Source organism: Odontesthes bonariensis, chromosome 9 (genome assembly GCF_027942865.1).
Source record: "Odontesthes bonariensis isolate fOdoBon6 chromosome 9, fOdoBon6.hap1, whole genome shotgun sequence".
NCBI classification, from domain to species: domain Eukaryota; kingdom Metazoa; phylum Chordata; class Actinopteri; order Atheriniformes; family Atherinopsidae; genus Odontesthes; species Odontesthes bonariensis.
This window is the reverse complement of record NC_134514.1, coordinates 5,977,682-6,049,542: the sequence shown is the minus strand read 5'-3', so window position 1 is coordinate 6,049,542 and position 71,861 is coordinate 5,977,682. Positions and strand designations below refer to the sequence as shown.

Below are 71,861 nucleotides of genomic sequence, written 5' to 3'. Positions count from 1 at the left end.
TTTAGAGAAACACTCACACACAGGAGGACAGCAGAGCCCGAAATTAGGCCTGTCGACCGGGGGCGTCTGAATGAAAAGAAGGGCAGCTCTCAATGTGTTTATTTTGACAGGGGGGAGCGAGGTGGGAGGGGTGGGAGGGCGGCAGAGGGAGACATAAATGGAGAGATGAGAAAAAAAAAGAAGAAAGACCAGGAGAGGAGAAGATATTTCAGGCTCGGACATTCCTCCACTTCCAAAATCCCAGTTTTACCGAAGGAAGAGAGCTAGTTTGTAAAGTTTGGTGGAGCTCAAACTGCAAAGATGCTGAGTGTTCAGACTCAGCTAACACTGCCTGGCTTTATGATAAAGGTGGCTCACTGTAGAGGCCGAGCAGAGACACAACTATAAAGACAGCATAGGTTCAAATGACGATTGTGATACACTGTAGTATGACCCAAGGGCTAAGTGATGCTGCACTGCTGTAGAGAACTGTTCTCACTCACTGCAGCCCTAAACCTGTGAGAGCACGGGATCTTAAGTCAACTCAGCTTTATTTATAAAGTGTTTTTCTCAAGCTATTGAACTACAACCCAAAGTGCTTTAAAGGAAACAAAAATTACGGAGCAATAAAACAGAATAACAGGTAAAACCATAAAACCATTAAATGGCGATAGCCAGTAAGAAGTAAAGTCTCCAGTCTTTAGCTTAGTCCTAAAAGCAGAACGAGAGTTTGAATCCTGGACGGATGGCCGGCTCCACAGGAGAGGAGCCTGACAACTCAAGGCTCTGCCTCCCATTCTGGCTGACTTGTTGATCCTATAGCTTTACTCAAACTCAGGCGATCATGAGGAAGGCACCAAGGCCAAAACGTTAACCAATAAATCTGGATGATGGAGTTTCTTGAAGGTTTCTTGATGATTTGTTCCGGGTGATGAGCACCTCATTAAAGCTTTGCTGCTACACATTTTATTAAATACTAACAACAAGCATCAGGCCAGCACTTTCAGAGTAAAGAGCTCTTGCGGGTTGGTATGGAACAATGAGATCTTCTTGTTCATTAAAACTTATGTGATTAATTATTTTCTAGGGCTGGGCGAGTTAACTCGTTATTATTTAACGCCAATAAATATTTTATCGCGCATTAACATAGTTGTTTTTAAAAAAAAAAAAGATTTTTAATTTATTTTATTATTGTTAAAGTCTGTTTCTCACAGGCTTTTATTTTGTAAAAGTCTGCTGCTGTCTGCTGTGGAACCGGAAAAGAAAGTAATGGGCGGATCCACCAAACCTGGAGAAGGGTACGGAACTTTTACTCGGCCATTTCCATTTTAAAGTTCTTCCAGACGGCGGAGTCGACAGAACCAAAGTCATCTGTAAACACTGCCAAGTTGAATTGTCTTCTCAGCGTAGTAGTTCCAGTCTAAAATATCACTTAAAGGCAAAACACACAACTGATAGCAGCAAGTCATTCAAGGAAACAGACAGTGGAGCGAGGCTTCTACATAAAAACTACAGAAAGATGCTGATGTTAAAAGTGTGTTTGCACAACTAATGTTACATACAAATACAACAAAATGCTGGACTTGTACTGGTAATGGTGATGGCTAATGTTAAAATCAGCAACTCTGAGGAGCTACAGGACGCTTGGATGCATATGACCACATTATAGAATGGCCCCATGACCACTCTTGATCCTTTCCAGCCACCATCCTTTTCCCAAACAAAGCCACAGTCGTCATCTTTCTGGCACAAATGTTTTCCATTCTTTTTGGAGATTTTGAAGTTGCACATTGTACAAGGTTGATGGAAACTTAAAGGGTTCCTCGACACCAAATCAATGTGAAGAACAACAAAATAGCTGCTGGTCAGAACATACTGTTGTGGCCATTTATGTTTGTAAATCACAAGTTCTATCAATTTAGTTTTCTTTGGGCAGTTAGAATATACTTTAGTTAGAATCAAAAAAGTGATGGTTAAAGGATTTTTTTACTTAATGTCGCGGCATTTTGAGTTTCCAAAGTATATTTTCTAACAAAGGCCGTGGGTGGCAACAGGTGGTTTTGTTCTTGCACGCACTTTTAGAGCTTGTTAAATCAGATTAAGTTAATGTAACCCACTGCCTCGACACTTCCGCTGCCAGACCCTCTGCACCTTTCCTGCACTCTGCGTTGTGATTTTATTTATATTTGTCGTGGAGTATTGTGCGGAGGGAAGGAGGCACCGGAGACAGGATTCTTTGGAATGTGAGTCCGAGACGTTTCCTTTTATTACCCGCGGTAACACCTTTTGGGACAAAGGTAGAGGAATACTCTTAAATAATAAATCTCCTCGTCAAACAATAATTAACATAAAAAACAAAACATATATCACAGAGTAAAAATAATCATTGCTGCCCGACCAGACAAAATACAGCATCTCTGGATAAATAAACCGCTAATGCAAAACAACATTTCCGCCCGGCTCACACAGAACACACTAGCATGCTAGCCACACGCTCACAGCCACATCCTACCGAGACTTCAAACAGTAAAAAAAACACAACGTTAATAACAACAGCGACCTTTAGTCTGACATATGACCAGTTATAGTTACTAGTTATTGCTCCCAAAAAGTAATTGAGTTAGTAACTCAGTTACCACATTGTAAAAGTAATTAGTTACTCAGCAGGGTAACTGTGGCGTTATTTTTGTGTTCTACAACGCTGTTATGTTCTATAACATCTTTAACATCAAATATGTTTATATTAACTGATTGAATTCATTCAAGGTAAACACAAGAAACTTCTGCTAAAGGAAAAAAAAATTAACCAGACTCAGTGAATATTTCCCTATACTCCCTATATAGAAGATATAAAAACACTAAATACAGTAATTTAGAACATTCGGTATTTATTTGAACTCAATAGATTGCAGCCTGCCATATGATGCATAGAAATAAATTAATAAATAAATTCTGACCCGAAAAATCGAGTGTTTGTTTTTGAGTGGCTCCGTCTCCTTCGCTGGGGCTCACGCTAGCTGCATTTGGGCTTGGGGTTGGGTTAGCTAGCTGCATTTGGGCTTGGGGTTGGGTTAGCTAGCTGCATTTGGGCTTGGGGTTGGGTTTGCTAGCTTGCATTTGGGCTTGGGGTTGGGTTTGCTAGCTTGCATTTGGGCTTGGGGTTGGGTTAGCTAGCTGCATTTGGGCTTGGGGTTGGGTTAGCTAGCTGCATTTGGGCTTGGGGTTGGGCTAGCAGCTGCAGAAGCAACAAGTGCTTCATATTCGCATGGGTTGATGTGAGGTGCTTCATTAGATTTGAGTTACTTGAGGCAGACGTGGATAAAGTTTTTTTCCCTGTGGCATAGCGTGCATGTTACATACACATTGTTGCCTTTTATCTCCACGGGTGAGAAGTAGTGCCAGTAATTCCAGTTAGAGAACGCTACCTTTGAACATCCCTGGCTCGTCGCCGCTGTCTTGTGTGTGTTTAGTGCGTGCATTGAGACAGCGTGAGAGGGCTTCCGCCCACACATCCAATCATCATCACATTTTCAACGGTGTCATCATCCCCACCCCTGCTCTCTCCAGGCAGCATGCAGCTGATGTGTAGCCTAAAGCCTACAACCAAATTGCAGTAACGCGCCACTTTATATTCTCAGTAACGATAACGGCGTTGTAACAATGGGGAAAGTAATTAATTAGATTACTCCGTTACTGGAAAAATAACGCCGTTAGTAACGCCGTTATACTTAAACGCCGTTACTCCCAACACTGCATATGACTGACCAACACTCATGAACAAATCAACAAAAAAAGGACCGTTACAACATAATATTTTAGTATAATGCAGGACGCCTGACCATGCTTACCTTTTGGGACAAAGGTAGAGGAATACTGAGAAAACATGGCGTCCCAGACAGGGCAAACCTAAAAAAAAACTACCTGTGAACAATGTCACAGTGCCACAGTGGCGTAAACAGGTAACTGCCTTACATCCGCCCCTTCCTTAATTGATGGCGTCCCAGCCATCAGACCAAATCAAACATGTAAGTATAAACAACACCAAGATCATCCACTGAACATATGTGGAGCTCAAACAGAGAACAGAGGGAATAAATGTGTGGTGATTAAATGATTGGATTGTCATGACGTGTATGTGCGTCTATGTTACTGCCGTTCAGGTGAACTACACCTTCTGTGTTACACATGGCCTGCTGCTCGTCTTGCTTTAACCCTCTGCCACAACTTCCATCCTCTTCTTATTTTCTCCCGGTCACTCTCTGACTTTATGACTTGTGACTCATAGCATAGTTTCTTTGGAGGATGTCTATTCCTTGGTGGGTTTCTCCTCAGGAAACTGGGACCCTGAGGTGTGTTGTCACCAACTACAGCTCCATTTTTCTCCCCTCCGTCACTCATTTGTCCTGTGTCCATGCCCATGTTCCCTGCGCTTGTGTGTTCATCCTGTCTTGTTTGTTGTCTCAGGTACCGCCCTCTCCACATTTTCCTCTGCATCCTCCATTATCCGGTTCTCAGCTGGATCTGACTCAGTGCCTGCATCTCTCACACCCAAATCGAGCTCAGTCTCCACTCTCACTGCTCCTCCGACCTGTTTGACTGGGAGAAACATACATTGTGTCAGGAGGTTGCGGTGAATCACTCTCTCTGTTCCTCCATCCTCTGATCACACCACGTACACGGGGATGTCAGGTTGCTTTTTCACCACAATGTACGGACGAGACTCCCACCTGTCTCCCAATTTCTGACGCCCCTCCACATGACACACTTTGACCAAGACTCTATCCCCTGAACTGAAGACTTGACTCTTTGCTTTTTTGTCATAGTACTTCTTCTGCTGCTGCTTAGCATGCCGCGACATCTGGTTGGCCTGAGCGTAAGCCTGTGACAGACAGTCGTGGAGAGTCTGGACATAATCACTGTACCCGCATGGCTCATTCTCGGTGGCGAGCCAAAAGATTAGGTCCACTGGGAGTCTGGGATGTCTACCGAACATCAGGTAATGTGGTGTAAACCCGGTTGAATCATGCCGTATGCGTGGGTCATAGCATCCAAATGTTCATGCCAGCAGGGCTTCAAGTGAGGCTCCAACGTACCCAGCATGTTCAACAGGTTCCTATTGAACCTTTCAGTAGTCCCATTACCCTGAGGGTGGTATGGTGTGGTGTGGGTCTTGGTGATGCCAGTACACTTGCACAGTTCAAAATTGCGCCCTTGGTCTGCATGCAATTTAGCTGGGAAACCAAACCTCCAGAAGAAGTTTCTCCACAGCACCTTAGCCACTGTGCAGGCTTTTTGGTCTTTGGTGGGGTAGGCTTGTGCGTAGCGGGAGAAGTGTCTGTCACAATTAGCACATTTTCAATACCACCTTTGGATTTCTCCAGAGTCAAAAAGTCTACACAAATGAGCTCCATCGGTGTGCTGCTGTGGATGCTGACCAGGGCTGCTCTGAGGCCTGCAGTAGGAGTCTTTCTGAGACAGCACCTCTCACACTGCTCACACCATGCCTTGATTTCCTGGAACATTCTTGGCCAGTAAAATCTTTCCCTTATCATCTGCAATGTCCTCTCAAATCCTAAGTGCCCCGAGTCATCATGAAGAGCAGTCTTGACTGATGTGTGGAGACCCTCTGGCAGTAGAAGCTGCTCCACTGCCCCTCTCTGACAGTCTTGGATGCAGCGGTACATGATTCCATCCTTAACCGTTAACCTCCTCCACTCCTTTAAGAGAAGGCACACTTGACCACCACCTTCAACCCTCTCGCTGCGACGTGGTTTTTGGTTCCGGCTCCTGAAGTGTAAGACTGGGCCAGTGACAGGTTCTCCCTTCTGTGGTGTGCGAATCTCCTGCCTAGTCATGGTAGGAAGTGACTCTGTCCCAACGTCCGCATAGGGCTCACTAGATTCTGGGAGTTGGCTTGGTTCAGGCTCTGTGGAGGCAGCAGCACCCTCATCTCCAGGGCTTTCTGGTTCTGGCGTGGTTTGTGTCTCCCACTGCTCGCTGGTCACCCGCTGAGGGCAAGTTTGCAGGACCTGGGTCACTTCCTGGTTGGACAAACGAGAGAGCGCATCAGCATTTGAGTTACTCTGACCCCGTCTGTATTGGAAGTCGAAGTCGAATGCAGCCAGGTGCGACACCCACCGCTAGCCCGTAGCATCCAGCTTTGATGTGGTCATCACATACTTGAGTGGATTGTTGTCTGTTTGAACAGAGAACTTGCGTCCGTAGAGATGGTCATAGAACTTATCTGTCACCGCCCACTTTAGGGCGAGGAACCCCAGTTTGTGTGCAGGATACCTCGTCTCCGCTGGACTCAAACCTCTGCTGGCGTAGGCTATGACCCTCTCTGCTCCATCCTCCACCTGTGCCAAAACAGCACCGAGTCCCCCCCCAGAGGCGTCTGTCTGAAGGAGAAACGGCAGGCTGTAATCTGGGTAGCCCAGTACTGGAGCAGTCATCAGCTTTCCTTTTAGGGACTGAGACGCCTCCTCACACTCATTAGTCCACAAGAAGGGTGGGTCAGGGTTCACGCTTTTCTTTCCACCTCTTTTTTTCTTCCTGGGGTCACCAGAGGTGAGACGGTACAATGGAGCAGCTAAGGTGGAGTAGCCCTGTACATGCCGCCTGTAGTATCCAGCAAACCCCAAAAACTCCAACACTTCTCTCCAGTTGGTAGGCCTCACCCACTCCTTGACCCTGCTTATTTTCTCTGGGTCCGTCCTGATGCCCTCCGCAGACATCATGTGGCCCAGATACTGCACTTCTTTTCTCACCAGCCAGCACTTGGAGGGCTTTAACTTCAAGCCATGTTCCCGAAGCCGATCAAACACCAGCTGCAACCTCTCAAGGTGCTCATCAAAGGTTATGGAGAAAATAATGAGGTCATCAAGATAAATCAGGAGGTGTGTGAAGTTGAGATCACCAAAGCAGCAGGTCATGAGTCTCTGAAAAGTGGATGGAGCATTCTGTAGCCCAAACGGCATTCTGTGGCCTCAAACAGCCCTATGGGGGTACTGAACGCTGTCTTGTGCCTGTCCTGCTCCGCTACTTCCACCTGCCAATAACCAGAGGTGAGGTCGAGAGTGGAAAAGTACTTTGCTTGACCCAGAGCCTCCAGGGCCTCCTCTATCCGTGGCAGAGGGAATGCGTCTCTTGTGCTGCAGGAGTTTAGCTTCCTATAGTTGATGCACAGCCTTAGCGACCCATCTTTTTTGGTTACAATCACTACAGGTGATGCATATGGGCTCTTGCTTGGCCGGATGACTCCTGCATCCACTATCTCACTCAACAATCGTCTGACGTCCTGCCACTGGGAAGGGGGAATCTTGCGATATGGAAGTCGAAAGGGCTTGGAGTCAACCAGGGGGATCTTGTGCTGCACAGTCTTTGTGTGGCCGTGGTCTGTGGGATGCTGTGAGAACACACCTGCATTCCTCTCCACCAGCTCTTTAAGGAAGGAGCGCTGATGTTCATCCTCCACCGCTGCTTCACTAAGATCCACCGCACAGCCCGCCACCACCTGATCAAAGCTCAGACATGCCTCACTGTCCCCTTCCTTTTCACCATTGTGCCGCTTTTTATCAGGAAACTCCACAACACTGTCCACCAGGGAAGCATTGGCCAGGTATGTATGCGGTTTGATTGTAATAGCACGCTGGGACAGGTTCATCACTCTGACAGGGACACAGGCTCTTTTCACATCCACAAGCACTTTGGCAACCAAGAGGTTTTGAGGGAGCTGTAGAGAAGGGTGACCTTCAATCAGGGCTGTATAAGTCTTTCTTTGAGGGCCTGCTTTAATCTTGCACCTTAAGTCCATCTCTTTTCCTCCAGGAATGCAGATCTTACGACCAGTGTACACAACAGGGCCCACCATGTCATCCGTTTCACTCTGTTTGGTGTCTCCAACCTCTAGCAGAGATGTGTACCACTCTGGATGACTTTCTTTGACTTGGTGGAGAAACTGCTGGCCATGAGTTGCTTGGAGATGGCTTTTGACAGCACGAGTGACATTGGTACCTACAAGCAGAGGGACTGTGAGCGATATTCAGAATCTGGAACGACAAAAGCTGGTACAGTCTTGTACTCTTTTCCCAGTACCTTCAGTTCAATGCACAGGACACCGTGGTAGGGCACGTTCTGGCCTCCAGCGCCTTCTATGGGTACTTTAGAGGACTGGAGCTTTTGCTTGCGAAGGATGGGGTGGTTACGCCAATATCTGTAAGTAATACTTGTTACTTGGGAGCCAGAGTCGATGAGGGCCCTGCACTTTATTCCATTGACTTCCACCTCCCCCTTGTTCCTGGGACCCACTAAGGGGGGGCCCTTTACTCCATCACTGGTCTCTTTTTTCTGTAGTAGGGAACCTTGCAGCTCGCCCATGGTTTCCCCAGCTACCATGGGCTTTAGGCATTTAAAGGCCAAGGCGTGTTCCCCTCTCCAGGGCTCACTGGTTGAGGTTGCTGAGCCCTTGCTGGGTTGGGGTTGGGAAACACTTCTCTGAAGACACGGGCTGTGTGTCCCTGCTTCCCACACCGGTAGCATGTGACACTTGCACTGGAGCTGGGATTCATTGGAGGTGGTCTTGGGGGGGGGGGGGGGATTAGGCAGGGGGGGCAGTTATTCTTGCTTCAAGGTGAGACAACTTAGCCATGTGTACCTGTTGGTTCAGGGCTAACTTTTGGACCATCTCTGTCAGTTCTGATAATTCTGAGGCATAATTTGTTCTCTCTGTCTTCACATTTGCACTACACTCAGATGCAACATGCACTTGTGCATATGTTTTCTTTGATTTGTGTTGTCCCTGGAACTTTTTAGTCTCTCTTGCTAGATTTCTCAGTTCAACTTGCAGCTCTCGGAAGCTTCAGAGTCTGGGTTTCATGGGTACAATCCTAGTATACACTTCCTCATCAGTATGTCCTTTCAGAAACTGCCGGGTGAGTTTACTGTCACGATCAGGGAAGGGGCTGCCCCCTCTTTGATTTTCCTCCACAGCCCGCAATGTAGACTCCAGCACAATAGCATAAGAGCAGGCAGCCTCCCCTGGCCGCTGACTGCACTCATAGAAGTCGGCTAGTGGGTCCAAAGAGCCCTGTGTGTCACCATACTCTGCTCTTAATTCCTCAAATGCCTTCTCTGGGGTCTGTTCATGGGGTGGAAGATTCAGAACCAGTTTTCTGGCCTCACCACTCAAGTGACGCACTACCGTAGAAAAGCAGAGGTGTGTGGGCAACTCTATTGCCTCAAGAAGATACTGCATATCACGTGTCCTATCATCGACAAGTATCACATTCTTGACCTGATGAGTCTGCATGAACCCACTGTAGGTCATCTGTGTGACGCTTGGGTTAGCTGTGGTGTTCTGTGGGGGTGGGTCAGGCGGGGAATATTGCATGAGTGGGTTTGAGGGTTGAGGCATGGGCATGGTATGTGAGAATGCGCCAGGATACATGATGGCATGAGGGTTGACTGCCGGTGTCTGTAGCTGCACTGAAGTGGGGGCCTGAAGAGGAGTTGCGTTGCTGAAAGCTGCATTTACCATATTCAGAGGCCTAGGCATTGTTGTGTTCGGGTCTTGAGGGTGTTGAACAGGGGCTGGTTCTATACGGAGCTGGGGGCCAGGATCAGAGTGTGAGTAGCCAGTGTAACTTTGAGAGCTAGTTTTAATGGGCTGGGTGCGGTAATGAAGGGCACCTGGGTGTGTCATGGAGGGCTGTGGCCCAATTTGCATTTCTGGTTGGATGGAATGTGGGGGGCTGTGAAAAGGCAGGTGGACTTGGGACCCATACAGACTAGCTTGAGGTGGGGTAACAGAGCTCGTAATAGTCTGCACTGTTGGCTGGGACACAGGAGCATCCAAAGGAGACATGACACTTGGCAAGTTGTGATCTGACCTGTTTGTCTGACGTATCTGTCCTGTGGCTGGTGTGCCATGAAACCTGGGCCAGGGGACCTGCATTTTAGCTCCAAAGCCTGTAATGGTGGGTGCTTTGGCAGGATTAGTCCAATAAGGTGACAGCACTGGGGGCAATGGAGTTAGCTGTGTGCCTACGTTGGCCCTGCGGGACGCCCGTGGGTGGGGGGGTCTTGGATGTGGTGCTGTGGGCTCACCGTGCCAGGGTCAGCCATTGCCCCATCACTCAAAGGGTGGATTTGGGTTCCATCTGTGCCACGGTAGGGGCTGGTTGCAGGACCATGGGAGGATTGAATGTTTGAGGCTGCAGCAGACGGTGCCTCCAGCCTTAATGGGGAATCTATGTAGCCACACCACATTGTTGTTTTTTGTTGTTTTTTTCTTCTCAATACACACTAGCTGGGGCTGAATAGGAATATTGTGAGGTTACTTCAGTATGTTGATGTTGTACGTGAGACTGTGTGGATGTGAAAGTATTATATCTTTTACAATAAATTGTCATGAAATATGTGCAACACATCTCACATCACATCTTATCCATAACTTACACCACACGTAAATTAACAACCATTTGCCTGTACATAACTTTTTTTTAAATCTCAAGCAATAGCAATACCAGTAATATTGTTAATAAATTAGGTTTTCATCAAATAATCACACACCAGATTTGTCTTACTATCTATCACTATTTCTCTATATATAAAAAAAATTAATTAAGAAACTGCAAGCACTTTAATGTCATACTCGATATTTGGAAGGATACACTGTTGAAGGTGGATGTTATTTCACTGCAGTCTCCTGAAGCAGGAATGCAGCAGGAAAGCAACTGTCCCTTAAAAGTCTTTATTTTTTAAACACAGTTTATCAGATTGTCGATTGAGCGCACTGCCACTCTCAGTCGCGCTCAGTCTTCGGTCTCGGAGCGTCACAATTCCAGTGGTCACGGCACCAAAGATGTAACCCACTGCCTCGACACGTCCGCTGCCAGACCCTCTGCACCCTCCCTGGACTCTGCGTTGTGATTTTATTTATATTTGTCGTGGAATATTGTGCGGAGGGAAGGAGGCACCGGAGACAGGATTCTTTGGAATGTGAGTCCGAGACGTTTCCTTTTATTACCCGCGGTAACACCTTTTGGGACAAAGGTAGAGGAATACTCTTAAATAATAAATCTCCTCGTCAAACAATAATTAACATAAAAAACAAAACATATATCACAGAGTAAAAATATTTTTGCTGCCCGACCAGACAAAAAACAGCATCTCTGGATAAATAAACCGCTAATGCAAAACATACATTTCCGCCCGGCTCACAATGAACACACTAGCATGCTTGCCACACGCTCACAGCCACATCCTACCGAGACTTCAAACAGTAAAAAAAACACAACGTTAATAACAACAGCGACCTTTAGTCTGACATATGACTGACCAACACTCATGAACAAATCAACAAAAAAAGGACCGTTACAACATCATATTTTAGTATAACGCAGGACGCCTGACCATGCTTACCTTTTGGGACAAAGGTAGAGGAATACTGAGAAAACATGGCGTCCCAGACAGGGCAAACCTAAAAAAAACTACCTGTGAACAATGTCACAGTGCCACAGTGGCGTAAACAGGTAACTGCCTTACATTAACTTTCGTTTTTCATCCAAATTGGATAAGTTGACGTTTATATGAATTATTTGAGAATAGAAAGTTAGTGAAGATCTAAATCTGTTAATGTTAATATTGATAATAAATTTATAATGGCCACTTGTACGAATGCTAGATATAATTATTGTTGTACAGGAATTAGGGGCCCGGGATGTTGTGGCCATTTATGTTTGTAAATCGTAAGTTAGAATATAATGTCAATCTGCACCTGAGTAAGAAGACAAAGCTGTGCTAAGTACTGGATTTACACACAGCAAATGCTATTTTCATTCATTTTCTTAATGATATAGCCAGTTTAACCAATTTCAAACAGAATAGATTAAGTCTTGGACAACAAGTACAAAACACTTCAGGCCCAACGAAGCCAAATGTCCCATGCAGTGCAGTGCACTGGAAAAAATGCCCCTCCAAAAATAAGTAAGAAAAACAACAAATACAAGACGTTTTTGCTTGAAATAAGCAAAATAAATCTGCCAATGTGAAAATCGGCTTGTCAAGATTTCTTGAAATAAAATGTGATATTTAGGACTTTTGAGTTAAAAGTGATCTTGAAATTAGCTTAAAAACCTCTTCAAATAAAAAAAAAAGCTTGTTTCATGTGAAATATGACTCAAAACAAGATATTTTCAAGACTTTTTCACTTAACAAGATATTCAAGATGTATTGTATTAAAACAAGTCCCTATATCTGGCTGAAATAGTACTTGTTAGGCAATTGTGTCTTATTTCAAGTGTAGTGAGATACTCAATGAGACAAATATACTTGGCAGGATTTAGATTTTTTCCAGTGTGAATAACCGTTTAGCTGAAAGCTCCTTTTACAAAATGCTATTGATCGATATACTTTATCACAACTCTCCTCCCCTTCTACGGTGGATCAAACCGGGCTGCAGCTACACAAAAAATAAGTGGGGTTTTCAGCCGCATGCCCTAACGCACACACATGCACACGCGCTTAGTCTGGTGCCAGCAGACATAGTAGAACTCATTCATCCACCCGCAGCAGCCGCCTCCCCCTCCATCCTCTACCACTGGCCTTCAAACCTTCCCCCCTGCTTTTTTCGGCCCTCCACTCTCCTCCTCCTCTTCATCGCCCCCCCACCCCCTCTTCAGACCATGTCCATTTTAGGTTTTGGGAAGGTAGAAAAACAGTCTGTAGGATGAACAGCCAGGATGGATATGTTCATGAAACAGCGTGGGTCATTCGAGACACCAGCTCACGCCAAACCGAAGTCGACTGAGTCCAACCTGTCGCCACAGACCTGCCTTGTTTTCCTCTGTTTTCTGTGGAAAGGACACGCTGCTGCAACATTTCTGAAGATGAGATGCACTGAAATAGGACTCCTCAGAGCATCTTCCGTTCGCAGGAAGCTGCCGAAGAGTCCTTCCGAGGTTTTGAATGTCCTGCAGGTCCTACAGTCATTTTCGGTTATTTGGCCGACCCTATAGAGCACTGATACTCCCTATTTTTGCCGGCATTTGTTCTTATGTTATACTTATGATATTCCATTTAAATTAGAGTGCCAGACACCTCAAACATGCAAGCTGAACACTAAGTTTAAACTTCTGTAATTCCAATTCACCTTTCGTTGCTTTAGATCAGTGATACTCTCTATTTTTTTCACAAGAGCCACATTGGCAGAGCAAAATCAAGGGAAGAGCCACTTTTACGACAACATACGAAAGTCCATTTCTACATATAAAACATCCCACAAAAAAAAGAAACAACACAGCCAATACATTTTCAATTAAGACCACATTTACCTTAAAGGGATAGTTCGCCTCTTTTGGCATGAAGCTGTATGACATCCCATATTAGCAACATCATTTATGAACATTTTCTTACCCCCTGCTGCGTCCTGTGATCAGAGTTCCAGCCTCGTTTTGGTGTTGACGAAGGTGGTCCGGCTAGTTTGCTAGGGTCCCGAAAATAAAGCGTCTTGCTTCTCAAAACAATATGCGTTCAAATGAGTAATACATTTGCATCACAGAATCGTTCATCCAGGAAAAAGTCAGACCTCACAATTGCTTGGCCCTATTTTCTCTCCCTTCGTATTACTACGGGTTATATAAACCGTGCAGACAGAGCAGCAAACACTGTAACAGGCGCGGCTGTCGGCAGCAGGCTGTGATACGAAGGGAGAGAAAATAGCGCCAAGCGATTGTGAGGTCTGACTTTTTCCTGGGGAACGATTTATGATGCAAATGTATTACTCTTTTGAACGCATATTGTTTTGAAAAGCAAAACGCTTTATTTTTGTGACCCCAGCCAACTAGCCGGAACTACCTTCATCAACGCCAAAACGAGGCTGGAACTCTGCTCACAGGACGCAGCAGGGGGTAAGAAGATGTTCAGAAATGATGTTGCTGATATGGGATGTCATACAGCTTCATGTCAAAAGAGGCGAACTATCCCTTTAATACTGGGATGAGCGGAAGCTGGCGTGCATGTCCTTGACTTTCTTCATGTTGTATTTGTAGTTTGTTGTTGTAATCATAGTGAGACATTCAAGATGAGCGTGGTTTTTGTGCTGGTTTTTGTGCTGGTTTTTGACCTTTTTTAATTAAAAACCAATCCATTGTGCCTGCATCTCGCGCTGGCTAAAGGAGCTAACGTGCTCTGCGGTCAAGTGTGAGGTGGTTTAAGCGGGCTGCGTTGCCAAGTTTAACAGAGCCCCCTTTAGGAAACACCATTAAGCCTTAATTAATACTTAATAAAAATACTTAATACTACAAAAATGCAAACTTAATAATAAAATACTATTATTTTAATAAAATAATAAAAATACTTAATACTGTGCAGTATTCGCTGTGTGTTATTTGAAAAAATGTATTGTTATTGTTACCATATTGTTGTAAACTATTATGCGAGTGCGAGCCGCCAATTAAAGCTTGAGGAGCCGCACAATGAGTATCTCTGCCTTAGAGGATGTTTTGAGCACAAAATACACAATTTTATTCTCAATATAATGTGACATCACCCCTAACAAGAACAAAAGGACACAACTAGCTGTGTTTCACTGCTCTCAGTAGCTTGTTGAAACCATCGCTTCACCAGGACCAGGTGCCATCAGACTGTAACACAATGAGGACTTTTTAGCATCTTTTCTTACTCTGAACAGAAGTCAAAGCCAAACCATAATCAAACCATTCCTACCAGCACAATCCCAACTCATCACATGCTGCCACATGGTCGTGTCAGGTTTGAAATCACGTGGTATCCCTTTAGTGCCAATTTCCAGTGTATGCGGAACTGCTCTATAGCTGGATATTTCCAGTTATAAATCATTTTACAGTGCAGGGTTATCACCAATCAACATGGACACCCTTAGGCAGGTGGAAGAGGAGGGCGATTGATACAGCTTTGTCTTTATTCTTGCTTTCTTTGTTCAACTACTGTTCCCTACAACTTCGATGGGCATTAAAGGGTCAGGTTTTAAAAGTACTTAGTTAGAAATACATTGTGCTGAGGCATGCATAAACGCTTTACTGGCATTTCCCATGTTGCCATGGTGATGCATCACTCTAACCCTGCAGGTTTGCAACTTTTGAGAGTACCATCTGCATTCAAAACTGATGCATCGGGCTCCTGACCAACCAATCAGGTTTTGAACTTTGAGTAATGACGGGTTGGTCCCAAAGCAGTCTCAGAATCCGGTCTCACACTCTTAAGTTTCGTGTTTCCACCCACTGCCCCTCCGGCTGACATGAGAGGACAGTTTAGAACAACATGCGCCAGTTGGACGGCGGCACAAGCTCAGACCCCGGGGGAGGGTCTCGCCAAGTGGGCGAGTTAAGTATTCCTCTCCTTTTAACTTCGTGTTTTAGTGTTTATGTATAGGTCGGCCTATTGTTATGTGGTATTGATTGGTGGGGTTGCGTGGGGAGGAGTGACGGGTCTGTGGTTAAACGGGCGCCATATGCTGGAGGTTAGCCGCGTGTTTTGTGGTGTGTTGACTCTGTGTGCTGTTTAAAGCGTGCCTTAAAGCTAGTGAAGCTAGCCTGACTTGTGGTGGGATTTCATTCCGTGTGCTGTGTTTAAAGCGTGCCTTAAAGCTAGTGAAGCTAGCCTGACTTGTAGTGGGATTTCATTCCGTGTGCTGTGTTTAAAGCGTGCCTTAAAGCTAGTGAAGCTAGCCTGACTTGTAGTGGGTTTTCATTCTGTGTGCTGTGTTTAAAGCGTGCCTTAAAGCTAGTGAAGCTAGCCTGACTTGTGGTGGGATTTCATTCCGTGTGCTGTGTTTAAAGCGTGCCTTAAAGCTAGTGAAGCTAGCCTGACTTGTAGTGGGATTTCATTCCGTGTGCTGTGTTTAAAGCGTGCCTTAAAGCTAGTGAAGCTACCCTGACTTGTAGTGGGTTTTCATTCCGTGTGCTGTGTTTAAAGCGTGCCTTAAAGCTAGTGAAGATAGCCTGACTTGTGGTGGGATTTCATCCCGTGTGCTGTGTTTAAAGCGTGTCTTAAAGCTAGTGAAGCTACCCTGACTTGTGGTGGGATTTCATTCTGTGTGCTGTGTTTAAAGCGTGCCTTAAAGCTAGTGAAGCTAGCCTGACTTGTAGTGGGATTTCATTCCGTGTGCTGTGTTTAAAGCGTGCCTTAAAGCTAGTGAAGCTACCCTGACTTGTAGTGGGTTTTCATTCCGTGTGCTGTGTTTAAAGCGTGCCTTAAAGCTAGTGAAGATAGCCTGACTTGTGGTGGGATTTCATCCCGTGTGCTGTGTTTAAAGCGTGCCTTAAAGCTAGTGAAGCTAGCCTGACTTGTAGTGGGATTTCATTCCGTGTGCTGTGTTTAAAGCGTGCCTTAAAGCTAGTGAAGATAGCCTGACTTGTAGTGGGTTTTCATTCCGTGTGCTGTGTTTAAAGCGTGCCTTAAAGCTAGTGAAGCTACCCTGACTTGTAGTGGGTTTTCATTCCGTGTGCTGTGTTTAAAGCGTGCCTTAAAGCTAGTGAAGATAGCCTGACTTGTAGTGGGTTTTCATTCCGTGTGCTGTGTTAAGGGTTAGCCTGTCGTGTGTGTCGCGACCAAGGAAGCCTGCGTTCCCAATCCTTCTCTCTCTCCATTAGATCGGAGCCCCCCACCCCATGTGTTTTATGAACTTGTAAACAAATAAAGATTTTACATTTTACATCCAAGTAGTATGCAGCTCTTCATATATATATATATATATATATATACCGATACCACTCTGTTTAAAAAAAAAATAAAATAAAAAAAAAATATATATATATTTTTTTTTAAACAGAGTGGTATCGGTATGGTATCGGTATCGGTATCGGCCGATACTGCACAGCCAGGTATCGGTATCGGGGCCAAAAAATGGTATCGGTGCAACACTATTCAGAATCCTTCAAACACTTCAGATTTCTCCCAAACGGGTCACTTCCATTACTGGTTAAGGCAAGGCAATTGTATTTGTAGAGCACAATTTGTACACAAGACAATTCAAAGTGCTTCACAGGTACATAAAATCACAAGAAGGCAATAAAATCATTACAAAAAAAATCTAACAAAAAAAATTACATAAAAAATAATCATTAATTAATTAATTTAAAAGTGAAGAGTGCAGATAAAATAATTTCAGGTGTCAATAACCGCATTCCCACTGTAGGAACCTTCTGCAGTTCCTAGAACCTTTTCAGGAACGGGGCCGTTTTTTCCCGCATTCGCACGCTGCGTCTCATCAGTCCCCATCAAGGTCCCGACTCATGTGGGAATGCAGACTGAAACAGTTCCCCTGGAGAAGGAATTCAAGGACCGTTCTTAGAACTGCTCTGTCCAAATGCGGCTATAAGCACAGCTAAATAGAACTGTTTTCAGCCTGGATTTAAACATTGTCAGAGTTGAGGCCTGTCTCACATCTTCTGGAAAGATGTTCCAGATGTTAGGAGCATAAAACTGAAACGCAGCCTCACCTTGTTTAGTCCTGACTCTGGGCACCAGCAGGAGACCCCTCCCTGAGGTTCTCAGAGTCCCAGTGGGTTCATATGGCTTTAACATGTCAGAGATGTACTTTGGTGCTACACCATGAAGAGACTTGAGCTGTTTTAAAGTCTATTCTCTGAGCGACAGGAAGCCAGTGCAGAGACCTGAGCACTGGGCTAATATGGTCGTATTTCCTGGTTCTAGTCAGGACTCGAGCAGCAGCGTTCTGGATGTACTGCAGCTGTCTTACAGCCTGTTTAGAGCCCAGAGAGCAGGCCGTTACAGCAGTCTAACCTGCTGGAGACAAACGCATGGATCAGTCTTTTCTAAGTCTGGTTTAGACACTATTCCTTTGATTCTGGCAATGTTTTTTAGATGGTAAAAAAGCTGCTGATGTTACAGATTTAATGTGGCTGTTAAAGTTCAGGTCTGAGTTATTTTATTATTAAGTTATTTTGTGTTTGACAGACTGGATACCACTAAAGTATGAATAAACCCAAAGACCAGGTTGCAATGAGCTGCGGTTTGTCTGATCCCTGATCCGGCCGATCACCAAATGATCCGTATGGGTATATGTGAAATCCATGAATTCATCGGTATATTTGTGTTAAAGTATGTCCAAGCTGCATAAATTCAGACGTTCCTCAGTTAGTTTTCGTTACAGATCCTCCGCACCAGAGGAAGCTCTCCCTGATTTACACATTGCCGGGAAAACAAAGGTTTGGAAACAGTAAAGAGGGTGTTCTCCTCTCATGTGTGGGTGCTAATTTAAAGTCCCTGATCATACCAGCAGCACAGTGTGTGGGTGGAGGGCCACTAATCTGCCCCAGCTGGGTACTGCGGAGGCCTCTCGCTGAATGTGTGTGTTTGTGTGTGTTGCTGTTAATTGGTCCTAGCCGGGGGGCCTGTGATTGGAGTTAGTGGAAAAACAGTAACATGTCAGTGAAAGTGAGCAGGATCTTCATTCCTCTGAAACATGTCACTGGAGGGGTGATAAACCAACGGCTGTCAGTCATCCCTTATCTGGAGAAACTGATGGTGGCCTTTCAACGAAGTCCTCAAACATCCCCCATGCAGTCTTATTTTGGAGATTTTACAAGTTTATTCTGCTGTCCTACCTCAGAATAAAATTATCTTAAATATTTACACCTTATGGTAAAGAGTATATGGTCAGCATTCATTTCAATTTGTTCTCAAGCCAATACAAAATTAAGGATTTAAATTGCTTCAAAAATATAAATTTGCTCATGAAAATGAGAATAAAGAAGAAAAAAACTAGTCCAAAAACATCTTTCCACTGTTTTATTTCACTGTAAAATTTTCAAAATGTTGTCGAAGCTTTACTCATTTCAGACGCGTATCAGAGGTGAATCTCATCATTTTAATAAACCATGTGGTTCCACAACAGAAGAGCCCCCTCTGAGAGGGATAAGCCTAAGTTATCTTTACACCTGTTCCCACCCAAAGACACCTGTGCAGATACGCAGGAGCTTTAGTTTTCACACTTTGGTATATTTTCTTTTCGGCAGGCTCTTTTGCAGACTAGCTTTGTGCTTCATACACTGATTATCAGATTAATTTACACCCAAAAGCTTGTTTTCTTTTGAACTTATTTTTGTGATTCCCCTGAAATGCACATCTGCAGCAGTTATTCATGAAGGAGGCAATCATTTTTTTTTTTACAGCTGCTCTGCAGATTCAAACCTCCTTCTCTAGCCTCTCTGCTACTTTTATTTCTGCTGTATTGTAGGCCGCAACCCCAGCTGTTATATTGCCCCTGCTTACATGTATGCGTGTGTTTGTGTGTCCAGCTGTACACACACAACTAATGAACTAAGTTCCTGGCGGCAGTTGTCACGTTGGTGCGACTGTCTCGGTGACTCCGGTCAAAGGCCACGGAGAAGCTCGACTTGAGTTAATTCCGGCCTGAAGCTGCGAGAAAATGCAAATTCAAAGAAGACGAGTTGGAGTTTCAATAAATAGAGCGTGGTTGTCACTTTACATTTGACATAAATTATGGTCATCTTTAATAATGAACATGATTATTCTGGGATCAGGTGCATGCTACTGAATATATATCTTCTTATCTTTAATGTGATGTTGAGCAGCAGAACAGGGAAAATGCATGAGCTGTGTTTGTATGACACAGTGATCATCTTACCTCACAAAAGAAAACATTTGACATCATTTGAAGGGATGCAGGGAGGCTCAGCTGGTTGAAACAAAGTGCACCAGAGCCCATAAAATCCTCAGAAAAAGACAAAAAGCTGAAGTATCCTCCTCCTTGCTACCTCTGAAGCTACAGCTGGACATCACAATCAGACGTGTTTGCAGAGACTAAACTGAATATTACTTTTTTCATCCCAAAGAGGAAAAAACTACTGTTAATACGCCAGAAGAGTCCTGCAAAAAGTCAATCCTCATAGCTAATAGATTCGAGCAACAGCATCTTTAAGTGTGCTTAAAGATCCAGGATGTTGGATGTAATGACATCAGCTAAAGCTGTTTGCTCTTGACTGTTGTAACATTAAAAACGAATCATTCCGAGCCAATCAAAACTCACCGGCTTAGAATGAAAACATTACATTATTGTCATGCAATCCCAGCAGTTATGGCATGAAACTTTAAGGTCGCTGCTTTTTTCCTGTAGGGTCTAAAGCAGGTTGTGAACATTATGAAACACCATTTTTATATCAGAAAGATGGATTTAACATGCCATTTCTGAGGTGTCGCCAGTCTTAGTGACTTATGATTTCCTCTGTTGCCTAATAACGAACAGAATAAAACACCAAGAGGATACAAGAGCGGACAGAAACAAATATGTGCAGACAGCAACTTTGATTGGACACCGCCTCGCAGTCAACACAGTGAGGGTTCATCAGCTGCCCTCCACTGATCCAAGGCCAACGTGAAGCAACTTCTGCGTGTCAGTGGCTGCCACGGAGGCCCTTTGATTGGCAGTTGTGATGCCAGGCCTGTTGTAGGTGCAGAAGGATTTCCCAGTAAACCCTCCGGGATCCCAGCTTACGTACAACAAGTTGTTTCTGACTCTTACACTAGTTAAAGGTATTCTAAATCCTCGTTAGTTTGCTCGATGTACTCCCTCCAGGGAAGCAGTTTCAGGGAACTTAAGCAGCTTTGCTACGTTAACTTTCAGCTCCCAGTGCTGTGCAGGCTGCTGATGGAAGCTTCTGTTCAGCCTTCGGTCCTCCTCACTGGGTGGAGGTGCTTGTTGTGGTTTTATCTACTTATAGATAGCATTTGTTATTGTTTGTTTTATTCAGTCACACAGTATTCAACAAATGTGTTCAGTACAATCATAGCATTTTTTTTTTTTTGTGACTGAAAAGGCCTACAGGCTGAAGCTTAATGCTGATATTTAAGCCTGTCCTGTTGAACAAAATTAAGCTACCCATCAACCTATATTTGTACAAATACTAAAGTAAGAAGAAAAATAATAGTAAAAAGACAAAAGACAAAAAACAGAATTGGATCCAATGAAGCAAAATCATAAATAAACACAAAATCCTTCACAAATTATAAATACTTGTAGCCCTCAAAAATTGCTTTAGTAACCATCCTTTTGAAAACCAAAAATGTTCTACAATTTCTTACATTTATATTAGCATAATTCTGTAATGAAACCCCAACAACAGATATGCATCAACTTTTCATTTCTTTTTTGGCCTTTGGTACAGTAAATTTGTCTCTTAAATTATACTTTGTTTCTTGAGATGAGAAAAACCTTTGTATGCTAACTTTGATTTAGCTCTATACATTATTTGCATTATTTTGTAATATACCAGATCATTGAATTTCATAACATGTGATTTCATAAACAGTGGGGGAGTATGTGCATAGTAATCAACCTTATTAATAATCCGTACGGCTCGTTTCTGTAGGAGAACTATTGCGTTAACAGTTGTTTTATATGTCGAGCCCCAGACTTCCACACAGTATGATGTGTAAGGAAGTATAAGTGAGCAATAAATAATATGTAAGGCCTTATAATTTAATATGTTTCTTGATTTGTACATAATTGCTGTTGTCTTCGAAATCTTTCCTTTGATATAATTAACATGTGGTTTCCATGTTAATTTATGGTCAATAACCACCCCTAAAAATGTTATCTCTGTCATTCTTGTGTGTTTTTTTTTTTTATTGAGTGACAATCTATTAACATCGAACCAAGTTTTGAGGATTTCTAGCTCTCTTTCTATAGAAGACAAAAGTTCAGAACAGTACATGTTTGTATCATCTGCAAAATGGTTTTGGGGACTTGATCATCAAGCCAGTTGTAGCAAGTTGGTGACTTCACCATTTCCTGTCAAAAAAAAAAGAAGTTTGGATGGAGTTTGCAGAACGTCGACAGCTTACGTGAGAAATGATGACGGGATCATAAGTTGGTATATCATGATCTTAAGGCAGCAGCGATGATTGAGCTCCCTGCTGGGCTCCCTGTGTCGTCAGCATCTGAACAAACATACAGCACATGAGCACACCACAAAGACCACATCCAAATGCTAGCTTGGACTTACCATTGACACCTGCACAAGAGGAAATAACTCTTCACAGCAGAAGGGGTGTGTAGTTTATTTGCTGTATTCAACAAGGAAAACCAGAAGACTTTCCAGATGAAGATGTAAATAAAGCCATGTTTGCATTTCATCACACGGTCGCTGTTTGCTGACTGTAGAGGTTTGAGTGTAGTTCAAGGGTAGGGTTAGTGAGAGCCTTGTTGCAGGGATGGCATCAGCAGTGTTTGACCTGTTGGTTGTGTGGGAGGTGAGAGATGAAAAATAAAAAATAAACCTCATTAACTGGGTGAAATCGGGGATTTCCCAGCTATGCTGAACAGCCAATCTGAATGATCTCTCTCACTGATGGACCTCGTCCAGATTTATGGAAGTTTTTCTGTGCCATCAAAGTTTGAATTTCTAATATTGAATTTTTACAGCATCAAAATCAGACTTTGAGTTTGGAAAACCAAGAGATCAATTTCTAAATTGATTGGAAATACTGAATTTTTAGATGTTGAATTTTTTTCCTCTGATTTTTGTTTTTAGAAATTGATTTTTTTTTTTTTTTCCACTGTTGGTTTTTCAAAAAACTCTGATGGCACAGAAAAACTTCCATACAGATTCAACATACAGACAATATGTTGCACTCTGAAAAGACAGGAGAGGTGGATGTTTCTCAGTCATCCAGATGCTCCAAATGGTTGTTTTTTGGCTTGGTGTACAGGGGATGTTAAACTTACAGCCACCTAGACCTTCTGTGTCTCTCCAACTACAGACTGGTTCCTAATAATTGATGGTATCTGAGTGTTGCCAAATTCAAAATGTCCTTTTATTACTTGGACTTTGCTAGCTTCTTAAAGCCGCCACAGATCCATCTGTTGCCTGAGGCTACTTAGCCCACAGATAGCTTGTGCGTTACATCCCGTTGGGCTTGGAAGTCAACAGCTTTTTCCTGACAGTCTGATTATTCCAGACAATACACTCAAACACACAGAAAACTCCCATTCTACCTGGGCGCAGTGATAGGTGGAGTCGCTTCAACATACACACCTGTGAGCGCTGATAAGATATCACCTTGGGATATTATTTTTGTCTTTGTGTGTATCTGTATAAATGAAGTTTTAAAAGCTAAGATTAAGAAAGAAGTACCTCACATAACCAGTTTCACGTGCATCTGTGTAGCCTTGTTTAAACCAACTCTATTTCCCTGGAAAAATGCCCCTCCAAAAATAAGTAAGAAAAACAACAAATAAAAGACGTTTTTGCTTGAAATAAGCAAAACAATCTGCCAATGGAACTAGTGAAAATCGGCTTGTTAAGATTTCTTGAAATAAGATGTGATATTTGGGACTTTTGAGTTAAAAGTGATCTTGATATTGGCTTAAAAACCTCTTCAAATGAAAAAAAAGCTTGTTTCATGTGAAATATGACTCAAAACAAGATGTTTTCAAGACTTTTTCACTTAACAAGATATTCAAGATGTATTGTATTAAAACAAGTCCCTTTTTTGCCCACTTTTCATTGCAGGAACCAGGGAGTCAAATAGCTGAAGCCTCCAGAGATATTCCCCTACTGTTTGCGTGCCAACTTCACCAGAATTCGTTTATGTTCCTCAACCTCTCACATTCAATCCCCTCAACCCTTTGTTATTATACATTTTCAATATTTTCACTGTGTATACTTTTGAGGAAGCGTAAAATGCGAGTAAAATTACTTTAACAAACATTTCTTTGGTGCTTTGTGTGATAACTGATCGGCTGCCCCTCACTCATGTCTCACCTGGACTGCACATAGAGTTAAAAAAAGTAATTCAAAGCCCGTTTGATTTGGGCCTTGTTGAATATTAAACAGTCGGGGATTATCTGAGCTGATTCTGATTTGGTGTAAATATTTGCAGCAAATAATCAGAGTCATGAAAATATTTGCAGTGTCATGGCTGTCTTCCTCAGCACTCTGCTGTGCTCACATATGTTAACCTAAATATACTTATATTTGATCTGTTCACATCTATGCTGGGAATAATTAAGGATTCATTTTGTCTGTTTAATCTTGATCACTTTTTCTGTTTTACGGTTGTAAACTTCATAGAGAACTGACAGAATGGCCAGTGCATTGTTAAAATTTAATAAAAATGGGATAATATTCATTTGAATAACTTAGAGACTGTTTTTAAATGATGTATACAATTTTTTATTGCATTGAGCAAGTGATCTTAGATATTATGAATTAGAAAAACATTGTGTAGTTCAGTCAGCCAACACATCTTAAACAGGTTAATCTCTTCTGGCAGCACCAGCGAAACGGCCTGAGGGAGTGGGGGTCAATGACAAAAGCTTCTCCCAAAAAGAGGAAGTCAGGTTTAGAGCCCACAGGTGGATGCAAAAGTGGAGTGGTTTTTTGTATTGTCAGCATTTGCTCATTTTATGGCATATGCAGGGTTAATGGCGGGTGTCTGTAGGGACGGGGGGGGGGGGATGAAAAATCTCCTTTCAACAAGAAAACCATATCGTCAGTATAGTCAGTATGAATGCTTACCAAATGGTAGAGCAGGATGTTAAAGGGTTAAACACACGAAGATAATGAGTAATACGAAACAGGTGACTGGCAATCAGTAACAAAGACCTGGGGCCAGGTCTAATAGATTTATCTGCTTAGGAAGGTTCAAAAGTGAGTGAAATGACCCGGAAGTATGCAGCAGCCATGGTTAGAGCTGTTCGAGTTCTATAAACTCTAAAAAAAAGGAGCTTCAGTGCTTTTTGTTCTTCTTTAGCATCGAAAACACTGAAGCATCCAATGAAAGAAAGGGGATCATTCGGACCAACCAGTACTCAATAAATATTAGGTCAGCTTGTATTGGCGCCATTTTTTATTTTTGTGCCTTTTTTTTTCCTAAATACAAAACTTGACTATAAATTATTATGTTATGCTACCAAATATAACACTAATATGATATATACAATATACTTTTACTTTTACAATAACAGGTAAATAAAATACTTCATGGTTAAGACCAAAATAAATTCCTTTTTTCAATGCAACCATCAACTTAATGGACGCCATTTTGACACTTCATTTGCTCTCACAACCACTCAAACTTGCATAGTCTTTTATTGTAATTATAGGTTGTTATTGACTGAATGAACAAGCAACCCATGATAGGCTCCTTTTAACAACATGATCAGATTCCAAAAGATACCTATTGGGCTAGGGAACAATTATTCCTACAAATTTCTTCTGCCATCTATCCTTAACCCCATTACGTTTCCCAGTAAGGTTAAAGAAAAAGAGCTCAGTAAAAAAGGTTAAATCGTACCCCTGGTAGGATGCAAGGGCAGGAAGTAAATTTAACTGAAATAAACAAGAGAAGTAGGCAAAATTAAGTCAGACTGGAATACGGAGCACGGCAATTTAGCAAATGCTAATTTGACACAACACAGGAGTTAAGCAAATTCAGTATAAACAATAAAAACTGGAGATCTTAAAAAGTGCAGTGCTACAGAACACAAACCATGATAATATCGAGCAGTTTTCAAATATGTGGTGCGGCGTAAATGAAGTTCTGTTTGCAACTTCTGGAAACAAACAGGTTTGGGATAACATTAGCTACATTATCCAGTGCAGGTTGCACCAGTTTGTCTTAGTTTTCTGTTACATTCAAGTGACAATAAAATAATTAAAGCTTTATCCCACCACTAAACCCTACAGTGAGTCTTCTACAGAGTCAGAGCTTGTTTTGTTTCTTTGTATTTTATGATTGCAAACTCCTTATTTTTCTAATTCTTATCTTATCGAGTTTTTGTTGTAGTTTTGAACATTTAACTGTCAAATGCATAAATCTGTGTGTAGGCAGAAATGTGCACACACACTCTTTTCACCAGATTTCTAAAGCTGTTTGTAGATATTCTTCTTCTTCATTCCAATCATCATGAAACTATATGAATGTGCACGTAGCTGATGTCCCTAATTAGCATTTGCATGCAAAAAGATTTTTAAAATGTAAAAATGCATGATAATGTAAGCCTCATCTTGAACTGAGAAACAAGGAAGTCCATTTTATTTGGTTTGGGTACCCAAAGCAACACATTGAGCCAATCTTGTACAGTTTAAATCAAAACAATCTATAAATATTCTCTATTTAAAGCCTTAAACACCTTACGCACGACCAAGAAACATGGCTAAAGTTACTTATAGCACCCACGAGTAAGACTATATCATAACAGCTTACAATGAGAAACAAAATTAGCCAATAAACCTCATCATATGACCTGATTCAATTAGTTTTTGATATGTTAAAATCCTGCTTAAGCAAACCTGCGCATTCTTTCTTTATAAATCTAGTTTTTGTTGTAGATATTGAATTTAGACAATAACAGGTAAATAAAATACTTCATGGTTAAGACCAAGATAAATTCCTTTTTTCAATGCAACCATCAACTTAATGGACGCCATTTTGACACTTCAGTTGTTCTCACAACCACCAACAAACAACCCATGAGATTAATTTTGGGAGGAGGAGCATGTCAACAGTTCCATGTTTCCCAATTTTTTTCTGTTCATTAATTTAAACGTAAGCAGATAATTGAATTGTGAATGCAACTGTCTTCTTCCTCATTTTCTGTTCAATTTATCTCCTTTACTGAAAGTAGATTAAAAGGGCATTTTAGGTAATGATGGATGTTTTTCACCCCCCTTTAAAACTCCTTTTTTCATCCTTTTCATCTGAATCTGCTTTCATAAACCAAGACAAACTGGCAGGATTCTGAGTGTTGCAGAAAAAAGAGAAATGCAGTTGCTTCTAATAAGCCAGAGTCTCATTTGCTTTGATACCAGTAAAAACAAACAAACATCAAAACTGTGGAAATACCGTAAAATCTTTCTTGAGAGAGCCCCTGTTGGACCAAACTGGTTTCAAACTGAGAATCAAAGTCCTGGTTCTTACGCCGTCAGCTCCAAACATTGGGCGTAAAGTCAGGTTTGGTCGTCGGCGTAGAGCCAGTTTCAACAGAAAGGTTTGACACATTGCTCTATCGGATTCTGTCTCTTGGCAAAGGATGGACGCCCTGTCTTCATCCATCTGTGAGCTGGAGACAAACACAGCCTTTGACATGCTCTGTGTGCCTTTATATGTGTGTGTGCGAATGTCTGTGATTTACAGCAGTGGACAGTGGTGGCCGTCATGTCAATTCAAGTACTGTTGTCTTAAAGTCTAGCCAGTGGCACACACACACATTTTCACAGTGTGTTTGACCCGACACATGCTCTCCAGATGTTGGTGAACATTCCTGACGGTCTCATCACACTTGTGGACACGTCTCCTCACACCGTCCTGACACTGTCACAGTCCACTTGTCAGTTTGTCCAAATTGAAAGCAGCTATGAAGAGAGAGCGCATCCGCTCCAAAGAGGGCCGAAACGCTAGGGCCATTTTCTGCTTTCTTACAAGCTGTGTATAAGATGGACAAGATACTTACTGATCCTTAAAGATTTACCAAAGAAGCTCCTCCATATTGCTAACAGTGAACTCAAGAAGTTAGAATCAGTTTAGGGGAAAACTGATGATGCACAAAATGACAATTTGGTCATTGTATCACATTCAATATTGCGATAGATGAACAACAGTTGGCAATGGGATGCAGTTTAAAGCTATAATGTGTAATATTTCACGGACAATGAATGTCTCCATGTCGCTCCGCCATTTTAAAACTACGGGATTTGTAGAAGGACATGTCATCAGCTTCGCATTTTCCGTTTCCAATGTGTAAACGGAAAATGCGAAGCTGATGACATGTCCTTCTACAAATCCCGTAGTTTAAAAATGGCGGAGAAACATGGCGACATCCATTGGGGTGTAACACTCTTATGTACATTCGCATGCTGAATATAAAGAATATAAGAACACTGCACTTTTGTGATGGAGGTAATTAATAACGATTGAGGTAATACTTGTGAATGATAAGACTCAAATTTGTTAATAGACAACGTGAAATATTACACATTATGGCTTTAAGGTGTTTAATATCGTGTTTTGAGGTTTTTTAGTACAGTTCCAGAAAGTTGGAATGCTGTGTAAAGTCTCATATCAGATGTTGAAATTGGGACATTTGATTAATTCATGAAAAATATTAGCTCATCTTTGATTGAACAGCAGCATCCCAGTATTAAAGGTTGGGTAGGGGATCTTTTTCTGGAACATTTTTTTACATATTGCTTGAAATACTCTTCACACCCCCATTGTAACCAATTAATTAAAAGCTTTGACATTAATATGAAAAGTTTTAGTGGCCTCTAGAACGTACAATCTAGGAAAAACAGTATCCAATCATTGTGAACGGACCGTTAACAATGATTGGATACTAATGCCGTCTATCAAACTGCAATCTGCTCCTCCCCCCCCCCTGTGCACGTACCCTGCTCCGTGAACGAATTACGCGTCCAGAAGCTTGGCAGGAAGCTAAACTAGAGCCAGCTTGGCTAGCACCTAGCATTATTAAACGTATAGTTAGCATAAACTAAATACTAAATACGGCAACGATCGATGCTTGCTGTCAGAACAGCGCTCGTGCACCTTTGTGCTCGTGCGCGTTCATGTACTCTAGAGGCGTGCCTTCGGGGGGAAAGTGAAGAAAAGGGTTGGGACTTTTTACCTGTGTATTTTCAAAATGCAGCTTCGCTGGACTCAAAATCCAGGATCTCCTACCCTACCTTTAAGGGTTGGAACAGGGGCAACAAAAAGCTGGAAAGGAGGTGGTACCAAAATGAAACAACTGGAGTAACAAACTCATTAGGTTGTGTACAAAAAGAGCAACTTTGAGAGGCAAACTGTCTCAGAAGTAAAGATGAGGAGAGGTTCATGGATCAGATAAAGCTGTCTTCAAAATGTTTCAGACTTGGAATAATCCATCTACAGTACGAGGCGTCATCCAAAGACTCATAAAATCTTGAGACATCTCTCTGTTGGAGGGGACACGGCTGAACATTAGAACTGGACGTCTGTGATCTTCAGGCACTCAAGCAGCAGTGCATTAACTCGGACGTGATTTTCACTGGAACACTTCCACCGTCTGTGAACACAGCTCACCGTGCCATCCACAAATGCAGGTTAAAGCTCTGTCATGCAGAGTAAAAGCCATATGTGAACATGAGCCAGAAACGCTGCCGTGTCTTCTGAGCCAAGGCTCATTTAAAACGAACCGAGTGGAAAACTGACTCCATGCTAAAGAGCTGAAAGGAACTATCCAGCTTGTTGTCAGCTGATGGTATGGGGGTGCGTTGGTGCCTATAGAACTGACAGTTTGCATATCTGGAAGGGCTCCATCAATGCTCCCATTCAGATTACATATTTCTTAGGGAACGCTTTGCATAGTTTATTAATGTTAAACCACATTCTGCATATATAAGAAGTAGGGCTGGGCGAGTTAACTCGTTATTATCGCGTTAACGCATCGATTATTTAACGTCGATAAATATTTTTTCGCGCCTTAATTTTTTTTTCTTCTAAAATTAAAAAAAAACTAAATTTTTGGGGGGCTTTTGTGCCTTTAATGGGTAGAAAAGTTCAGAGCGACAGGAAGCAGGGGGCAGAGAGAGAGAGGGGGAACAACATGCAGCACAGGGCCGTCAGATGCGGGATTCGAACCGGGGCCAGAATCAGAATTGGCTTTATTGGCCAGGTTTGAGTAAACAAACAAGGAATTTGACTCCAGTTAAACTTCACTATCAAAGTACATCACAATAACATAAAACAATAAAATTAGAAATTGAAATTAGCTGCAGCGAGGACTATAGCCTCTTGTACATGGGGCGCCTGCTCAACCCACTATGCCACAAACCGCCCCTGTTTTATTATTTATTTTATTATTGTAAAAGTCTGTTTCTCACAGGCTTTTATTTTGTAAAAGTCTGTTGCTGTCTGCTGTGGAACCGGAAAAGAAAGTAATGGGCGGATCCACCAAACATGGAGAAGGGTACGGAACTTTTACTCGGCCATTTTCATTTTAAAGTTCTTCCAGACGGCGGAGTCGACAGAACCAAAGTCATCTGTAAACACTGCCAAGTTGAATTGTCTTCTCAGCGTAGTAGTTCCAGTCTAAAATATCACTTAAAGGCAAAACACACAACTGATAGCAGCAAGTCATTCAAGGAAACAGACAGTGGAGCGAGGCTTCTACATAAAAACTACAGAAAGATGCTGATGTTAAAAGTGTGTTTGCACAACAAATGTTATGGCACTTTCATTCATATGGCAGCACATTTAAAATAAAACTAAATGCTAAAAGCTATACACTACTTTTGGATTCATTTTTGGATTTTGCGATTAATGCGATTAATCGTGATCAATCAGGGAAATCATGTGATTAATTAGATTAAAAATTTTTAATCGTTGCCCAGTCCTAATAAGAAGTCTAAATAAAAAAAAATTAATTTCATTGCAGCAACACTGGTGTCATGGATGGATGGAAACGTGAGTCTCCTGCTTGGGGGTCTTGTGTCTATGCCCCTCTTCCCCTCCAGCCTCTCATGAGGTTTCCTCTGGTCATATTCCTGCAGCCAGTGTGTCACTTCCCGCTGCAGGAGGACAGCTGGCGATACGCAGCTGCAGACCTGTTCCTTGTGTGCTGACCAGACTCCTGACCGGGCAACAGTACGAGACAAGTTGTAACGTGTTGATGTGTCACCAGGGCAACCAGCAAAAAGGTGATGCTGGCATGGCAAAAAGGCTGCAGTTCAACCCTAACCATAAACATATTCTCGCATATTCTCATATTCTCCTGCAGCGGTAAGGGACAGTGAAGCAGCTTTTAGCTGTTATGCTGCACACAACTGGAACAAACTACCAGCAGAACTGAAATCAGTCCCAACTGTAAGCACTTTTAAATCCAGGTTAAAAACATTTCTCTTTCGGTGTGCTTATGGTTGAGTTTATATTTTTCTTTTTCCCCTCTTCTTTGATTGATTTTAACTGTGTTTTAATTTTTATTCTACTTTTATTTTTCTCTTTAAATTGCTTGTTTTTATGCAGCTTTATGCTGTTCTTTTAAATGCCTTGTCTTTATGTAAAGCACATTGAGTTGCCTGTGGTATGAAATGCGCTGTATAAATAAAGATATAAGTAATAAGTAATAAGATATAAGTAAAGTTTTTACCTAAACCCAAGTAGGAGGTGACAAAGTGTCGCCACGACTTGTTAACCCGAACCACAGAAAAACGGACAAGTTGGTGTAGGAAAAAGAATGTAATTCAATCCTGACCTATCGTTTTCTGACCAGTACCAAGTCATATTATTGTCTGCCAGTGAGTGAAAGCTTTTGTAAAGTGTTGATGTGTTATTGTAAATGTAAGGACTGAAAAAACAACTTTAGGAGTACCATGAGGCTTGAAGAAAGAAGCTCTTGCGAATGATCTGTGCTCTGATGTGGAAACACTGTGATATGAGTTATATTTCCCTCCTGAAGCATTAGTTTGAAGGATGCACCTCTGCATTGTACTATTAAAGTATTTAAGGGTAACAACCTATTCGCTCTTCTCATGACTAAGTAGATTTATCACTCTAAGGCATCCTTTCAGTTTAGGAAGTAAAGGTGATTTTGTGAACCGATTATCTGATAATGAGGGATTTTCCCTGAGAGCTGTGCACCACGTTCCTCCCCCAGGCATGATGAATACTATTTGATTCTCAGGATATTGTTCTTGAAATTCCACTTCTGTATAAAGCAAACATCTTGAAACTTTAGACGTAAGCAGGTGTTGACACAGTGTGACATTAATTTGCAGCATAACAGTTAGATTGTTATCACTGTTCATTCGCGACAGCGTCAACATATCAACTGCAACTACCTGGTGTATTTTCTCATTTACTGAGGATCGTGTTACAGAGTTGAAGAACTCAGCAGGTGCTTTGTGTGTTATCACAATATCAGTGACACAAATTAAGATAAAATTAAATTAACTTTAAGAAAACTGGTTGCAAACTGTCACAGGAAGTCGTATGAATTTGAAAACAAGAAAGAGAAATAAAGTGGGAAATTTAACCAAAAAAATAAATGAAGAATTTAGCCGGTGGAGGATTTTCAAGCTGAAAGAAAGAAGGAAGAATTTAATTCTTTTAGCACTCATTTACAGCACGGCAGTCCCTACATTTCCCAACAACGTGCTGTTAGACCTCAGGGCTCTAAAACTCAGGAGTTAGAACCAGCAACCGCTGTACGAACCTGCCTCCCTGACCTTTAACCTGTCGCTGCTTTGCTCAACAGCAGAGAGGCAGCCTGTTTCTGAGTCTATGGTGCAGTTTGGATCAATATTGTCCTCCCTGTACGTCCCCTGCACACACACACACACATATACCAGGTTATATGTAATCAGCCTCCTCTGTGTTCGACTCTCAGGCCAACAGTTTATCTCGAGCCTTTTTGCAACACCCACAGCCGACGGAGCAAAGTCCAGCGGCTTATCTTTGACTCTGTGGCGCTCAGTCCGTCTGTCTGTCTGTCTGAATGAAATACTAACTGTCTCATGGACTGAGTTCTGGTGCCCTGAATGCTCCTCAGTCCTCATGACTCTCTGACGGACTTACAACGTTTTCTGTCCGACTCTTTAGCTGCCAAACTGTTTCTCAACCCTCCTGTTTATCACACACAATCTCACACAGAAAATACAGTTTCTGCATTTTAAACTTGATTAAAACTTCTGTTTGAGTGGGTTTTGGTGTGTAACTTTAACGTCTCTGTTGTTGTATTTCATATAAGCGTGTAAGTTAATATTATTCTCATCAAATGTTAGGGCAACGTTTGGGTTTTTTAGATAAGGTCGAGTGCAGTACCTGTGGTTGGTTAGTCGGTACCTACAGGAGGCAGAGCGCTCTGTTTGCTCACTGGAAAAAAATCAAAGTGTTACCAAGTATATTTGTCTCATTTCTAGTCAAAATATCTCATTACACTTAATATAAGACACAACTGCCTAACAAGTACTATTTCAGCCAGATATAGGGACTTGTTTGAAGACAATACATCTGGAATATCTTGTTAAATGAAAAAGTCTTGAAAACAAATTGTTTTGAGTCATATTTCATATGAAACAAGCTTTTTTTTTACATTTGAAGAGGTTTTTGAGCTAATTTCAAGATCACTTTTATCTCAAAAGTCCTAAATATCACATCTTATTTCAAGAAATCTTGACAAGCCGATTTTCACTAGTTCCATTGGCAGATTTTTTTGCTTATTTCAAGCAAAAACCTCTTGAATTTGCTGTTTTTTTACTTATTTTTGGAGGGGCATTTTTTCCAGTGCAGAGTGAGAAATGAATCATGACAGGCCAGCCAAGCTAAACGCTAAAAGCTAAAAGCTAAAAGCACCGGGGGAATTTTTGACCATCTAAAACAACTTAAACCAGAAATATTTCAATACAGTTTGAGGAAACAATATAAAGAGGATTTTCACTTTTGCATCAGACAGTTTGTCACCACATCTCAGCTTTCTATTAGCTTTAGCTTGTTAGGAAACCGTCATTCACCAAACTTTGAGCACTCTGCCTGCATGAAAAAAAAACAAAAAAAAACATCCCCTCAATCTGCCAATTAATGTTTTGTTTTGTCTTCAACCCAACCCACATCATCTCCAACACCTTGCAGGTCTTTTAAACATAAAAGGAGAAGATCCTCTGTGTATACTTTATGTATTTGAATATGTAAACTGCCAAATCCTTTATGAGCACCTTTACTTTCCTCCCATCCTGATTTGGACAAATAAGTCAGTCTCTCGTTTTGAGAGCGTGCTCAGCTATTTCGGACTGCTTTACAGTCTTATGAACTGTCTCTTGGTCTTTATGAGCTGCAGCTTTATCTCAGTGTATCTCTGTCTTTCTGCACTCCTGACTCTCTCTCTCTGTCTGACGGCCTCTTCACAGCTTTCATCCTCCCGACTGGTGGCGATGCCGTCTCTCAGCGTTTTCACTGACTTATATCGTCTGTTGTTTCCTTTATCACTTACTAAATCAGTAGATATGAGATATATTTTAAGCTAAATAAGTCTTAATGTGGGTGCTACACTAATAATTTGTCATAATGATAGTACACTCTCAGAAATAGGGGTACAGTACGAGTCATTTTTTGTCCCCTGAGGTACAATCTATACTAATGTACCCCCTAGGGTTAATTATTGGACCTATGTACCTTTTTGAGTGTTCAAAAGGTACCTATATGTACTCAAGTGGTAAAAGGTACATATATGTACCTTTTTTTCTACATGATGGGGTACAATAGACAGTCTGTGTTAGGCTACTTCAGTAAAAGGGTACAAAAGTGCCACCAGAGGTACAAGAATGGTCTCTGTAAGGTACACAGGGTACAAAACTATACCTTCTGAGGGTACTGCCCCAGTGACAAGCCATCGTACCCCTAAAGGTACAATTCTGTACTTTATTTTCTGAGAGTGTAAAAACATGGAGTTTAATCTTTTGGTGCCCACTTTGATTTTATGAGAATTAGTGGAAACTTGTTGTGAGATCAGGTTCAGATGCCGAACTGTTTCATGGCTGTCTATCTTCTCATCTGTTATTGCACTCGTTTTTTCTTCGTGTGTCCTGAGGGCTGAACTGTAAACTCGCTCCTCACCCCCCCTCCCTCGGGCTAGAACAAGTGTAAACAGTACATCCACCTAACAGGATCCAGGATGCACTGCCTCATTTGCATTCCACATCTTAGAAACGTACGCACACACACGCCCTTTCTTTCTTTCTCAACTACAGCAGCAGTGGAATATTTTTTTCTTATTTCTCAACAAAACTCTTTCATTTCTGCACAGAAACCCTTTGTGCAGGTGTGCATGCTGGCAAGCTCTGTGCCATCCCCGCACTACAGCCTGAGGGTAGCTGTCACCATCTATTCAATTATCTCATTGGAAAAATGAGCCAATGAATGCATCTTTCTTTGTTTTTTACCTTATCATAACTACTAACATATCTTCATAGATGTCTAGATAAAACAATCCTGCACAAATGAGTGCTTGGCCTCTTTAATTAGCTAAATTAATGGACTAATTGTCCATCAGGTTATTACAGGTATCCAGAGGAGACGAACCAAACACTGGCCGTCTTCTCGTGTTTTTTTGCTTCCACCACATATAAAAGCCCAATGTTCAGGATGGGGTTTGAAGATGTAGTGACATCCAGCAACACAAAGTGCACATTTCAACCCGCTCAGTAAACACCGAAGTCGAGTGGCTGGAAAAAACACAAAAGGCCCGCTCTGGAGAAGGTGTTTGGTTTCTCTCCTCCTGAAACCCACTTGGCACCGTCACCCTGAAAACATAGAAAATGTTGGTAAGATAGAATCTTTTTCATTATATATTTTATAGGGCTGGGCAACGATTAAAATTTTATATCTAATTAATCACATGACTTCCCTGATTAATCGCGATTAATCGCATTTGTACGCAAAATCCAAAAATGAATCCAAAAGTAGTGTACAGCTTTTAGCATTTAGTTTTATTTTAAATGTGCTGCCATATGAATGAAAGTGCCATAACATTTGTTGTGCAAACACACTTTTAACATCAGCATCTTTCTGTAGTTTTTATGTAGAAGCCTCGCTCCACTGTCTGTTTCCTTGAATGACTTGCTGCTATCAGTTGTGTGTTTTGCCTTTAAAGGTGGGGTAGGAGATCTTGTATTTTGAGTCCAGCGAAGCTGCATTTTGAAAATACACAGGTCAAAAGTCCCAACCCTTTTCTTCAGACTTCTAGAGTACATGAACGCGCAATGCTTGTTCACGAGCACGAAGGTGCACGAGCGCTGTTCTGACAGCAAGCATCGATCGTTGCCGTATTTAGTATTTAGTATATGCTAACTATACGTTTAATAATGCTAGGTGCTAGCCAAGCTGGCTCTAGTTTAGCTTCCTGCCAAGCTTCTGGACGCGTAATTCGTTCACGGAGCAGGGTACGCGCACAGGGGGAAGGAGGGGGAGGGAGGAGCAGATTGCAGTTTGATAGACGGCATCAGAATCCAATCATTGTGAACGGTCCGTTCAGTATGATTGGATACTGTTTTTCCTAGATTGTAGGTTCTAGAGGCCACTAAAACTTTTCATATTTGTGTCAAAACTTTTAATTAATTGGTTGCAATGGGGGTGTGAAGAGTATTTCAAGCAATATGTAAACAAATGCTCCAGAAAAAGAACCCCTACCCCACCTTTAAGTGATATTTTAGACTGGAACTACTACGCTGAGAAGACAATTCAACTTGGCAGAGTTTACAGATGACTTTGGTTCTGTCGACTCCGCCGTCTGGAAGAACTTTAAAATGAAAATTTAAAAGTAAAAGTTCCGTACCCTTCTCCATGTTTGGTGGATCCGCCGATTACTTTGTTTTCCGGTTCCGCAGCAGACAGCAACAAACTTTTACAAAATAAAAGCCTGTGAGCAACAGACTTTTACAATAGTAAAATAAATAATAAAACAGGTGGTCTGTGGCGTAGTAGGTTGAGCAGGCGCCCCATGTACAAGAGGCTATAGTCCTCGCTGCAGCTAATTTCTATTTCTAATTTTATTCTTTTATGTTATTGTTGAGTGATGTACTTTGATAGTGAAGTTTAACCGGAGTCAAATTCCTTGTCTGTTTACTCAAACCTGGCCAATAAAGCCGATTCTGATTCTGATTCTGATTCTGGCCCCGGTTCGAGTCCCGCATTAGACGGCCCTGTGCTGCATGTCGTTCCCCCTCTCTCTCTCTGCCCCCTGCTTCCTGTCGCTCTGAACTTTTCTATCCATTAAAGGCACAAAAGCCCCCCAAAAATTTAAATTTTTAGAATTTTCAAAAAAATAAAACACGTGTTAAGGCGCGATAAAATATTTATCGGCTTTAAATAATCGATGCGTTAACGCGATAATAACGAGTTAACTCGCCCATTCCTAATATTTTAACACCTAAACATGATGTTTTGTTAATCTTAACCAAGTCGTAGGCTATAATCGAATAATAACGGAATTCAAAATAAAGACCAAATGTATAAAAAAACAGAGAGGTGAGGACGCCGGCGTCTTCATACGTCAGAGAAACTTCTGACCACAATCGGTCCCGTTACCGGAGAATTCCACTCGGTGACGCCGCAGCTAACTCCCACCGTGCAGGACATAAACGGTCAACATGGAGATGATAAACGAGGTTAGTATCGCTCCGCTCCAGTTCGCTCCGATATGCGCTCACAACGTCAATTAAAAATGTTGGGTTATAACATTTGTTAAATAACATTTATCTGATTTAAGTGTGATTTTTTTCGACATGTTTTTGAATTGAAAAACAGTTGCAGGCCAACAGTTTTTAATCCTTAAAAAATATGTATTGCACAAGCCGCAGCCACTGACCCGGCCTCTATGAGTCACGTGTGCCCGCGAGGGAGAAGATGGAGTTCGTGAAGTATTTCGAAAAGGAAGGCGATAGGCCTAGGTCGTAAAATTCAAAATTCAAAATGCAAAATTCAAGTAAAAAAGGAAGATGTTGAGGAAGAGTGTGGCGACATAGTCGCTGTGAGTAAAGATTCGTACTTTAACCTGCGAAGGCATGTGATGAGAAAGCATGACGAGGTATTAATGTTGTGTTTGCATATTGTGTGATAAAAAGTGGGATAAAATATCATAAAAACATACACTAACTATACTTAACAATACAGAGTGGGTTTACATAAAGTGATCGTTGTGGTAAGAGCCTGGTTTTGAAAATGGATCGCATGCATGCACTGTACGTGTTCTCATTTGCAATGGGATGCGATTGCGAAGTGACCTTTTTTAATGTAGTCTAGTAAAATAAATTAATAATTAAATAGGAAACGCGGGGCAACATGAACGGAGCGAGGTGTTACGTTCACAGCTGGGAAACAGTGCGATAATTTAACTGCCAGTTAAATAAGACAATACACCGGTCACATCATTAAATCAAACGCCGTGGGTCCCAGGGCCCTGGCATAATTACATGAAGGAAAATGCCTTTTCCTGAAAATTTGAGCGAGCGTGGAGCGATTTTGCCTGAGCAGCAGGAAAATTAAGGTGAGCGCGGAGCGTCCTGGCGCAACTTTGAGCGGGGGAGCGAATGAGCGAACATCCTCCTGAGCGGGGAGCGGGAATTCCTCGGCGCTCCGCTCCGTTAAACATGCTCTGGTATCAGACTCGTGTTAGAACAGCAGAAAAAGGGTCTGGATTTTGGATATCTGGTCTCCACCTTGATGCATTTTGAGTATGTCACAAGTTATTTTGGGTAGCCACCATACTCAAGTAAACATGTAATTAAGAGTAAGTATATTTTCTACTGAAACATTTGGGACACTGGCAATCAGGGCTGGGCGGATCGATTTAAAATATCGATAGTAACGTTGGTATTGGGTATTGATCGATACTTCTGTGATGAGATGGACTCTACAGTTTCAGTTTCTCTTCTGTACAACTCCAGGCATTTACAGAGTGGCCGACGGGTAGTCCAACACCGCTCTTCTCTCACTTCCCTCTCTCAAAAAACCTATAAATCTGTAGTTCTCAACAAGGGGGCAGGTCTCAAAATGGGACCCTCGGGATAATTTCTAGGACACAGGAGGTCAAAAAAACAGAGCCAGTAGAAGTATTTTCTTATATTTATCTATTTGCACAACTTACTTAGTTTAAAATTTTTAAAAAAATCTTGAGTTTTAATACCATCATAAACATGATTAATTAAAGGAAAACTTACAAAATAATTAAATAATCATGAAAATTCAAATTTGCATTTTGATGATGCATTCACTTAATTAATTATGATACATTGCTCTCCCCTACACAAAAGTAGATGTTAGTAGTAAAAAGTATCGGTATTGGTATCGCTATCGGCAAAACTGGCCCTGTATCTACTTGGTATTGGACCAAATTTTGCAGTATCGCACAGCCCTACTGGCAATGTTTACTGATACTTTTTGTCTTATATATGTAGTTTTTAATTGACTCGCATCAAATACTGCAGTTTAGTTTGTAGTATTTGTTGTGTATATTCTTTATTTTTCACACATGTCACTTTTACAGTCTCTACCACATAGAGATCACCTGACCTGGTCAGTCATCAACTCTTCTGGTTCTTGGACTTTCAATGTTTAAAGCAGATGCAATAAACAGCCAACTATTCACAGTATTTATTTATTTTCTAACACCTTGGACTCACACACTTAAAAAGATTCAAAGGAAATTTAAAGATGGATCCCACTCTCACTTTACCAAAATCCAGACACAAAAAGAGTTTCTGGTGCGATGAATGAACATTTTTTGGATAAATTCACAGCAGTTTGCAGAAGTGTAATGATTTGTTTTTCTCTTAAAGTTGATAATAAAGTTTGATTTCCTTCATTTACTACATGTTAACAATCAATGTCAAATTGTAGCTTTGTTCACTGTGCAGAATTAGTCACCCAGTTTCTTTGGTATGAGCTAAATTTGGGTTACTTTGGTAAAATCAATGATGCTGAAGCAAACAAGCACAAACTGAGGATCATATCTACTGCTGAGTTTGACTTAAATATGAATGCTTCAGTCTGAGAATTGTGTGATAAAGAAGCGAATCCCGTATCTTTAGCTACTGCTATTATGCTTGTTTGTGAGAGATTGTTATATTGTGACATCCAGACCGTTATCAGCAGCTGGTATCTCTGAGATTCTCATGTTCAGAAACTGGGTCAGCAGCGAGTTACGTATTACATGTTTTAAATGTAAGGGGCCACTTTAAAATGTTTCCTTTTTTTTGTTCCTTTCCAGCTGCTGCAGAACAGCGGCGTGTTTTACAGACTCCAGCATGTGTCCCCTGCAGGAGAAGCCTGGGCTGAGTGTGACCACTATCAGCGTGGTCTCCTGATTACTGCAGGGACATATCAGGGTGACATTTCAGTCTGCCAGGTTAGTCATACCTGGAGCTGCCTTGAGTGTGTGTGTCTTTGTAGCTGTGGAGACCATATCAGGCAGGCGCTCGCCTATCTTATCAAGCCAACTGCTCTAAAGGGGACTATTGTGCATGCAAGGTGACGAACTCCCTTAGTTTCACACTCAGACTGAGGCTAATCACCATTTCCATGGTGTGTGTGTGTGTGTGTATTGGCACGTTTGTGTGCATCTTATGCTTCTTTTGAGAGCCATTATCATGATGTCATATGAAAAATGCTCGAGAACAGATTGAAACGGTGGAGTAACGTTGATCATTTTGTTGCTGCTGTGCATGTTAGGATCATGGTGCCACATTCGATGTGACAAAGAAAAGTGGAATAACAAATGGGACGAGGTTGAGCAACCGTCAGCAGGTAGACAGACAGACAGACAGACAGACAGACAGACAGACAGACAGGAGGCATGGTGACAGGGGAGGGGAGCCGGATTCCAGGGACAGAAGGCTGCAGGAACTACGATCAATAAATCAACTTTCTGTTATCCTGCACAGGTACAAAAGAAGAGCCATTCATGTGCACCATAAGCTACTTTGTGTTAGCGGCTGAGTGTCTGTTTCGAACATCTTTGGAGCAATAATAATTCTTATCCTCTCCACGGTAATTCAGCAGGTGTCCATACTTTTCTCTCTCTCTGAAATGGCCTAAAGGAAATGATCCGTTTTCAGTTTTTGGGAGAAACAGATGGAAATCTGATCGGTTTGGAGTAAAGATTAAAGAGGAAAAATATTCTGTCCCCTGCCCCCTCCTCCCCTCTTTTTGTTTTGTTGACTTGCTGATAGTTTTTCTAGTTCAGGGTCAGAGGCGGGTTAGTAGTTTTTGGAGTGGTCTCGCTCTGCGTGTGCGTGATGCCGCCCAGGCTGACGGTGTGTACGGAGCTCCGCTTTGAGGCTCGCAGTGCGATCCAGCCGTGTTTAGTCTACCAGTCCGACATGTCTCACACCACAGTCATTTGGTCAGGAGCTGTTTCAACAAGACTCTGCTATTCCTGCGGCACTGCTTCGCCAAGAAGAGCCCCGATTGATTGATTGAGCAGGACGAATCCAAATAATGAAGCAAATAACAACATGTCGTATCAATTCATTTACTTTTAAGCCAAATCTGTTGTGTTTTTGGAAAAGTTTGGGCACAGGGAGTAACAAATGTGCAGCAAAATATGTATTTTATTCAACTAAACCTTTTGAAATATAACATAAAAGCCAGTTGAGTGACATTATATTGATTTTAACATTTTAAATTGTTTGTCTCGGTGAAAGCCTGAAAGTAAGATCCAAAAAATTATGCAAATAACAACATGTCATATTAACTAATTTACTTTTAAGCCAAATCTGTTTTGTTTTTGGACTTTCAGAAAAGTTTGTGTACAAATTTGCAGCAAAATATGTATTTTATTCAACTAAACCTTTTGAAATATAATTGAAATATACTATAAAAGCCAGTTGGATGACATTATATTGATTTTAACATTCTTAAGTCATTTTTACAGAATTGTTTGTAAGTAAGAAACGCATGCACAATGCACAAAAAAACTCAAATGTACCATTTTTCCCCAAATTTTTTGCCTTTTTAATAAGAAAAATGAAACAGGAATCATTTTAATCACATTTAAACCAACGAGAAATGACAACGACAAAAAAAAAAGAAAAAACAAGACAATATATTATATCAGCACACTTTTCAAAGTTTAAAAAGCAAACATAGCTTAAATAAAGACATTTCTCTTTGAAACTAAAATGTGTTCCACAAAGGACATCATGTGACCTGAAACTTCTGCGGCCCCAATCCTTCGACAGATTGTCCATACATTGATCTCTTATCAGATCAGCAGTCATTTGAAGAAAAGGCACTTTTTTTTTTGGGCATCAAGGGTCATTTGACACCCAATTGTTACACTGGTCCCATTGAGCTGATGCATTGACAGGGTTGGGAGGGCGTTCCTTAGCATTGTTGTAACACACACACACAAACACACTATCAGCCCACTTGGCCTGTAGGAGCGCCATAGTGCAAAGTACTGTATGTAAATCCTCCCATAGTGCATCTCTCCTCCCTCCCACTGTTTTAGTAACTGACTGAACTCCTCTTCTAAATGTTACAGTCTGCAGAAAGGCATCCATTACAAGAACTGGTTTGAACCAATTGGAACAAAAACACATCCAAACTTTTTTTTTTTTTTTTTTTTTTTGCTTTTTACCACAGTTGCTTTGTCTCTTTCCATCTTTTTCTTTTTCCTCTTATTTTGTATCTGTATTAACCAACAAATATACCATTTTTGTCCAGATCTCATGAGCTGCATCTACATTGACGGATGAATGATGATGTGACAAAGATGACGGAAACTTTTTTAACAAAAGCTGTAACACAAAATATGAGCTCAACTGTCTCCCGTTGCAGTAACCTGAAACCCATCTTTCCATCTTTGGATGAAACACCCTCACATCTGGGTTGTAACTGGTCGACAGAGCGCTTCATAAGATATATTAAAATTTATTCCCTTCATAAATAAATGCAAATATCATCCTCCCCTGCACTATTACCACTATTTACATTTTGTACAAGGTAAATTTCTGCCACACGCTCCTCCTGCAACAGGCAAAGACAAGATCTGACTGACTTACACGCAGATGAATCAAAAGTCCTTCTCATCGTCCAGCCTCCCTTTTTCTGTCCTTCATGTAACTAACCAGTCTCCTTCTTTGATAAGAGTCAGTTAAAGATTTTTTTTAAAAAAGTTCTTTGGTCCCTCAAAACATGGCAGCCATTTTAAACGAGAGTCCTGTGACGACCACTGGACTAGAGCCAGACGGGGAAAGATAAAGAAAGAGGAAGATAAATCGAGCTTTGGTGTCCATTTTAGTAAAGAGAAACAGAAGTCTCCATCTTGGCTCACCTCTACAGACAGGTGTGTGTGTTTGTAGGAAGCCGAGTGTCCATATTAGGAGGCGTTGAGCACCGAGCGGCTGTACAGAGTTTGGTAGTAAGCGCCTGAGTCCATTGCGGCCGGGCCTTGGCTGTCATAGATCTGCTTGGCTCCCACAGGAGAGCCGCCAGTGTAACTGTTGTAAGCCATCACCTGGTCCTGGTAGGACTTGAGGTCCATCTTCTGCTCGTTGGACATGAGGTTGGTAATGGAGAAGGGGTGGTTGAAGTTGTAGTGGGGGTCCAGAGACTTGAGGGCATCATTCTGTAGGTCCATGTGATGCTGCATGGGACTGGGTAGAAGGTGAGAGCTACCCGCTAAAGACTGGGAGTGGAGGAGTGGGTTGGAGGAGGAGGTGCCTGAGAGGGACAAGGAGGAGGGAGGGATGGAAGATGAAGTGGAGGAGGAAGGAGGCAGGGAGACGGGTGGGCTGTGGAGGTGGGAGGAGGACAGCTGGGGGCAGTCTAGGGAAACCAGGGTGTTTCTCTGATGATTCTGATCATCTGAGGAGCCCGGGTGGGAGTTATCTGAGTGGGCAGAGTCAGCTCCCTCCGATCCACCTGTAGGGCTGCGATCCTCCACCAGGTGATCTCCGCTGTGGCCTCCTTTACCGGAGCCCCCCTCCTGGCTCTTGCCTCCTTTTTTTGCCGTCTTGTCCTCGATCTTGAAGCGTTTCTGGCGCCTCAGGTAGCAGCCGTTCTCGAACATGTTGCCTGACTGCGGGTGCAGAGTCCAGTAGGAGCCTTTACCCGGCTTGTCTGGCGAGCGAGCCACCTTCACAAAGCAGTCGTTGAAGGAGAGCGAATGGCGGATAGAGTTCTGCCAGCGCTGCTGGTTCTCCCGGTAGTAGGGGAACAGGTCCATGATCCACTGGTAGATTTCGTTCAGGGTGAGCATTTTGCTGCCACTCTGCTGGATGGCCATGGTGATGAGGGATATGTAGGAGTATGGTGGCTTGGCATGGGTCAGGGAGCGTCGGTAGGGCTTAGGGGGAATCTCTTTGGGTCCTGAACGACTCAGGCTCCCTGTAGAAGGATATCCCAGCTGACTCATGGACTGCCCCATATTCTGGTAGTGGGACAAAGAGCCCAGGGAGCCTGGAGCAGCGGGGCCCAGCTGAGTCAGAGATCCTGAGCTGAGGGATGAGGCCACAGGGGAGAGGGACATGTGACTTGGCCCAGAGCCCATTGATGCCAAAGGGGAACTGCTGAGGCTGGAACTGGGATATGCCATGTTCATACCTGCGGGGGAGGCGGTGGCCGGGTTCAGGTTGATGTAGCTGTTGATGGCGCCCATGGAGCCCATGGAGCCCATGGAGCCCAGACCAGAGTTCATGGTGTTGGGAGAGGAATACATCTGGAACAAAACAACATATGGTTAGTCCCAAGGAAAAACAAAGAGAGTATCAGTTAATATCAAACAACAAATGTTTAAAACGACGATAAATAATTATATAAAAGATCTATTTGTTCCTTAAAAAAAACTATTCTGGAAACAAAGAGCGTAATTATTTGGTGTAAATGATAGGTGGAATTGACTTTTTTTGGTCAAAATTGGTGTGAAATGTGAAGAGAAAGCAGCTTCTCCATCTAAAAGGTGACTCTTATCAATGCACAATGAAGCTCAGTGTGCGGAGAGGACATGGATTTCACACAGCTATGTTAACCTGAAAATGCGTAAAAAGCGCGTCATGGTGCCTCTCAGCTCAGACGGCCTCCTCCACTGCTGCCACGGAAAAAACAAGCTGTTCACAATTTAAACGAAAATGGAGGAGTGCTTTCATTTCCATTTATCTTTTCTTTCTTTTTTTCTTACAAATAGTGATCATTACATATGTTGTCCGAATGAATTGTTCTAATAAATCCAAACGGAGTTTAATGTTCAAGATACAAAAACAAACAAACAAACAACCAAAAAATGAAAAAAATCTAAATCTGTGGGGATCAAAGGTATCACAGCCCGCTTGCTGATTGTGGGTTAAATATTGTCAGACTCTTTCTTCTTGGTAATTTCATCAGGTTGAGTTGAGGTGAGAACTGAAGCTGCTGATGAAATTAACTCTTAATTGAATTAGTGAGAGAAAAAAAAGGGTTTAATTAACACTTGAATTGTCGCGAAACTTCATCCGCTGCAGAGACACAAAGGAAGACGAACTATGAAGAGCAAATTTCGATTTAAAAAAAAGAAATTTGGAAAGCTCAATGTGGGAAGAAGTGTTTGGAATTTAAATAAGATAATCAAAATATTACCGAGTTTCTGTGGATTGTAAAAATAGCTCCTGTTGATTTCTTTAACTTATGAAAAAAACTGATGATGAGACTATTACCAAAAATATCGGTGTATAAGATAAACGGATCATTTTGGGACTACTGTCTCTTTTTGGCGTTTTTAAATCTCTTTAAGAATTTATTTCTTCGTGATTCTTAATGCATTTCCGTCAAAAACTTGCTTCATTTAATTCTTAGCATGGTCGTTTAACACTTCTGAGGAAGGTTTTGGTTTTAATTTATTTTATATTTATCCAAAGAGCAGAAAAGTTTTTTTTACTCCTTATACGGGTTTTCCTTTTCCCACATCAGTTTTTTAACACTTCGAATACAAACCTCCAAACTTTTCCACTTTTTACAACACGAAAAACCCACAACTATTTGATTTTTTTTTGTAATCATGTTTGTTATAATATAAGTGTGAGTGCGGTTTTACCTCGCTGGCTTCACTGTAGAAAGTATTCCACTCTGGTAAATCATGGGCTTCCATCTTCACAGAGCTCAACATCCCCAACACAATACTTTATAGCGGAAGGATTTTATCTATCTATGATTGGATTTTTTTTAGAAAAATATATCAAAAATGAATATAAAATCCTCAGCAAGTTGGTGTTTTTTCTTGGAAAAATCCAGACAAAAAGTTGTCCCTCTTTTCGCCAAACAAAATGAAAGAATTTCGTGTCGATAATGCGTAAAAGTGACCAAAGCGATGGGACGCTCTGCTCCTGGGAATAGTTAAGTCAATATCTCTTATTTGTCAGTCATCCATTGTTTCGAAAGCGTAATATTGTTTTGGCATCAGATACTGACTTCTTCTTATGGCCCGTTTTTTCCCCCCTCAGTCCGTCGGGGCACCTCGGGACGCAGTCTGAAACAGACGAAGATTCAGCGCGCAAATACGGTAAAGAACTCTGGACGTCCTCCTCTTATAAGGTGCTGCTGGGACCCGCCCCGCTCTCACATTTGAATACCGCAGGATCCAGGAAGGGCCCCGCGAAAAGGCCGATGTGGCCCCCTGGCGTGCTGCATATTGGCCCGGCGGCTGCACCGGGGCCACCCGGGCGTCTTTCAGTGAGACAGCTGCGCTCATTTTTGTTATTATTGTTAGATAAAGCATTAAAGCCCAGAAGCTGTGAGAAAACATGAGTGCAAAAGTTAAAATAGTTTGCTGAAATTTGCGCTCTAATGCTTTCTTTCGGAATATTTTTTTGTATAATAAAATGTATCATGTCAGCATTTAAGCTGAAAATACGTTTTGGGGGGAAATGAAAGGCAGTTTGATGTCAAAGGAAATGCAGATTTTCGACTACGTTCATTGTTTTTTTATGCATGTGGGGGCTGTGAAGGTCCCCCAGACATCACTTTTCTGCGGCTTTAAAGCTTCTAACACATTCTGTGCGGGCTAAAACTCTGTTTTAGATCTTGAGTTTTGATAGTGAAATGTGACTAATTCATAGATATAAATGTTAATATATTTCCTAAAGTCCCAAATATCTTGAAATTGTTTGACTTTGAAATGAAGCATATCAGATCATCTGGTCCACAGCTCTTAAACATCAGGGGAAATCCTCTCCATATTTGTAAAAAGGGACCTTTAGTAGCAGTATTTGACCTCCTGTTTGTGCGTAATCTGTGCGTAAAAGACCTGTCGCAGCCTGTCTGTGAATGGGAGAGGACTCCTCTTCTAAAGAAACTTTGCTTTTGAGTTTCTTTTTTTCTCTTAAACGCCAGAGAAATACAATAAATAATGTAATCCTGGCGTAATGCATAGGGCCGGACTCCTGTGTCGTGGAATACACATCGGGCCTGGGTGCAGACGGAGGCCTGTGAATGTCAATGCCTCTGCCTAATGGTCAGTCAATGGAGATGTAATTGATGCGCATGCGGGAGGTCGACGGGATTAGACTGTGAGAAAAGATCCCGAGGAAGTAACAGGAAGAAAAAGCACAGAAATGCGCGACAGAAATGAGGAGTTCAGCGTGAGAGTTCAGCTGATTCCATGTGGGAAAGTTTCCCAGGTAGCTGTTTGTGACCCGAGCCTCCAGGGACACTTTGATTTTATTACTGACTCTGGCCTTTTTCTCTCCCAGACACCACGGACGCCATCACCTGGGAGGACTCAACGATTAGCCTATCAGCCGTTTGCAAAAAGCTGTGAAGTCGATTAACACTTGGAATGAGCTCACACCTCCGCGTCTGTAATGATGTAATTAAGGCCGAAAGAGACGAGAATTTCTCATCTGCTCGGTGGTGAAGTTGGAGATAAGAAAGGTTGATAAAACTCTGACCTCCAGGCTCTGATCGGGACAGAGAAAAAGGGAGAAGAAACACATATATACATGTTTCAGGCTTTCTAAAGATGAGGTGGCCATTTGAGGGATTCTTTGATAAATGATCACACAGAAAGAGGCCCGCGATGTGGGGCTGGATCAGATCCAAAAGGTTTTATCCTGGTTTACAGAAACAACCTCTTCATCCAGACTGACTGCAGAACCTTCGTTTGGCCCCTTTTGGGTAAAAGGGTTTGGCTCCCGTTTGTAAACAGGTTTGGGATTTATATATGAGCTCATTTTTAACGTTTGCTGCCATTTTTTGTCAAATATGTTTGAATTCAGTCCGTTGGAGAAGTCTAAAATACCTCTGAATGACTTCTGGACAGAAATGTTCCACCCTGGTTAATTTAACTGATTCCACGTCTTCTCACATTTGCACGCGTTCAGTATTTCCTTCTTTCTTTGTTTTCCTCTTTTTAATAAACATCCTTGATCGACGCACGTTTCCAGATCCCATTTTTTTCCCATCCAGTCTCTGCAGGTTGTTTTTCATGCCAGTTGAGCCTCCATCGTCCATTAACACCTCTATAATTGGTTTAACAATGGCTGTAATGAGCTGACACTAATCGAGGAAACGGCCTACCAGAAGCACGGCGGCCGGACGGTGGGGAGAAATAACTCACGGAACCCCCACCGCTGCATCTTTATCGCAATAAAAAAAAAGCGACAGGTTGCGTGAAAATGTGTCATTTTAATCGAGCTGATTCATGTCAAAACCGGTGAATCCGAGCTGATTTCCCAGGAAAAACGGATTTTTTTTTAAGTGTCAGTCTTAGTCCAGCTCCCATTTCTTTGCTTCCAAGCAGCAAATCTTTCTTGTAATCTTTTAAAGTGGTCCTGAACAATAGTTCTGCAGCTTTCAACGTTTTTCTTTGGACATTTTCTGCTTTTTCACTAATTTTCAGTCCAGTCCTTGTACCTGAGCATCTTCAGAGGAATGTGTTTTTTCTTTGCACCACTTAACTCTGATATATGAATCATTCAGGCAGAAAAAAGGCTCCTAACTCAAGGGATGAGCCAGTGTTGTGTCCACACAGAAAAGACAACTTAGCAAAGAAGCCATTTAAAATCGTATCTTTAGGCACTTTGTTCCCAGCAGCCTGTCACAGAGACACATCATTTCTTTAGCTGCATGTGTGAAAACCAGCAAAGATAACACAGTTTGACAGACAGAAAACAGGATTTCTGCAGCAACAAGGTGATTCCCAAAGAGCTGTTAGCTGAAAACTTGGCATATCTCAGCATGGTGTGCAGTGTGTCCTTAAAACATTTGAGGAAACTGGACAAGTGGAGGACAGAAGAAGAAGTGTCAGGCCTAAAGAACTATCTACAGCAGATGAACAGGATCTGAAAGTGATGTCCTTAAGAAAGAGGAAAAAGTCCAGCAAAGACCTGACACAGGAGCTGAGAGATGCATCTGGACCTTCAGCTGATCCATCTGCTGTTGGCCCAAGCCTCATCAGAAATGGGCTCCATGGAAGGGTGGCTGTCAAGAAGCCGTTCTTAAGGAAGGGAAACAGGGAGAAAAGGCTGAGCTGTGCCAAAGGACACAAGAAGTGGGCTGAAAATCAGTGGCAGCAGGTCTGATGGAGGGATGAATCCTCCCCAGAGCCCGGAGCTCAACATTACTGAAGCAGTGTGGGATCATGTTGGCAGAGAACGGAACAAAAGGCAGCCCACATCCAAAGAAGAGCTTTGGGATGTCCTTCAAGAAGCCTGGAGAACTATTCCTGAAGACTCCTTAAAGAAAGGACAGAAAGCTCGTCTGAGAGGGTTCAGGCTGTGCTGGAGGAGAAAGCAGCTCAGAGCAGATATTCACTTCAAACATGTTAGAATTGTACAAATTCTGCTTCGTCTTTTATACTGAACTTCCATTCATGTTTTCATATGATTCAATAAATCACTGAACCTGTTTCTCTGATAATTTGTAAAGAAATGAGGGCCCCATCAAGGCTTTTCCACATTACTGTATGATTTCTTGCAAACACCTTGTTAGAATGATACAGACTCTGTTGGCCTGTTTTCCATTTATAACTTTAATAAATCACTGCACAGTTCCCAGCTTCCTAGGAAGATACAAAGAAATGAGAGGTGTCTGGAAACATTTAGGTTCTACATGCATCTGTTGGAAGACCAAATGAAAATGTCTGTGCAGCTTTTGCTCCGTCAGTCACTCTGTAGTCACAAGCGCCACCTTGTGGCCACTTTCCTGCTCCACAGCCGCACGGAGACACTGAATCAAGAAGTCCAACGTCTCAAAACAACCTGAAGAGGATCTGCTTCTCTGTACATACTGAGCTCAGTCCTGTCATCACAGAGTTAATTAAATAATCCTGGTCAAAAACAGTTCAAACAGATGGATTTTGATTTGTTACATTCTACGAGTCTGAATTTTAAGAAAAGAACACACCAACATGAGAAAGTTTCCATCCCGTTTATTCCTGGTTTCTAAAATTTTGTACATGAAGCTGCAGTAAAACCAACAGATCTACAAAAAGGGAAAAAGAAAAAAGGTACAATGATGAAAGGAAACTTGAAACAGAGAGGGATGCACAGAAAACAATGAACGGGCCAGTCGGCTTCAGGTAAAAGCCGTCGTGATGGCGACCGAAGGGAAACAGATTCAGGTCAATCATTGACGTGACAATAAAGAGCTCATTTTCACTCCTACTTCCCCTGAGGTTCCCAGACAAAAGCAGATGGTAAACATTTTTAAAAGGCACTTAACAAGGGATTGCATTACGAATCAGTGCATATTCTACTTAAATTCCATTTCTCTATAACAGACCTGACCTGTGGGACACGCTCTGCTCAACGCCATCAGATCCCATCAGCACAGTCAGAGATGGGAGTCTGTAAACCGATGAAGACAACCAAGTGCTCCAGAAATAGTGACTTTTTTTACATCCAGAAACACTGGGTTGGGCATAAAAACCACCTTTGGTTGGTGTGTGCTTCTGTACTGATGGTACATGCTGCACACAAAGGGAGAATCCACCCTGAACTCAACATTGTGAACTGTTCGGTTTAATTTCATGAAATCCCTGCAAGATTTTTAATGTATCCGTCATATAAAGTCTGAAAAAGAAAATGAAACAAAGACAATCGGATGTTTAGATGCTCTTCTGTTTAGTTCAACTCTCAGTGTCAGAAAGTGTTTCTGTTTTCAGGCGGATTCTCCCTTTAAAAACAAAAGGTTTAGGAAATGATACGCATTCGTTTTTTGATAGCATATTTTAAACTGCTGCATATACTAAGACCAAAGGGATTGCACATCCATACTATTACAGTATATAACATCGAACATTCTAGTATAAAATATAGTCCTAGGCCTATCAATAGATATCTTTAGATATACATTCGGGGGGGTGAAGCGTAGGCTGAGCTGGATTTGTATGTAAGCAATATTAAATACAGTCAAAGGCAGAGTCTCTGAGGCCGACGGATGAATTCGTCGTGTCTAAACAGCAAAAATCCTGTTTTCTCTGTGTGAAGCTGACCAAAAACAACCAAAAACTAAAGAAAAAGTGCACAGAGAAACGTCACTACTGGCATTCTGTCCACATCACAGGTCAGTCTGCATCTCACACGTCTTACAGAGATTCTTTTTCTCCTTTTACTAAAATAAAGCAATAAAATAAATCTTGATTTACAAGCTACACTTTGTGATGATTACTGTCAAGGGTTTTGTCACTTGTGCCTGAGAGTTGTCTCTTGAACAGGCGGATTAGATTTTATCTGGAGGAACTGGCAGAGATTTTGGCATTTTGTCCAAGACAGCAGATTTTTTTCTTCACTTTCTTTACTGCAGTCAGGTCTGACGACAGAGATAAGAAACGACTGAAGCTGCTTTTGTTTTTTACGAGTGTATCTTTTCACACTGAGAGTCCGAACACGGACAAAAAGAGTCCCCTGGTGGTGCTGCTGCAGCTCATTCACACAGAGCACACAGCTCCTCAGTGGTGTGGACTGGATCAGCTCTGTGGTGTCCAACCTACACACAGAACGGCGGAGCACCAAGTCTAGCCTAAATCTGCGTTTTTCCATCAGGATGGAGGAGATTTAGTCCGTTCATCTGGGTTTTTTAAACTTAAAGTGGAACTTTGTGAAGCTTTTTTTGCACTTATTGCACACAAATAAGGTAAGAACATCAAATCGATGCGTTCTTTTTCAAGTGTTTCTTTTATTTTAGGGGTTAGGTCTCCAATGCAATGATAGGAAATTCTAAATGAGGGTCACAAAGATGAATGTATTCTGACTCACGAACACTGAACACTTGTGAAATGATCTATTAAGTGATCATAAATCAGAATGTGGCACGCTGATGCTGGGACCCATCACTGAACGCTCTCTGAATTTAGTTTGATCACAATCTGAAACCATAACCTTCAGGTCTGTTAACAAGCTCCTCTTAACATATAATATAATATATAAATAGAATATATATTACTGCGATACTGACCACAAAGAGAAGTAGACACTCTTCCTCTCCTCTTTTCACTGGCTGCTTGAAGTGTTGTTATGTGATGTAAAGCATTTCTCACATTACTCTGATGGCTGTCAGATTTTGTTAATAGAAAACTGGATTATTGTTCACATGTTGCTCATCTCTTTGCAGGGTTCACAAACTGTGTGAGGTCTGACTAACCTGACCTGACCTGACCGTAAAAAAAAAAAGAGCGATGGGCCAGCCAAGTTTTTCATGGCTTTGGAACGATAAAATGTCCAATGTGATGTGATATAAATAACTCGGAGGGCTGTTGAGCTGGTGATTTGTGCTGAATATCTGATTCCAGCAGCAACAAACCGTTGGATTCTACATGTTTCTGTAGCCGCTGTCTCGGTTGTATCACCAGGATCTCTGCTGTTTGTCGGATTGAAAATATGAGCCAGAATCGCTCTTCTTGATGTAACGCACAGGATGTGATGGAAACCTAATTAATGCTTTACTTTACATTATTTTTACATGGGGGGAGTTTAGGGTAAAGGTTGACAATGTCAGTATTTGTTAAGATAAAAATGATATGATGTAAAGGCAGTCTTTGCAACTTGAGTCAGAGATCTGCTGAGGCCTGATAACACAGATAAACTGACATGTGAGGAAGTGGAGTTAAGACCTGTGCAGTGGAGGTTTTCTGATTTGTGGGTTGCTGTGTTGCTTTTCTTCTGGGTCCCTCAACAGTCCAGTGTAGACATCTCCTTCTGTGTGGGGTACGACTCTGGGGTAGCAAAGAGCAAACAAACAAACATAACATTCTGCCATGTTAAAGCTCTGAAAGAGGCAAACCTGGGATCACATGCAGACTGTAGTGGCCATTTGTCCATAAAAAACAAATTAAACTTAAACCAAACTAAATCATAAGGCCACTGATGCACCATGGGAGATGTGGCAAAAGAAGATGAATGACTCTGATGATTTGTTTCAAAACAATAAAACAAAGGACTATGGATGAAAACTAGCTTTGTAGCTATAATCCGGCATATTTACATTTGTTTTTATACTGATGTTCATTAATGTCCATTGTCCCTATTCAAATAAATAAATAAAATTAGACAAAAGAACAAAGAAAACCTGCTGCTCTCTCCTTTTCCCTGGTAAAGAAACCATCGGCCCACCCAGGTGCATGCTGGTACTCCAGGTGCCCAGTGTGACCCAATTACCAAAAATATTCTAAACAAATAACTAACAAGGAATATTAGCAAAAAAATCTAATCTAAATAAAGCACTGAAATTAAATCAAATAAAGTTACTCATAATTAGCTAATTAAATGTACAACTAGAACCAAAAAACTAAAACTAACTTTACAAAATAGCTCCTACACAGACAGTCAACACTCCCCTTTAAACAACATTTGAGGTTACGTGGACACCTGGTTGGTGTGTGTGAAGACTTGCCTGTTGCTGTATTGGGTCATAGTTGCCATGACAATCATCACGTTTCTCTCTCCTTCTTGACAGTGACATCTCCGCTCCCGCCTCCGCCTCCGCCTCCACCTCCACCTCCGCCTCCACCTGCTGCTGGCCCACTCGCTGCTCCGGATGCTGCCGCAGCTCCCGGCCCGGTGCTGCCTCCGGACACAGCGGCCGATGCTGAAGCTGCTCCTGCTGCTCCCGCTGCACCTGTGCCCAGTATGGTGGAGACCTCTCCCTGCATGAAGGCCCATGGGGGGCTGTTGGGGGAGTTATCCAATGGACAGCGCTCTCCACTGGGGCAGTACACCTCGCCATCACCCCGTCGGCTCTGGATGTATACTCTGGTGCAGGGGAAGCAGAACCTACAGGAGGCAGAGGAGCAAACAGTCATTTTGTGTCAGTTTATGTTAAAACTATAAACTGTAATGTTTCAGGATGATATCACAAACACAAACCTATGCCCCGGCACTGATGGACACTGAACAAAGTGCGTGTCCTCCAGTCTCTCGTGACACAAGGTGCAGGACAGAGCGTTTCCAGTGGAGTGGGTGTTGCTGGCAGACGCTGATCCCAGCTCTGAGGCGCCACTGTTGGGTAACGCTGCAGCGGTGGTGGCTGCTTCTGCCGAGGTGCTGGATCCGAGGGGCTCTCCTCCAGACCTGGAGGTGAGGGGGCGCGGCTGCCGGGCTGGAGATGAGGCAGGCTTCGGACTAGTCTGGCTGACACCTCCAACCATAGAGAAGGACGAAGAGGCGATGCTCATGCTTTTGCTGGCACTGCTGCTAGCCACTGTCGTGTGGGTCTGTGCCTGGGCTTTGGCCTGGTTCTGGGAGGAACTGAGCTCTCGCTCCAGCTCTGGAGTGATAAAGGGGGATATTCCCATCCCTAACCCCAGCTGTCTGCGGCTCATTTCGGCCAGCACCGGAGCAGGGAAGATCATTGGACTGCTCATAGGGGCTGTCCGTGCGGTCAGACCCGCTGGCATGCCCGCAAGCAGCCCGTGGGGAATCCCTGCAATACTTTGAGTCACTAGACTGGGATTGATGGCAGCGCCGAGCATGGGTCTCCGGCTGCCGCTGGGGCTCTGACGGTTCACCTCTTGAGGCGGCTGACCGTCACGGTGCAGCCCGTTGGGCGGCACACGTAAAGCCGACACGATACCATCTCCCCTTCCTCCCCGATCAAAGCGATCGGAAAGCGGCCTGCCACCATCTGCCGCAGCCTCTCCTCGGGACGCAGAGCCGTGCTTATTGGGCATGGGACCAGGTGACCTGACGCTGCCGTCCTGCATGCTGTGGGTGCGCTTCAGCTGTCGGGCGCTCGCTATGAGAAACTCAATCTGATTAGCCCCCTCGTAGTTCACACACCCGCGACAGACCACCTCGCTGAAGTCCCACACCACAGTCCACGGCATCTTTGGAAGGTCGCACAGGTAGCACCACTGGCGCCTGGAGGAAGAAGGGGACGACATGGCTGTCCGCCCACCTGGCTAACCCCAGCTAGCTTGCTAACGTGCTATCACAGGTTAGCCGTGTTAACCTATTTAGCTTTGCCCTCTCTTTTCTGCCGACTTTCTGCCTTAACGGGCCTCACACGGCTTTAAAATATTTTTAGACATTATATGGATTAATTTTTAGCTAAAAAGTTACTGCTGTTCTCGCCTTTTGTTTCAAACATCTGTTTTGTTTACCCACTTCGGCCTACTCTTCGTTGCTGTCAACTGTTTCCCCCGACGGACGCTGGAACGTTACGTAACACTGCGCGGAGAATTGTGGGTGTTGGAGTTTTCCTACCCGGTGTTGCGGACGCCAACAGTCCCCTCAAACCTGGACGTGGAACTACATTCAAATTTATTTATTTATTTATTTTTAAATACAACTTTATTTTGCTTTACAAGATACAAAAACAGTGCAAAAACATGACGAGTATCATTAATAATAAATGAAGAACAAATAAGCATACCAAAATAAATACATATATAAGTAGTTTAAATAATAAATGAAGAGAGAGAGAGAGAGAGAGAGAGAGAGAGAGAGAGAGAGAGAGAGAGAGAACTACATTCAAATCTGACACGGAAGTAAAGCAATTAAAGGTCACAGTTCATCTTGTGTTAAGACATGTGCATCCCCTGAAAGCCATGCGTACCGAGGTAGATAAGTTTTTATTTCACTAGATTGCGGTCATTCCAAAACTTAAAAAAAAATGCCGAAAAATACACCGCTGTCATCAAGCGAAGATGAAGAGGAGAATCCTTCTGCGGCATCGGTAGAACCACTGAAAGAAGCCGGTGAGTTTCAGTACATAAATCCCACTTAACTGGTGCATTAAAATGACTGAAATGCGAGTGCAACTATGTTTGAGCAGCTTTTAGCGGCAGAAGCCAGTTGGTCATTTCTTGTTGGAAAAAAAACCCAGGTTGTGTTTGTTTCCACAGAGAAGAAGATCACGCGGTACGAGTGTCCTGCTGACTTTGTGTCTCTCTGCCATGTACCGTGCAGCAGCACCCTGGCAGACAGTCTGAAGAACAACAACAACGAGTTATGGCTCATTAAAGCTCCGACCAGCTTTGACCCAGAATGGTGGGTGCAGTCAGTCCCTTTCCATCCGTTTCCTTACCTCTGCTTCTCATTTGCAGTCAAACTTTTACTGTTTCTAATTATTTTACATTTTTAGCATACTTGACTATACCCAAAGTCAGACTCATCCTTAGTATACTTGAAGTGTGTCAATAATCAGTTAACTTGGAACAACTAGTTTTGTGCTAAGTACATTTAAGTTGTAATTAAAATGTACAAAATCAGAATCTGAAGTCCATTTAATGTACTTTAGTGTGCAAAAGGGGAACAACTTAAAGTATACTAAGTACACTTAAGTACATGGCTGTGTATGTAAATATAAATGTATTTTATTCATATAGCCCTTTACAAACAATCATTACGATGTACCAAAGTGCTTTACAGCAGGTAATAAATAAAGAGAAGAATAAGTAAAAACAAATTAAAACAATAAAAGAACAGTGAAAGCAATAAAATGCAACAAAATCGAATAAGATAAAAGTGTCATCATACTACTGGATATTAAAAGCAGTCCTAAATTATGTGTATGTACGAGATTACATGCTTGATAAGTAAAATAAAGTTGACTCACTTTGTTTTACAAGTTTACTCTAAATATATTGCAAAATTTTCATTAATAGATGGGCAATATGACATTAATATGTTAATGTTTTAATGATGATAGGCTCAATCTTACTTGTCACACATTTCCATTTAAAAAACAATTACTTAATAGTAACTTGCTGATATACTTCCTTATGTCATTACCCCATGGATAGGTCTAAAAGGCAACCGTCACATTAATGGATGCCATTTTTCTGGTTGCCTAGTTACATGTAAATAAAACACATTACAACAAAACACTGTCACCTTCTGGTTGGCTTAATAAAACATAACATCCTTTTACTGGAGTTAGAACTCTAAATGACTTGGGGTGGTTAAAACATTCATGAATAGGGTGAAAACAACGATTTGACCATTTCTACCCTTCACATGTCTCATGGCCACTATAGATCGCATTTCCATTCACATAAGCGCTGGTTGTATCTGCCTGCACGAACAAAGGCCACATAGGCACATTTTGCGGGAGGAGGACAATCCTGAGTGATCGCACACGACAAGAATTAACCTCCGACTCGTCTGACGGATCTTTATCGAGCAGTTCCAGCTCGATAAATATTCACCACAATGTTCCATAAAGCTCAAATATCCGGAAGGTCTCAAACGTTTAGTATTAGCGGTTCAATCTTCGATGTCCATCTCATCAGAAAGCTCGTTGATGTTTTCAGTGCCTTCTGTGACAAATCATACTCAGACTCTTTGCTGAGTTTTTTTTTTAAATTTTTTTTATATATTTCCCAAATGTAATAAAAATGATATTGATGTAAACTAGGGCTGGGCGAGTTAACTCGTTATCATCGCGTTAACGCGTTTATTATTTAACGCCGATAATTTTTTTTATTGCGCATTAATGCAGGTTTTATTATTTATTTTATTATTGTAAAAGTCTGTTGCTCACAGGCTTTTATTTTGTAAAAGTCTGTTGCTCACAGGCTTTTATTTTGTAAAAGTCTGTTGCCGGCTGCTGTGGAACCGGAAAAGAAAGTAATCGGCGGATCCACCAAACCTGGAGAAGGGTACGGAACTTTTACTCGGCCATTTTCATTTTAAAGTTCTTCCAGACGGCGGAGTCGACAGAACCAAAGTCATCTGTAAACACTGCCGAGTTGAATTGTCTTCTCAGCGTAGTAGTTCCAGTCTAAAATATCACTTAAAGGCAAAACACACAACTGATAGCAGCAAGTCATTCAAGGAAACAGACAGTGGAGCGAGGCTTCTACATAAAAACTACAGAAAGATGCTGATGTTAAAAGTGTGTTTGCACAACAAATGTTATGGCACTTTCATTCATATGGCAGCACATTTAAAATAAAACTAAATGCTAAAAGCTATACACTACTTTTGGATTCATTTTTGGATTTTGCGTACAAATGCGATTAATCGTGATTAATCAGGGAAATCATGTGATTAATTAGATAAAACATTGTAATCGTTGCCCAGCCCTAATGTAAACATTTGAAGATGAATTCCCAGCCTGTTGTGACTGACCCCCAAACTTTCCTTTCACCGCCCAGCTTCAGTGGCATCAAGGTGCCGCTGTCAGGTCTCCAGACTCTGAAGGTTCCCACGGCTGCGGCTCCTGGGAGCCGCCAACAGATCTACAGCATCCTGGCCTCCAACCACGGAGCTTCAGAGCTTCACCTGCTCACCAGCGACAAGCAGGCGCCAGGCGACATGGTTTTAGGTCCCACTTTTTCAGGCCTGCTGAACGTGTGCGAGAGCTACGGAGACGGCAGCACCAACCAGGCCCCTCGGGCCATCCCCGCCTCTCCAGCACCCTCGATTCCAGCTGGGCTCAAACAGCGGTTCCACCCCTTTGGTAGCAAGACCCCCACGTTGACCTGCGTGGCAGAGAATGAGGTGGATGGAGCTGCCTTCGGGCCCTCCTCCACAACCCTCCGCCCCCTGGTGGTCAAGCGATTTATAGAGGAAACGAGGCACGGGGCGGAGGAGAAGGAGGATGAGGAGGAAGGCAGGAAGAAGAAGAAGAAGAAGAAAAAGAAAGAAAAGTTGGTGAAGACGGAGCAAATGGAGGTGCAAGTGTTGAGGGTGAAAGAGGAACCTCAGGAAATTCAGGAGGAAGTGATGATGGATCACGCCTTCCTGGAGGGGGACGATTTGGGAGAGAAGAGGAAGAAGAAGAAGAAAAAGAAGGACAGAGAGCGGGAGTTGGTGGAGGAGGGACTGGAGCCCAGCGTTCGAGTGAAGGTGGAGGAGGTTTCTGTGAAATCCGAACCTGTAGACATTTTATACGGCGACGCAGCCGGAGGCTCGGAAAAGAAGAAGAAAAAGAAGAAGAAAAGCAAAACTGAGGATGACTAGTGGGTCTGACTCTGATGTTTAATGTTTAGTTTTATTTTTTTGATCTGTGTTGGGTAGTGTTCGCTACTAATTTACTCCAGCTAATTGGAAAGATGCGTCATGCAAGACTTTGGCAGGAAAAGGAGAACACATCCTGAATCTACTGAGCAGTGAGACGATTTATAAAATGGGCTCATTTCAGCATCTGTCGGGCCAACGTTCCTCTGGTTTTAAGCTCAGAAGCTGACAGCTTTACACAAAAATGCTGTGTGCAGCTTCAGGAATTAATGACCGCATGGGAAATAAGGCCGAATGTAGGATGAGTTTCTGAAGTTTCTGCCAGTGTCTGTCAAGATGGAGGGAGTGTTACGGGGTTGTGCTCATGCTGTGTGTATTTACACAGCTAACATGGCTGGTTTGGCAGCAGGTCCAGAAAACCGGAGCTGATATGAAGACAGATTAATGAGATGGCGCCACGTAAGATTTACAGTTTGCATTTATGAAGGTTGTGAGTCACGTTATTGGGAAGCCGTGCAGGAAAACAATCTCTAAAACTGATTAATGGGAAAAACAAGAAAATTGGTGGTTTTTTTGTCCCACGGTTGAAAGATTATCGCAGCATTTTTCCTCTCATGCCCTGTTGGGAGCTGTGACTTCATCCAGAAAGAATGAAATTTGAATTTGTGTTGCGACTCAAGTAGAGAAAACAAAAAAAGAATGAACGTTTTCCAAAAGATGCAAACTCTGAGTGTAAGATTGTCTATTTTCTACTGTTTGTTCCTGAAAGTTGTCTGAAATAAAATTGTCTGGTTTAACTGAATTTATTTCCAAAATAAAAACAAGAGTTGCAACAACGGCTCTTCAAAGATCACTTCTGATGTCTTTCCTCCTCGGCATCGTGTTAACACACACCTGAATGCTGATAAAACTTCTGCTTTAGAGCTGCTCACACTGACTGATGATCAGTTAATCAGGTGGATTTGATCAGCGCCACCTGGCTGCTACTGATTTAATTTCTGTGGAAGCAGTGAGGGTGGATGATGAGAACTATGTAGTGTGTTCTTCTTCATCTGAGTGTGTTCACCTCATTTTAAGCTCTGGTAAAGAGCTGTTTTTACTATGTTCGGATCTTTGAAACCATTTTGGACTAATATTTATGATAATTTGTGTGAGATTGCAGAGATATAAATGCCCATTTAGCCCTAGGTTATTTATTTTGGATGATCATTCAGTTCTGACAGGACAGGATAAACATATCAGAAGTTATATCCAAACCAGTATCATGATTGGCAGACAAGTACTTATCAGGGGATGGAAGATGGAGGGGGTGCCCTCTCTTCCAGAGTGGGCAGACAAACAAATGCAAGTTTTAAGTTGTAGTGAATAAATACATAACAGTGCTTCTTCTTATTGTTATTTATCTATTTTCTGTTGACCAATTATTTCTTTGACATAGTGCTTACTTTCCTTATTTGATGTATTGACCTTGTTTGGAGCTATTTTCTGTGTCCAATTTTGTTATAGTTACTATATGTTTTGTCTACATTGATGCAAATAGTGTAGCTACATGAAGGAGCACAGTAGTAGATGTTGGTAACCAAAAAGGGATCAGCATGGATGGTGGTGGTTTGGGAGGGGTTTGTTTGCTGGGGAGGGTTACTGTTGTTATTATATTGTTGAAATAATGAAAATAATAAATATTAATTGCCAAAAAAAAAAAAATTGAAGGAATGTGTACTGTTTCATGACTGTTTAATTCTCATATTATTGATGTATTACGGTTTTTCTCCCAGAACACATCGACAAAAAACCTTTTTTATTTTCATCTCTTGTTCTGTTTTTTTTCCACAAGCTCAGACTTTGTAGGATAGTCTTCTTGGCCACAATCGGTTGCATATATCTGCACAGAATACTGGAGTCAGGCCCTTATTAGAGGATCTTAAGTCTACAAATCTCTACGTTTGCACCACGAGCCAAAGTTCTTCACAGTAAGATGCCGTAAAGAAGCAAACGGTTCTGGCAGGAAGATGGCGCCACAGTCCAGGCTTGTGTCTGCGTGGAGCAGCAGGACGCAGACTCTGAGCGACCTCTGGGCTTATTATTTACACACTGCCTTTTAAATCATGTATAGCAGATATTCCATTGCTGTCTAAATCCACAAAGAAAGAATTTGTAATTGTAAACTTTTCAGACGGCGGTGAATCATCAGATCTCTGTGACACCGAGGTGAAAAATTTCAGTCTTGGCTCTGCATCCTCCCATCCTCCCTCCCTCCCCTGCTCCCCTCTGCCGGCTCTGCACCGGAGCATGGTCCTGCTTCCTAATGAGCTCAGGCACCTCTGGTGCTATCACACTCTCACCATCTGTAGTAACCCCCCCTCCCCCCACCGCACATGCTGCAAGGCCTATTGATCCAGACTCATAAACCTGCACATACATTTTTGTAAAGCTTCCCAGGTGTCTGTAAGATCCAAAACAATCAAAACCATGACAGAACATAAAACCTCAACATACCAAAGAGAGTAAATCACCAGAGTGAATTTGGCCCCACTTACCACAATAATGTAGTCGTTTTTGGTTTAGCTGGCAGTCAGTAAAGCAGAGAGCCTTGGATGTTAGATGATGTATAAAGCGTCTCTGTGAGTCACATCCCATGCCAGATCTTTGTGTGTCCTCACAGGTATGTTGAATGTGTGTGTGAGCTTCTGTGCTCCAGGCTTTAGTGCCTGGGTGCATTTCTGTAACTGTGCAGCTGCTCGAGCTTAAAGTCAGTGAAATAAAAAAGGCTTTTTACTGTGTTGGTTAAATCTCCTTAATATATCTTTTATTTGATCAACAGTTCATTTACTGAACACTGTACATGTGCCAGTTTCATCAAACTGAACCATTATTCTACACTGGAAAAAATGCCCCTCCAAAAATAAGTAAGAAAAACAACAAATACAAGACGTTTTTGCTTGAAATAAGCAAAAAAATAAGCCAATGGAACAAGTGAAAATCGGCTTGTCAAGATTGCTTGAAATAAGATGTGATATTTAGGACTTTTGAGTTAAAAGTGATCTTGAAATTAGCTTAAAAAACCTCTTTAAATGTCAAAAAAAGCTTGTTTCATATGAAATCCGACTCAAAACAATTTGTTTTCAAGACTTTTTCATTTAACAAGATATTCCAGATGTATTGTCTTCAAACAAGTCCCTATATCTGGCTGAAATGGTACTTGTTAGGCAGTTGTGTCTTATATTAAGTGTAATGAGATATTTTGACTAGAAATGAAACAAATATACTTGGTAAGACTTTGATATTTTCCAGTGTACAATAATCCTCTATTAATTTCCCAGTTGTTTACACAATAAATTAAAAAGACTAACTCTGTGTAATGTTTGTGCTAATATACAAATAAAAACAACACTTCAGAAAATTAAATTTGGCAAAAATGTGGACCGAAAATCAATGAGCAAACTGTCTGTCAAGTTAAAACAAACCCAAAAGAACCTGAAAGGTCTTTTTTAAAACATTCTGCCTCCTAAATGTTGTGTGTTTTCTCATTTTTAGGTTCAGGGCTATTCCATGACAAAATACTGATTCATTTATTCATTATTATGATTATTTTTTTTTTTCAGATCAAAAGAGAATCTATTTGAAGGGGAAAGTTCTGCGTTTTTAGCACATTTACTCACTCTACTTCCCCATATGGAGCCTCATCACTCTCACCCCACAGAAAGCATCCAAAATAAATGTGTACAACATAACACGTTAGATTGGGAAGACACTGAGTGGCTGAGAGTTTTGTTTCAAGAAATTCACAATTTGAATTTGAATCAAATAATATGCGCGAACCCTGCTGATCTTAGCATAAATAATTAAGCATAAATCATATATTTGAGCAGCAGATTTGATCAAATACAGAATTGTAACCGATATTATTTAGTTTCTAATGGAAAGAGTGGTTCCCGTGCCTCTCGAGCAGTTTTTTGGTCATAGTCGTGTGTTTTAAAAACCCAGCAGTGATAAATAGAAGGACTGAATGATATTGTTTTCATTTTAAGTCCTCCTTTAGCTGCAGAATAAGATCATGAACGATTTACAGGACTTATGTTACATCAGTGAAATGAAAAACTAAATAAATATAAATTCAATTAAAATCATTGTCTAGAAAATGAATGAACGTATAGCCTAATTATTTTCTTCCAGACAGCTAACCATCTTGTGTAGGATGTGGACAACAACTCAAACTTAATACATTTTTATAGCTTATTTAAGCTCATGTGCACTTCCACACACAGTTGGATGTTGATAGAAAGGAGGAAAAAAACACAATAGGTTAAGTAACTATCATTGCTTTGATTCAGTCTCGCTTCTTCTTTCGTTTTAACCTTTTTTTTCTTTATAAACCCTGTCGCCCCATGTGATCATCTTCATTCCCTACAGGAGAGACCATGAGTATTTTATAAAAATATGCTCTTATTCTTCTTACATTCTGTTACATTTCCCTACATTGTTGCTTGACATTTTCGGTGGCCTCTGATGGCGTCTTTGCCAGCCTCTTAAACATGTTAACAAAATCCCGTGTATGGCTGTGCATGTGCAGGGCTCCACTGAGATTTGTTCCGACTACAGTGGTGTTACATGTAAGACACTGAAAGCATCATCAAGAAAAAGGATTTATTAAGTCAGTGCTGCTAAAGGTGGTTCTACAAGCTATTGAATCATGGAGTGTGCTAATTTGTTCCACATCTGAGGTTGAATTGACCTGTTTTTAAGACCAGATGATTTTATTTATTATGTTCTGATATCTAAAACCTCAGAATCGTGCTTTTCTTTTCACACTGTAACAGCTAAACTGAGCCAAAGCTGAATTATATATAGACAATTTCACAATAGAAATAAGTTAATTGACAAATTAGAGCAAAGCTAAATGCAAAAAAGTTCCATGAAGGTCAAAAAATATACTGCATTTGGTCTTTGTTGATGATAAAATGATAAAAATGTCTCTCTGAAAACCAGGAATCCACAGAAACTTTACTCAGTCATCAATAATTTACATGTTTTCATTAACAACCATCAATCCGCAGTGATTTCTGTCGGCCTGTGTATACTACAGGCAGAAAACATCTCGGCTAAATAAAGCACGCGCTGGTTTTTCAAGCAGAATATCATTTAATTGTGTCATTCTTGCATCACGAGTGCCTGCATTTGTGTGTCAGCATGTGCAGTGTTCTCAAGAGGATGTGATAGATCTTCATCTGATTTCCCTCACATTCAGAGTTCCCTTTCAGTCGAATGTAATCTGAAATACACAGCAGGATAGTCACAGAATTCTAAATCACCTCTCGCAGCTATAACTGCCCTCTTTTGTGTCTCCATCTCTCTACACTGCACTCAGGTGCTCAAAGTGGTCATTTTATCATCCACAGTGCACTACCATTACTGAATGCTGTTGTGCTGTGTGTGCCTTATGTATGCATGGCCTCACCACTCACTTATACAGACAAGCTCTCTAAAAAAGCGCCGGAGATGCACATCAGACTGGTTGCATAAGGTGAATCATCGTGAATCTTATAAACTGTCACAGACTTTTCTATTTAAGCAACCTTTTAGATAGTTTTTAGGGCTGGGCAACGATTCAAATGTTTAATCTAATTAATCACATGATTTCCCTGATTAATCACGATTAATCGCATTTGTTCACAAAATCCAAAAATGAATTCAAAAGTAGTGTATAGTAAAAATATTTAGTTTTATTTTAAATGTGCTGCCATATGAATGAAAGTGCCATAACATTTGTTGTGCAAACACACTTTTAACATCAGCATCTTTCTGTAGTTTTTATGTAGAAGCCTCGCTCCACTGTCTGTTTCCTTGAATGACTTGCTGCTATCAGTTGTGTGTTTTGCCTTTAAGTGATATTTTAGACTGGAACTACTACGCTGAGAAGACAATTCAACTTGGCAGTGTTTACAGATGACTTTGGTTCTGTCGACTCCGCCGTCTGGAAGAACTTTAAAATGAAAATGGCCGATTCAAAGTTCTGTACCCTTCTCCAGGTTTGGTGGATCCGCCAATTACTTTCTTTTCCGGTTCTGCACCAGACAGCAGCAGACTTTTACAAAATAAAATAAACTAGCATTAAATCTGTAGGACGAGTTCGATCATATGCAGGTGTGAAATCGGGCAAAAATGGCACCAAAACGCACTTTCCATCCAAAATGGCCGCCCTCCTGTGGACGTGGGACCATGGCGGCATGAGACTTTTTTGTGCGTCTGGGCATGATGAATGAGTGTACCGAATTTCGTCGTCCCACGCGAAACTAACCCCAATGCGGGGACCATTTTTAAGCATCGTAGGGGGCGCTACAGAGTCACTGAGCGACTCCCAAAAATATAAAGTTTAGATTCTTTCATGTCGTCCACTGGCAGGTGGCGCTTGCAAGATTTTCAGAGTTTTCGAGTTTTCAGTTTTCGCTTCCTGTCTCTCTGAACTTTCCTATCCATTAAAGGCAAAAAAGCCCCAAAAATACATATATTTTTTAAGAATAAATAAATAAATAAAACCTGCGTTAATGCGCGATAAAATATTTATCGTTGTTAAAAAATAACGAGTTAACTCGCCCAGCCTTAATAGTTTTAAATTCCTACATTTCCCTGAACATGAAGTCACACACCTGTATGTGTGAAGGATTTGTGGTAAAATCTATAAACAAACAAGTAAACTCACCAGCGTGGACAGGAAGCAGAGTTGCTTTTCTATCATATTATCCGTGTTGCCTTTTCTTGGTGCCTACACAGTTAAAGAGACCACACTGCAGAGTTGCAATAAAATAAATAAAAAGGAGTTGTGACAGGTCTGCAAAGCTCTCTCTCAACAGCTCCCCTTGGTAAAAAGATCCCGAGTAGTTTCTTTCCTGCCTATGTTTCACCACAGCAATGTTGCAAAACAAATTTGACAAGTTCTGCTGTGACTGCAGATAAATACATGAGCGCAGGAGGACTGAAGAGCTCACAGTGCTTTATTAGTAAAGGGACAGATGTGTGGGACAGGAGGAACAAAAAGATCTATGGCTCACTTTCTGATTAAACTGGAACACTACTAAAAAAAAATGTAAATAAAAACAGAACAAAGTGATGCGTAAATCATTGAAACCTGTTATAAACATAACATAGTAAATGTTGAAACTTGGAAATCTTACTGTTCTTTTGAACAATATAAGCTCATTAACCAGATGCCAGTAACATGTTTAAGAAGACTGGAAAAGTTTTGTGATGCTTAACATGTGGTTTAACATCTAATTAGGTACAAAAGGTCAGTGACATGATATGGTCTAAAAAGAGCATCCCGGAGGAGCTTCTGGAAATAAAGATGGGGAGGAATTCACCTTTCTGTGACAGCCTGTAGAAATGAAAAGTTGAACAATTCAAGAATAACTCCTGATTTTGGGGGGATCTCATCATCTAAAGTGCACAGTGTCCAATAAAAGATTCAGAGAAACCAGAGAAACCACGATTGATTGGACGTGATCAGACAGCCCTCCATTAAAAACTAACACGTTTCTGTAGTAGAAACTACACATGAGCTCAGGAGAAGGTCGAAAAAGCATTTTCAGTAAACACAGCTCATATCTGCATCTAGAATTACAAGTTCAAACGCTATCATGCAAAGAAAAAATAAACTAAATTAGACTGCCCGTCTCCCAAGGCAACCCCAGAGGCCTGCAGTGCATGCAATGAATTAAGATCTATAATTACGTTCCAAGAATATGCAGCCCTATGTGAAGTGTTGAAATGCAATCATCTTAAGCAATCATTTTAGAAACTGAAGCACAAAGTTTAATTACAGCCCAGTTTTACTAGAAAATGTGGAATATACACTTTTATTCACTTGTCCAAATCATTGTAGTTTCACAATCCATGATTATAAATTGTGACATGGTAACATATCCCTCGGCTAATGCTTTCTGTTGCGTTCACATGACTTGACGTGACATTTCTTTTGTAAAAGATTTCCAGTTCTGTCATGAGATCAGATACGTTATCGCCTCACCGTAACCCAGAAGTAAAAAATAAACACTATGATTGTGTCCCGCTTTCAAACTGAACTGCTGAGCAGCTAAAATCCTTTTGTTTTCCAACCAGTCTGAAAAGGTGCAGTTACTGTCCTGTCATGTCACATGTTATTACTATGTGTTTTTGTAGTTTTGTGTGACATTTCTATGTACCGTGAGGAGCCGACACGCTGTCCTGTGCTTTTATTCTAACACTAACCATTCATTCTAGTTACTGTATGAAATGTGACACATCAAACTTATTCTAACCTGACTCTAACTTTAATTTAGCAGCATAAAATGTGTTGCTCAAAGCTCAAAATGCATAGATATTAAGCACTGGAAGTGGTGCGTTATTCACACGCGTTGCCATGAGATTACATTTTTCTAAACCCTTACAGGTTGTTGTTAAAAAAGATCTGAAACATATCCATAAACCTGCCGCTGTCCAAACATTTTTAAAAACTAACATGTTGGTGACACCAAATTCTAAATATGTAGATATTTTTTTAATGTTTTAAACATAGTTAACATGTCCATAAGATCATTTTTTTGTGTCACAAAACACAGTCTGAGTGACTCACATGCAAGCTTGTATAATATTTAGGGCTGGGCAACGATTAAAATGTTTAATCTAATTAATCACATGATTTCCCTGATTAATCACGATTAATCGCATTTGTACGCAAAATTCATAAATGAATCCAAAAGTACGGTATAGCTTTTAGCATTTAGCTTTATTTTAAATGTGCTGCCATATGAATGAAAGTGCCATAACATTTGTTGTGCAAACACACTTTTAACATCAGCATCTTTCTGTAGTTTGTATGTAGAAGCCTCGCTCCACTGTCTGTTTCCTTGAATGACTTGCTGCTATCAGTTGTGTGTTTTGCCTTTAAGTGATATTTTAGACTGGAACTACTACGCTGAGAAGACAATTCAACTTGGCAGTGTTTACAGATGACTTTGGTTCTGTCGACTCCGCCGTCTGGAAGAACTTTAAAATGAAAATGGCCGAGTAAAAGTTCCGTACCCTTCTCCATGTTTGGTGGATCCGCCGATTACTTTCTTTTCCAGTTCCACAGCAGACAGCAACAGACTTTTACAAAATAAAAGCCTGTGAGCAACAGACTTTTACAATAATAAAATTAATGATAAAACAAGGTTCGACTTCCGCATCAGACGGCCCTGTGCTGCGTCTTGTTCCCCCTCTCTCTGCTCTCTGCTTCCTGTCTCTCTGAACTTTCCTATCCATTAAAGGCACAAAAGCCCAATTTAAAAAAATAAAAATTTAAATAAAAAAAATAAAAAAAGGTGTTAATGGGCGATAAAATATTTAACGGCGTTAAATAATTAATGAGTTAACGCGACAATAACGAGTTAACTTGCCCAGCCCTAATAAAATTCTAATAATTTGTATAATTTAGCCTCCTCTTCTTGAGAATCATGTATTATATTATGTTAGAATACATATGATTTATGATTTATACCAATATTAGAGCTGCTCATTGCATAGCGTAGTAGAGGCAAAGAAGACAGTTTCATCTGCTGATAGGTGGAGCTGTAGGCGGGGTCAGATTAGCATATTCATAAGTATTCATTCAACTGTGTAAGGTATTCACTGAAGCTATACCCCGAGCCTTTTTTTTCATGGCAAAAACTTTAGAGTTTTTAGGGGTTTAATAACTGCTAGAGAGGAACTTTATAAACAATAACACTTCCATCTTTTATCTTCTATTATTTTACACTCATATAAAGTCTTTAAACAACAGGATTCTGTTTTATTTACATATTACACATCATCCAAAATTATTTTGTAAATAATGTTGGGAGGACACCTCAGCCCCATGTGCCCCACATTCCCCAGTTTGGGTTTTCTTCCTTGAAGCAGTTTTTCTGTGAATTGGATTGATATTTCATAAACACATTAGTTTGAGCGGTTATTTACTCAGTGATTTAGTGACACAACTTGCTTGAAGGAACATGAAAGAAAATTAAATCTGCTTCTACTTTACAACCCTTAAGTAGTCCAGTCTGTGAACACTCAATAGTAACGAGAGCAGATCCAGGAGAGTGTTAAGTTATTGGAAGTATTTGGATACTTTGGATTTCTGACTCAAGAACTTTAGTAATACAACTTGGCATCTCTTCTATTTCTTTTCCAAACTGTACACTGACAACCAATTTTATTATAAGTTGTGTTGGAGTGTTCCACTTCTGAGTCTGGATCAAAGAGTGGGACACATAATTTAAATTAAAAAATGTATTTAAATGTGGATGTGCAGTATGTTGTTGTATCTTAAGACTATATGTGATGGATATGCATAACAAAGAACATGCGACATCTAAACATAAAGCTGGCTAAGTTAGCATGCAAACCATGTGCTCCAGCTCAAATGACACCAAATGTGTCCACTTCAAGAACAGTTCACATTTATCAACCTGCACAAAAGAAAAACAATATTCACCTTGATGGAATGAAATGATAGAGTTTGAGGTGCTTGACTATTGTAACTGATGAGCAATCCATACATTCTTGATGGTGTGGTGCTTTTTATTTATTTAGTCTTTTATTATTATTATTATTATTATTATTATTATTATTATTAGTTAGTAGTAGTATTTTTTATTAGAATTGGTATTATTATTGTTCTTGTTAATATACAATCATTGTAAATATTAATAATTTTTTTGAGCTACCTGACTAATTTGAATTTCCCCCATTGGGGGATGAATAAAGAATTTTCCTATTTCTATTTCGATTCTATTTTTCTGGATGCGTTCTTTCGGAGATGGACCACATGAAACCTCAAAGTTTTACCACAGGTGCAGTGAAGTTTCTTCTCTCAGGAGAAACTTATGACTGATGCATTACTCATCTCACAATCGTAGATAATGGTAAAAAGGCAGCCTCAGTAAATAAGCAACCTTTGCATTTAAATGTATTTTTTTTCCATCTCGATTTCTTGATTTAGATGAGAGGAATGAAAAATAGGAGAAAGAATAGCGGAGGATCTGGATGCAGTTTCTCTGTGGGAATCAGCCTCAGACCCGGTCAGCCACACTGTATCTTAGCAACCACGACAGAGCGTGTTAGTCTCCTTGAATGCACCACTTCCACTGCTCAGAGGTCGAGTAGTCAGTGAGGCAGGTTCAGTTCATGTCTGAGGTCAACAGGCTGACGTTTTACCATCAAGATGCTGAAACATGAATAAAAATTAATAAAAAAGATTAAATAAGAATAAAAGAAAATGTATAAGGTATCTGCAATATACAGTATTAACAGATAAAAGTGGAGTCCAGTTTAACGCTCACTGTTGAGCAGACGGATGGTCTGGGGAAAGAAACTTTAACATTAACATTTAATATGATATATTCTATTATACCAATTTGCACAGATGGACAGCAGCTTGACTTAACTGACTGTTGAATACAGAATTGGGTTTTTGACTGGTTTATGGGATGTTTTATCAAATGCAGGCGTCTGCATAACCGATACGTATCTGTTACGATCCACCTCAACAAACCAGATATTGGCTGAATGTAAAGAAATTTAGAACAACAACAAAAGCAAAACTGTGATTGAACTGAGGGCCTGAGGGTGTCAACAAAACATATAAAATAGCTAAACAAAATGTAAACGAACACAGTCAAGATAGATAAATCTAATCTAAAAAGGTAAATAAAAGACTGAGCTACCTACCAAAAACAAACAAGGTTTCTGGATATAAATCCTACTGCTTGCTGTCACATCCCAGAACCATAGAAAATGAGAAGAATTAAACCCAATACTTACAGCACAGGAGTCACTTTTAGTGCCTTAACAAGCAAAGCACCAACTGCTCACTTTCTGAATCAGTAAACAAAACTTTACCTTCTTAATCATGGGATGAATTAACAATCCCGGACAAGCCCCCATTAATATTACAATCCAGCTCAGGCAGGGAAAGGGGAGGTAACATCAAACCTGTATGCCCCCTGGTACTTTGGGCATAACAGGATGATGTATATCTGCTGGGGGGCAGACTGTCTTTGGCCAAAAACATGCTTTGATAGGAACTTTAGCTTTAACAGAATTGAACTTTTTCTGATTATTAAATTTAAACCATCATATACCAAATGGAATACTGAGGGATAAACTGGACATATCTGTGTGTTTTTCTAGTACAAAACAACAAAGGATGCAATAATAGTACATATACTTTAAGTGAAAAATAAAACAATGGGAAGATTTCTTAATAGGCTCGTTTTTTTGTTTTAAAAGCCACAACTTTCTGATCTGGATAGTCAGAAGCAGCATTTTGACAAAACTTTACCCCAATCTTCAAGTCACAAGTGTAAGGTTCAGGTGAGCTGAGGCCATGAGGCTTGTTCAGTTCCAGTTGGTCACTGTAACATCCATCCACAGACCATCTTATATCAGCCAGTGTCTCCATGGAAATACATTATACCAAAGGTAATGAGTCAATGTATGGCTATGAACAGCACTGTGTGTGTGAGAGCTGCTGTATGAGCTCAGTGGAGGTTCTGCTCTGTGTGCATGTGCATGTGTGTGTGCATGTGTGTGTGTGTTAGGCCGCGGTGCTGTCTGCCATGGAGGAGGACGAGGATGAATAATAAATGCAGTCTGAAGTTTGGATCCAACGTGTGCAGATTACAGAGCAGAGCAGAGGCCTTTCTGCTGACCGGCCAACTCGATGCCAATGATGAGGTTTGGGTTGGTGGGGGGGAGGTGTTTGGGGAGCTGTAGTTGGTGTGGGGAAGGGTTTTTTTCTTCGTTTGGGGGGGCAGAGTGGGGTGCTATAGTGGTAATGAATGGGAGGACCATTTCTCGCCATCCCTCCCCTCCCCTCCCTCTGCAGTGATCTCTCTCTCTCTCAATTCCTTTTTCCTCTCTTGCTTTCTTTTTCAACCAGCGCGCCCTGCTCCAGCCAGCCTGCGGCAATGTGAACGTTGCCATGGTAACTTGGACCTGCTAAGGACCGCAGCG

At 41.5% G+C, this 71,861-nt stretch overlaps 3 protein-coding genes across 4 annotated transcripts; 1 reads left to right on the top strand and 2 right to left on the bottom strand.

Annotated features, from left to right (window-relative positions):
• Positions 1-41,973: 41,973 nt before the first annotated feature.
• foxa3 (forkhead box A3) lies at positions 41,974-46,002 on the bottom strand. 2 transcript variants are annotated; one of them, XM_075472851.1, is made up of 2 exons: positions 45,545-46,002; positions 41,974-44,197 (listed from the first exon to the last, which is right to left on the bottom strand). In XM_075472851.1, exons 1-2 carry the CDS (start codon positions 45,614-45,616, stop codon positions 42,857-42,859), a joined length of 1,413 nt encoding a protein of 470 aa, XP_075328966.1. In that variant the 5' UTR covers positions 45,617-46,002; the 3' UTR covers positions 41,974-42,856. The 2 variants fall into 2 exon arrangements, with proteins under 2 accessions (XP_075328966.1, XP_075328967.1); XM_075472852.1 differs by lacking the exon at positions 45,545-46,002 and having other exon boundaries at positions 41,974-43,976; positions 44,083-44,165.
• A 3,456-nt stretch (positions 46,003-49,458) lies between these two features.
• On the bottom strand, positions 49,459-55,113 carry LOC142388021 (interferon regulatory factor 2-binding protein 1-like). The gene is made up of 3 exons (XM_075472849.1): positions 53,811-55,113; positions 53,338-53,717; positions 49,459-52,660 (listed from the first exon to the last, which is right to left on the bottom strand). Exons 1-2 carry the CDS (start codon positions 54,824-54,826, stop codon positions 53,375-53,377), a joined length of 1,359 nt encoding a protein of 452 aa, XP_075328964.1. The 5' UTR covers positions 54,827-55,113; the 3' UTR covers positions 49,459-52,660; positions 53,338-53,374.
• polr1g (RNA polymerase I subunit G) lies at positions 54,267-59,703 on the top strand. Its single transcript, XM_075472850.1, has 3 exons — positions 54,267-55,642; positions 55,790-55,934; positions 58,046-59,703. Exons 1-3 carry the CDS (start codon positions 55,558-55,560, stop codon positions 58,851-58,853), a joined length of 1,038 nt encoding a protein of 345 aa, XP_075328965.1. The 5' UTR covers positions 54,267-55,557; the 3' UTR covers positions 58,854-59,703.
• The last annotated feature ends 12,158 nt before the right edge of the window (positions 59,704-71,861 follow it).

Excerpts from the sequence above, each read along its gene's own strand:
- foxa3 (XM_075472851.1), bottom strand. The coding sequence starts at position 45,616 with ATGTTGAGCTCTGTGAAGATGGAAGCCCATGATTTACCAGAGTGGAAT. Across the intron at positions 44,198-45,544 it reads TCTACAGTGAAGCCAGCGAG|ATGTATTCCTCTCCCAACAC; the intron begins GTAAAACCGCAC and ends GTTTTGTTCCAG.
- LOC142388021 (XM_075472849.1), bottom strand. The coding sequence starts at position 54,826 with ATGTCGTCCCCTTCTTCCTCCAGGCGCCAGTGGTGCTACCTGTGCGAC. Across the intron at positions 53,718-53,810 it reads CCATCAGTGCCGGGGCATAG|GTTCTGCTTCCCCTGCACCA; the intron begins GTTTGTGTTTGT and ends TGCCTCCTGTAG.
- polr1g (XM_075472850.1), top strand. The coding sequence starts at position 55,558 with ATGCCGAAAAATACACCGCTGTCATCAAGCGAAGATGAAGAGGAGAAT. Across the intron at positions 55,643-55,789 it reads AGAACCACTGAAAGAAGCCG|AGAAGAAGATCACGCGGTAC; the intron begins GTGAGTTTCAGT and ends TTGTTTCCACAG. Across the intron at positions 55,935-58,045 it reads ACCAGCTTTGACCCAGAATG|CTTCAGTGGCATCAAGGTGC; the intron begins GTGGGTGCAGTC and ends TTCACCGCCCAG.